General features: G+C 36.7%; 6 protein-coding genes and 3 pseudogenes across 7 annotated transcripts in view; 4 read left to right on the forward strand and 5 right to left on the reverse strand.

Annotated features, from left to right (window-relative positions):
- Positions 1-4698: 4698 nt before the first annotated feature.
- On the forward strand, positions 4699-8500 carry LOC147284165 (transcription initiation factor TFIID subunit). The gene is made up of 6 exons (XM_086244199.1): positions 4699-5080; positions 5149-5246; positions 5471-6291; positions 7340-7469; positions 7724-8073; positions 8163-8500. The coding sequence occupies exons 1-6, from the start codon at positions 4729-4731 to the stop codon at positions 8284-8286; spliced, it is 1875 nt and encodes a 624-aa protein (XP_086100325.1). The 5' UTR covers positions 4699-4728; the 3' UTR covers positions 8287-8500.
- A 16431-nt stretch (positions 8501-24931) lies between these two features.
- Positions 24932-32170, forward strand: LOC147284166 (UDP-glycosyltransferase 91A1-like). Its single transcript, XM_086244844.1, has 2 exons — positions 24932-25643; positions 31358-32170. The coding sequence occupies exons 1-2, from the start codon at positions 24987-24989 to the stop codon at positions 32165-32167; spliced, it is 1467 nt and encodes a 488-aa protein (XP_086100970.1). The 5' UTR covers positions 24932-24986; the 3' UTR covers positions 32168-32170.
- Positions 32171-41098: 8928 nt separating this feature from the next.
- On the reverse strand, positions 41099-42562 carry LOC147284167 (putative UDP-rhamnose:rhamnosyltransferase 1 pseudogene; annotated as a pseudogene).
- Positions 42563-45003: 2441 nt separating this feature from the next.
- On the reverse strand, positions 45004-47480 carry LOC147284168 (putative UDP-rhamnose:rhamnosyltransferase 1 pseudogene; annotated as a pseudogene). Its single transcript, XR_015122327.1, has 2 exons — positions 47003-47480; positions 45004-46671 (listed from the first exon to the last, which is right to left on the reverse strand). The product of XR_015122327.1 is annotated as a putative UDP-rhamnose:rhamnosyltransferase 1 pseudogene (transcript).
- An 847-nt stretch (positions 47481-48327) lies between these two features.
- On the reverse strand, positions 48328-50111 carry LOC147284169 (putative UDP-rhamnose:rhamnosyltransferase 1 pseudogene; annotated as a pseudogene).
- Positions 50112-51985: 1874 nt separating this feature from the next.
- LOC147284170 (putative UDP-rhamnose:rhamnosyltransferase 1) lies at positions 51986-53790 on the reverse strand. The gene has a single exon (XM_086245885.1). It carries the CDS (start codon positions 53683-53685, stop codon positions 52282-52284), a length of 1404 nt encoding a protein of 467 aa, XP_086102011.1. The 5' UTR covers positions 53686-53790; the 3' UTR covers positions 51986-52281.
- A 2204-nt stretch (positions 53791-55994) lies between these two features.
- Positions 55995-58791, forward strand: LOC147284171 (protein FAR1-RELATED SEQUENCE 5-like). Its single transcript, XM_086245659.1, has 4 exons — positions 55995-58127; positions 58303-58404; positions 58482-58634; positions 58738-58791. The coding sequence occupies exons 1-4, from the start codon at positions 55995-55997 to the stop codon at positions 58789-58791; spliced, it is 2442 nt and encodes an 813-aa protein (XP_086101785.1).
- Positions 58792-67657: 8866 nt separating this feature from the next.
- On the forward strand, positions 67658-71185 carry LOC147284172 (Tetratricopeptide repeat (TPR)-like superfamily protein). Its single transcript, XM_086243427.1, has 3 exons — positions 67658-70278; positions 70697-70758; positions 71061-71185. Exon 1 carries the CDS (start codon positions 67938-67940, stop codon positions 70077-70079), a length of 2142 nt encoding a protein of 713 aa, XP_086099553.1. The 5' UTR covers positions 67658-67937; the 3' UTR covers positions 70080-70278; positions 70697-70758; positions 71061-71185.
- LOC147284173 (1-deoxy-D-xylulose-5-phosphate synthase 2, chloroplastic) overlaps positions 70924-72089 on the reverse strand; it is a 3683-nt gene continuing 2517 nt past the window's right edge. The window contains exons 8-10 of the mRNA XM_086243426.1: positions 71868-72089; positions 71497-71781; positions 70924-71392 (exon numbers count right to left, since the gene is read on the reverse strand). The exon at positions 71868-72089 is cut by the window's right edge and continues 60 nt beyond it. Of these exons, the coding sequence (XP_086099552.1) occupies positions 71246-71392; positions 71497-71781; positions 71868-72089 (654 nt within the window). The 3' untranslated portion in view covers positions 70924-71245. The remainder of the gene's footprint in view (positions 71393-71496; positions 71782-71867) is intronic.

Here is a 72089-nt window from a genome sequence, read left to right on the forward strand (position 1 = left end):
GACACGAACAATAGTGAGTTTGGTGATAGGAGAGAACATTTCTTTGTAGTCAATCCTTTCAGTTTGTACGTGTATAGCCCTTTGCCACGGGTTTCATTTAGTTGTTTTTAAACCCTAAATCCTAATACATTTCTATATAAAAAAGAATTAAAAATACCATAAAGGGTCTAAACCCTAATATCTTATACCATATCCTAAAAAATATAGAGTATAGATTATAGAGTATAAATAATATACTAATTTTATTTAACAGTATTTGCTTTCAGCGCGCATTATATTCATCTTATATCTGAGGAAAGTTTCGTTTTTTTGATTGTGTTTGGTTATTGGGTTAAGGGGTTTAGAAAATAACAATATATGTCATTTTCTTATTTGTCCACATATGTTTTAAGGACAATTGGATTCAAAATGATTAAATATCTTTTAAAAAGAGGTCATTTTTATGTAATTGTTAATTAGTGAATCATTTTTATTTAACAATATTTGCCTCCAACACGCATTATATTTATTTTATTGAATACTTATTTAATTCATGATTTAATATTGTAATATAAATAAATTTGAGGAGTTATTTGTATAATTATTAATTAGTGACCCATTTTTTAACAATATTTGCCTCAAACATGCATTATATTCACCTTATATCACATGAAACCTTCTATATAATTTGGTTTTTTTAATGTTTTTTTTATTAATGTAGTAGATAATATGTTAAATAAACATATAGTCAAGTTTCATTCAAAATTTCTGTTGTTTTTGTCTAATTTTGTTGAAATCGAAATTTTCGCAAAAAATTCCATCGAAATCGAAATTTTACTCCTTACCCTTATCCTCATGATAAATAGACAATAATGGTCAATAATTGCCGATAAATTGTGGATAATTATCGATAAATTGTGGATAATTATCGATAAATGGCCGATAATTATCAATAAATTGTTGATATTTTTAATATTTCATTTGTGTTATTTTCTCTAATTCTTTTCTTCTCCCTTTGTCCCTTCCTACTTGTCCTGCATGATAAATTGATGATAATGGTCGATAACGGTTGATAATGGTCAATATTGCCAATAAATGAATTGTAATTATCAATGAATTGTCGATATTTTAAATATTTGATTTGTGTTCTTTTCTTTTCATATTTTACCCCAATTTTAATATTTATAAGTTTGCCCCTCAATTAGTTTACAAAAAAAAATGAAACAAAAGGCATAACCTACCCTTCTCCCAATAACGGTTGATAATAGTCAATAACGGTTGATAATGGTCAATATTGCCAATAAATGAATTGTAATTATCAATGAATTGTCGATATTTTAAATATTTGATTTGTGTTCTTTTCTCTTCATATTTTTACCCCAATTTTAATATTTCTAAGTTTGCCCCTCAATTAGTTTAGAAAAAAAAAAAAGAAACAAAAGGCATAACCTACCCTTCTCCCTTTGTCCCACCAATCGTTGAAAGCAAATCCATCGCATGCGGCCCCTCCCCTCCTCCAAGTCCCCCATTTCCTCCCCGAACCTTCCCTTTCCTCTTCACCCTCTCTCTCTCTCTCTCTCTCTCTCTCTCTCTTTGTAAAAGTTGTCAAGCCCGAAGGGTAGGCCGATAACTTTGCCAAACATCAAATCTGGAGGTCCACAAAGTTTTCATCGGCCTACCTTTTTGGTCCAACGACTTTTATAGACATGAAGAAAGAGAGTATGTGTGTGAAGTGGAAGAGGTTGGTGCGGGGATGAGATGGGGAACTGGGGGAGGGGCTGTCGATGATGGATTTACTGTCGGTTGCAGGTGGGACAGAGGGTGGGACAGAGGGCGGGTTATGTTTTTGTTTTTTTTTTAAAAAACTAATTTATGGGCAAAACTTGAAAATATTAAAAATATAGTTTTGGGGAAAATAATAGGCTTATTCACACCTTTGCCCCCTGAAACTGAAATCTTCTCAAATTGTCATATGAACTTCACACAGTTGTTATAAAAGACCCTATACCGTCAACTTTGTCAATTTTCTGTTAAAATAGCTGACGTGGTACCTATATAGCATGAGTGAGACCATTTTTTAGTTATGTAAGATCCATGTAAACAAAAAAAATAATAATAATAATAATTTTTAAACTAAAAAATAATAAGATTCATGTCAATTTTTTTATAATTTTTTGTGTCTACATGGATGTTACATAACTAGAAAATGGTCTCATCCATGCCATATAGGTGTTACATCAGCTTTTTTAACGGAAAAATTGACAGAGTTGACGGCATATGATCTTTTGCAACAACTGTTTGAAGTTCAGGTGGCAAACTGAGAGAATTTAAGTTTCAGGGAGGAAAGTGAAAAAAAGTGTATTTTACAGGGAGCAATAATGTGAATAAGCCAAAATAATATGAAAATAATACAAATAAATGAAAGATTAAAGATATCAACAATTATTGGCCAAAAGAAAAAATATATCGACAATTATCATCAATTTATAGTCAGGACAAGGGGGAGAAGAAAAGTTTAAGTGAAGGATATTTAAGATTTTGTACATGCCTAAAACACCATTTTGTGTAAGACGTTACAAAAAGTGACAGTTTTGGGTATGCATTTTACGTAGTTTCCCTAAAAATTATTAGGGATTGAACTAAAGTTTTGATATCTCAAATATTGGATCGTAATGGACCTAGAAGCCCAAATAAGCGAGTTTCACAATCATGGGTAGCCCAATCATGCATAAACTTAAAAGATAAAGTACATAGGGTTAACAAGACTTTGGGTTCTTAGCCACTTCCTACAAGCAAAATCGCAAGTCATATGATTGTAACGACGAATCGTTTTGCGATGACTAAGGACCCAAAACCAGACTATAATCCCAAGGGCTATCGACCATAGCACAATCGGCCTTCATGCCTTGGTGATGCATCACCAGCCATGCTCACCAGCATTATTAGTAGCTCACCAATAGTAATACTTGACAGCCCATCACTAGCCATGCTTGATATCCTTATGAGTGTTCTTTTGTAGCCAACCACGCTGTATTTTAGGTGGAACCTCCTTCACCTGTACAGGTTGCACATAATGAGGTTACATTTGTTGATAACACGCAACACATACTGCTAATATTACTCGATTTATATTCTCTCATAATACTTGACTTTAGTATCAAAGGGTATTTGACCAGTACTACATCGATGTCCTTCTCATTTACTATTTATTTTTTTGTTTTGTATAGAGTATTCGATAATTGATGTGTCACTCGAACATTGAAGACTTCATATATACATCTCTTTCATGTCTGACCTTGTATGACTACTCTCCCACTTTTGAATATCAACATATTCAAAAGTAATTAAAGAACTAAATAAACAAGAAAATAAACTTAATAGTTCAAAATAAGAAAATAAGTCCCATCAAAACAAACTTAATATTTGAAAATACATAAGAACACATATATTGTTACATCATCCTTGACTCTAGTAGCATGCAATGTATCACCCCTACATAATCTAATGAGAGAGAATCTAGTTTTACTACTCAAAGCTATATTTTGATTTTGTCCACAGAGGGAAAAAAAAAATTATTCACGAGGAATTAGTTATTAGAAATAAAGAAAAAGTTAAAACTTTGAATACATGTGGAAAAATATATAAAATTTAAATAAGTCTCATTTTCAAAATTCTAAGACCATGTGATCTAAAAAAAAGAAAACAAACGAAAACCTACTCCAAACATCACCACCACCGTCCCACTTTCACCACTACCACTACCATTGCCATAACCTACAACCTCAACATTGTGGCCATCATCAATGTTGTCACCACAATTGCTACCTTTGCCTGGCCTCCACCGCTATCACCATTACCACCACCACCACCATTGCCCATTGGTACCACCATCAGACCACCGTCATTACTACCACCATTCCCGCTTCCATTATTGCTACTATCACCACCATCGTCCTACCTTTACCACCATCATCACCACCCACATCACATTTAGATTCCATCATATTTGATCGGTTAGCCAAACAAAAAACTTTACAAATTCTATAACTTAAAATCTCATATTTTAAAACTTTATTTTAAAATTGGTTTGCTTTTTGAAACTTCCTCATCCAAATACAAAATTCATATAAAATGAGAGAGAGAGAAATCATCAAACGCACAAGACACAACTCATAGGAGCGTTTAAACACTTTCTCAAATCCTGCATAAAGTCTGCATTTTATATTTCGCAACAGAGAATTACTCATAGTCAACCTGGGTCTCTTTTTAACACACATTAATGATCACTCGATTGCTTACCATAAAACAGAGAATTTCCCGCTCACCTAATTACCCAACAACGAATTTCAATGATTGGAACTGTTTATATTTTAGGGCATCATTCAAATATCACCATTGTAAAAAATTAGCCAAATTGAAAATAGTTTAGCAAGTGTATTGTCAACATCATTTAAACTTTAACTGACGAATTGTATTTGTCTGCAAAAATTTAGATGACCAAATAATTATCGATTTTGATAAATTTTTACAGAGACAATCCATGAGAATGGACCTAAAAATGTACCATTCCGATCATTGAATTTTCCCTTCTGCCGCAAACGGGAATTTTCCGATCTCTATAGTGAGCGGTTGATCATTTCATTTTTAACATAATATCTATTAGTCTTATTAAACATTTTTAAAATTATTCCCAATCTTAACCCCCAAAACCCATAAAATTCAATTCCCAAATTCCTACTCCTTCCCAAAATGGCTCTACTGGGGGACGACGGTCGTGGCTACGAGCTCGCCCGCAAGCTCGAGTCCTGCAACGTCTGGCGCACGTGGCTAGGCGAGTCCAGCTACGCCAGCTTCGCTCCCTTCCTCCACTCACCTTCCACATGGGAAGCCTTCATGCGAGCCGACGAGTCCAAATCTAGGGCTCAGATCCACCTCCAGCTCCGCGCCCGAGCCCTCCTCTTCGACAAGGCCTGCGTCTCCCTCTTCCTCCGCCCCAATTCCTCTTCTTCTTCTTCTTCTTCTTCTTCTTCTTCTTCTTCTTCTTCTTCTTCTTCTTCTTCTTCGTCTTCTTCTCTCGCCGTCTCCAAGCTCAATCCCAACTGTGAGTCCCTCATTGCTTTAATTTCTGCTTAATTTTACGGCTTCTGATTGCTGCGCTCGCCGTTGCAGATTTGCAGTTGCATGCTGACGACGTCTACTTCACTTTGGAGAATGCTTCCCATGACGGGGTTCAAGTTCAACAGCGTGACGCTTTGGCGTCGTCCAAGGTATGATATTCAAACTTCCATGGATTTGCTTAAGCATTCGAGCTGTGATATTAATGCGTATTTGAAACTTATTCGTCTGAAGCATTAGTCCATAGTAACCTGAAAATACTTTATCGCATTACAATACATAATGTCTGTGTGGGATGAAACTTGAGCAAAAACTTTGAAGTATAGAAATTGTGAAGAGTGGTTAGAGAATTATTAGTTTATGACTGTGTATGCAGATTCAATCAAAAGCAGCTTTTGGTGTTGGATCAAGATATGGAGAATCTGAAATTGATAATATGCCACCGAGATTTAAAAATGTTGAGCTGCCTGAAACATGGTATAATCAGTTTATGGAGAGACATAGAATCAGTAAACCATATAGGTTGTCATCAGCGGACCGAGAATCACACAAACGTACCCCAGAGGAGATGTCTGCTTATCTTAAGCTTCTTGAGAAGCATAAGAAAAGATGTGTAGCAGTCAAAGAAGATCAGTATGTGGGATATGGAAACCCCATCCTAGAGAATGCATCACACATGAATCCGAATTCTGTTTTAGATGGTAGTTACACAGTTGCAAACGAAACATCTTTTTTCCCGGAAACAATGTTTACATTCAACTGTGTTCCTGATAGTGCACTTCCACCCATAGATAGAGCGGAAGACAACCAGAAAGTGGAATGTTATGGAGTTCTTGATATGTTGCCTCAGTTTATGACTAGGAGTCCTGTAATGCTTGAGAGGCTTGGTATCAGGCCTGAATACCTCACCATGGAACAAGGAGGAAGTTTACATCGTGGAAAAAATGGGTCTGGTGGGAACAAAAAATGTCTTAGTCAAGAGCAAGCAGCACAGTTATCTCAAAAGGTAATAGCCCGGATGTTGACAAGTATGGGGTTTGATGGTGCCACAGAAGTTCCAATTGAAGTTTTCTCTCAGTTGCTAAGCTGTCATATCTGTAAATTGGGTGGCAGCTTGAAAGTTCTTGCTGATAGTTACAGAAAGCAGTGTTCAGCCATTGAACTACTGAAGATGTTCCTTCAAACAGTGGGATATAGGTGAGTTTCTGGAGGATTTTCTAAAATCATAATTGTAGTTTTGAATTTGGTCTTATCTGATTTCAGTTTTCTTATAAGTTATTGTTGCATGGTTGCACTTGCACCTCAGTTAATTATGAACTATCTCTTAAGCTGGCACGACTTATCCTGAGTCAGAAAAACAAAATACAAAAGAGGAAAGTGATTGATCAACATTATTTGAATAAATGTATGTTTTGTACGTACCTTACGAACTCAATATATTGGTTAGAGACTTAAAAGTTTGATTGCAAGCCTTTGGATATTAATGATTAAATGAACTTGCTAGCTGATATGTGATAGCTGTATTATTGTATGTTGCATTGTTCTCATTAGGGATTTGGGGCCAAGGTTCACTCTCTTAGGGCTTCCTAACAGAGTAAGGTTTCTAAGAGCATGTGTTCATTTCCTTCATAAGAGTATTCTCTTCAAAAAATTTCTGCTGGCACCCACCTTAGCAGCTAATAAGTATTGTTTAAGTTGAACTAATTTCTAGGAGACTGAATTTAACAAAAACTAAATAGTCTCTGAATTGAAGAGAGTGTGTGTTCATTTTCTTCATACGAGTATTTTCTTTGAAAAATTTGCTGCTGACACCCACGTTAGCAGCTAATAAGTATTGGAAAGACTGAATTTAACAAATGAAGCATTGGAAAGACTAGACCATACTAAAGTAAATAGGCATTCGGGAAGCGACTAGTCGCTTACTTGCCGGAGAGAGAGAAGCGAATTGAAAACCGACCTCAAATAAAATAGTGTCAGAATTGAAGACTTACTGTAAAGGTTAAATGTTCTTAAAGAACTTGAGTGAATGGCTAATGGAAGGCCAAATTATGACCATTGGCATAATTCCAAGAATGGGCTTGTCTGTGAGGCTGACAGAGCTAAAAATTTAAGGATATTAGGTTATGACTTCCAACTTTATACCTTTCACTTCCATTTAGTGTTCCCTTTTCACATTGTTAAGATGTAATATAATGCAAGTTTCAAGTGTATCCATACTTACGCGTTTCTATTTTTTTCTCTCAAGTAATTTTGGCCCTCTAGCGGAGCAAGTCAAGGATGGCTCCAGGAATTATCAACAAAGTCAGCAGCAAAGTCTTGGAATCCAGTCACAGCTGCAGCAACAGCAGCAGAATCCCATTCGATTACCCCAGCAAGTATGTACAACTTCAATTGTTTCCTTTGCATTTGGTTGCATTTTGATGGTGATCCTTGTATAAAATCTGATTTATGGATGGTTGATGGGTTATTTGTGGGACTGGCGTACATATCTCCTCATGCAGTTTCCCAAATAACTTCTGAATTTTTAATTTTATGGAGTTTTAGGGGCTTAGTTTTTCAAAACTGACCTTTGCATAGTATGACATTATTAACAATTGCTATTTCATTACTATGTTTGGTGAATCTGCAGATACCTAGACAAATGCATCCGCAGATGCAGCAAATTGCCCAATCCAAAAGTGTGCCTTTTCAGCAACAGCAGCAGTTAGAGAGAATGCGAAGACGTCAACCATCCACTCCTCGTGCTACTATGGATATGGATAAGGACAGACCGATGGTACAGGTCAAGATTGAAGCCCCATCGGAGTTTCCCGTGGACAGTAATGCCTTCAACAGTTTCAATAACAGACATCCACAAATGCAGTTCAGGCAGCAGCAAGTCCCAGCAATGTCGAAACTTACAATGCCAAATGTCCATGCTCAGTCGGTTAATCAATTTAAACAGATGGCTTCTTTACAAATTCCTCAAATGCAAACACAGTAAGGAAAATCTGTAGGAAGAATAAAATTACTGATCATCCATATGAGTAATGCTTCGCTGAAATTCTGCATCTCGCTCATGTGTGCAGGAATGTGAGTGTTCTTAGGGCTCCACCGGTGAAAGTCGAAGGATTCCAGGAATTGATGGGTGGAGATACTTCATCAAAGCATGATTCAGACGAAAATAGGCTGACCTCCCCCTCAAGTAAATAACTTGGCAGTATCTGAACAATCAGTATACACATCTCACATATGTGCATGCTACCTGTTCTGAGTTCTGGCCCTCGTAGTTTTGTTATATCTGTTGTAAAAGCCTGCTTATTCTGTATGTATGCTAACCCATGCTTGATGATGCATGTATAGTTTGATGACAATACTGAATTTGTTTTAACTTATATCTATCTCGGTCCTAAATAGTTAGTAACAATGTTTTAACAAACATGTTTCCGAAAAAGTGATTAGGTTTGAGCATTTATTCAGTGGTAGGTTTGACTTGTAGGTTAAGCCAATAACGTCAATAATATATGAAGCGAAGTGAGGCTGAAAAATTAGAGTAAAAATATGGGTGTTCATTTACCAGATTGACATCAAGAAGTGCTCGAATCCTTTTTGACTGAATTAGTCATCTTCTGAAATAAATTTTTCTTTTAACGATTACATAAACCACTGGTCTTACTTCCCACCACCACAATTCTTTAACCCTTGCTTTCTCTCATACTTATCAAAGCACTCACACTTTTCTCTATACCGGTGACACTCAATCGTTTTCCTTCTCGATTTCTCATTCTTAAAAAGAACGAACTGCTACTCCATATCATCTATATGGTAAAAAGGGTGTAGCAAGTTAAGAGAAACAATGACATGGTAGGGTAATTTAAATGAAGACTAGTGTTGCTGGCTTCTTAAAAATACTCCACGTTTTGAGCTTAGTAAGTAAGGCTACAACCATGAGTCAGCTACTTCATTTAACACGTACTCTTATCTCCTAAACATCTACAATTTCCTTCAAGGTATATATTTGTTTTTCTTTTCATATTATGAAAAGCTTTGTACGTATTTATTTATACTTTAATTTGGAACCTAAGCCAAACCTCTTTTAAGACTTAATTTCCAAAGCAATCTCACTAATTATTTGATGCTTGGAGAATCTTTATAAAAAATGCACGACATGACGAGAATCCTCTTGATGACCTTTGAGGCTTTGATAGGCTTTTTCTAGAACTTTCTCATGGTGACCTGCACATTATTATTATTATTATTATTATTATTTTTTTTTTGAGAGGAATGACCAAATTAATTTATGTATTCCCAATCTTTCCTTTCTTCCTCTATTATTTAAATGGGCTATGTTCTCTCTCTTACTTGAGGTAAGGGAACAGAAAGCACAGTACACCTTTTTTAGTTTTTTTGTTACAAAGTATGGAGTTTGGAGTTCTTACTCGAATTATGAACTAGTAAATACTCTTTAGCGCTAGAATTATATTTGTCTCAAATTTTTTATGGCCACGTGTTGATTGATTGGGCCATGAATCATGGGAAACTATGTTGTTCTCACGTGTATTAGACGTGCTAATATATGGTCGTAAGCCAAAAGTGTAAAATTATCGATCGAATTTGCACGCAAATCTGTTCTTAAATTAAGCAACTATGGTCGGAGAAGGAACATAATCTAGGCTGTAGGTTCTGACTGTCTTGGCTACAAGGACTTTAGGGTAGTGCTATATTATATGTAACGGTGATGCAGTGTGTGAAAGTAAAAATGTAAGTGATGAGTGTAAAATCAAAATCAAACAAATAACAATTAATTATAAATTTGGGTATATCATGCAAGTGACCTAAAATTATTAGAATTAATTACCCTAAACTACCTTTTACTTATTGTTTTTACTCTCTAGTGCACCAATTAATTTTTTTAATAATAAGGTAAGTTGCTATCTTGAAATATGGTCAATGACCATTTTATTTCCTTTTTGTCATTCTCTTTCTTCTCTTTTCACGTTCATCTTCTCTCTTTATCCCCCCCACTATGTCTCTTTTCTCTTTCTTCTTTTTCATCTTCTTGTTCTTCTTCTTCGCAGAGCAAGCACCTCCAGGACGAACACCACCACCACCAGCAGCTCTGCGATCTGTTCGTCATCCAGCTTTGCCATTTTGCCGTTGCCCGCCACCGATTTCGATCCAATTTATCTATTAATCAAATAATTCAGATCCCGACTTTTCTCTCTGCTTATCAAGGTCTGTGCATGAGTATGTTTAGGTTCTTGATTTTTTTGTTTAGTTCAGTTTCTGAAACTGCAGTTTTCTGCAGTTTTCTGAAACTGCAAGTGAACTGAAACTGCAAAAACCTGCAGTTTCTGGAACTGCAAAAACCTGCAGTTTCTGGAACTGCAAAAACCTGCAGTTTCTGGAACTGCAAAAACCTGCAGTTTCTGGAACTGCAGGTGAACTGAAACTGCATAAACCTGAAACTGCAAGTGAACTTTCTGCAGTTTCTGAAACTGCAAGTGAACTTTCTGCAGTTTCTGAAACTGCAAGTGAACTTTCTGCAGTTTCTGGAACTACAAGTGAACTGAAACTGTAGAAACTGCAATTTATTAGAGTTGAAACTGCAGTTTATTGGAGTTGCGGACTTGCAGTTTCAGTTTCTGCAAGTGAACTTTCTACAGTTTCTGAAACTGCAAGTGAACTGAAAGTGCAGAAACTGCAATTTATTAGAGTTGAAACTGTAGTTTATTGGAGTTGCGGACTTGCAGTTTCAGTTTCAATTTTTTGGGTTTACCCTAAATTGCAGTTTCTGGAATTTTAAGTAAACTGAAACTGCTGTTTCTGAAACTGTAAGTGAACTGAAACTGCAGAAACTGCAATTTATTAGAGTTGAAACTGCAGTTTATTGGAGTTGTGGACTTGCAGTTTCAGTTTCAATTTTTTGGTGATGCATTGATGCAGGTATTTTGGAAGATGTCTGCATGTTATGTCTATTTTCGGATGGTATTTTGGGATCTAGTGGTGGTGTGGTGTCTGCATGGTATTTTGGGATTTAATGGGTGTGGTGTCCGCAAATGAATAATAGGATTGTGGTAGTTGGCCCGCAAAGAAAGAATGAGGCTTTAGGTGGTTTTGGTTAATAAATTTAGGTACCAATACTTGTATGTTAACGGACCCAAATTATTATATAAGCCAAACATGAAATTTAGGTATATCATGTAGTGTTACGGTCACATACAATAATTTTTTCTACATTAAACTATATTTTGTCAGCTATAATTTTAAAAATATTTGAGTTTCTTTACTTAAGTGTTAAAATCATATTTATAACTTAATTTTATTTAGGCACGCTGACCTAACAATCAACATGATGACCCTGTGAGTGTTCGATAACCTACGTGTGATAAGCATTCGAGTGCTCAAGCTGATAAAGTCTACAACATACATGACTTTAAGTGTGATGTATTCGATATGAAATTTATTAACTTTTGTTGTTTGGGGATTTTGAATGAAGTCTGAGAGAAGTAAACATTCCAAGCATCCCTATTTTATGGGTAAGAGTAGTAGTTTAATGCATATATATATTTCTCTTGTGTTGCAATCCTATCTTTTAGCACCCTTATATTTTTTTGACCCAAAAAAAAAAAATAGAGAGAACATTCCAAACCTTTCTTTTTCATCGCTGACTTCAAAATCACGTTTGACTTAAGTGTCATTCCCTTATCAGGCCTTCTACTATACACCGGTAAAAGAGACCCAAAAACTCAAAATGGGTCACAATTGGCTCACACTCATTCACTATTGGTCAGAAAAAGAGAGCCAAATTATTGCGTAACCGAGAGTATAACCCACTTACAATCGATAATCTCAGTTAATGTCAATAATTATTTAGTCTAATAGATAGTATTAGTCTTCTTTTATGTGTATGAGGTCCTGAAACATTCAAATATCATATACAATCAAGGAGTAAAATTTTGGTTTTGATGAAATTTAATTTTCGCTGAAATTTCGATTAAAATTTTGATTTCGACAAAATTAGACAAAAACGATGAAAATTGCTATTAAAATACAAAAATTTTGAACGAAACTTGATCATATGTTTATTTAACATATTATCTACTACCTTGATAAAAAAAAACACTAAAGAAACCAAATTATATAGTATGTTTTATGTGATATAAAATAAATATAATGCGCGCTGGAGGCAAATATTATTAAATAAAATTAATATAATAAATAAATAAAATTAGAATATTATTTATACTCTATAATCTATCCACTAAACTCTATATATTTTATAATCTATACTCTATATTTTTTAGGATATGGTATAAGATATTAGGATTTAGGCCATTTAGGGTATTTTTAATTATTTTTTGTATATAAATGTATTAGGATTTAGGGTTTAAAAATAACTAAACGAAACTCCAAAAAAACCAAATCAAATCCCAAACGAAACTCCAAACTTTTTTTTTTTTTTTTTCCAATTACCCGAAGGCTCAAAACCCCAATCAACCCTAAACCCTTGTTTTTTTTTTTTCCTTTTATTTTATTGTTTTTTTCCCTCTTTTTTCTTTCCTTCATTTTCCTCTTTTTTTTTTTTCCTTCCTTTTCCTCCCGTTGACTGTCTCTTCCTTTTTCTTTTTTCTTTCCACGCAAAGGCATCTCCTCTCTGTGACTCTATCTTCCTCTTTCTTTTTTATTTCCACGTAGAGGCATCTCCTTCTCTCTCCTCCTTCCTTCTTCCCCTCACCCTCCCAGATCTCTTCTCTCTCTCCCCAACCTCATCTCTCTTTCGCAGTCTCATCTCATTCCTGCCGCGAAACCCTCTCCCTGATCTCTTCTCTCTCTCTCCAACCTCATCGCAGGTGGAGAAGAGAGAGAGAGATCTGAGTCTAGGGCTGGGAGTGTTAGTCACAGCAGCGAAATTTGGAGAAATTTTACAAAAACATACTCTGTTCGAAATTTCGCCGAAATAATGGATATACCTAAAAATAATGGATATGTGATAAAATTTCAGGACCCCAAAAAAAGGAAAATGAAATTTCATTCCTTGTATACAACTATTATTGATAAACAAAAAAACATAGAAACTCATTAATAGCTTATAGTTTAAATATTTTACAACGCAAAACCAGGTACTGCATGGTATGCATATGTTTTTTGACTCTTAAATTCTAGCATGTTGATCTTTCACTAGCTAGTAGACTATAAAGTTTTTATTTGTTAGTTTTGATATATATATTGTTAGTTTATTATCTAAATAATTTAAATTTTTTGATCACAATGGCTGTTTAATATGGTGTAAGAAGCTTATTAATTATAGGAAGTCTTGGATTTGAATCTTCCATGCCCAGTTTTGTCTATTATTATCTATCAAAATATATCTTCTCCTCACATGCAAGTTAGATTAGGGCTGCACATGAGAAAGATTAATTATCAGTTTGATATACAATACTAGCTAATTTAAGATTTTGAGACACAGTTTATCTAATTCAAACACTATATCAAAGACCAACTCATAATTTTATTTTATTTCTAGGTGTTTCTTTACTTGCTCCAAAAGAACATCATACTTGAGTGACCAAAGCTAGCTGCAGAAATTAAGATCTGACTTGAGTGAAATTTTAGTGTTGGGACTATTATAAGTAATTGCTGACTTATTTAGATTTGTCATTTGCCACGACACCTCCTCACAATTTATACAAATAAGTTCAACAACATCCAAGGAATAAAATTTCGGATTTCGAGGAATTTTCTATCGAAATTTCGAAGATTTTTAAATTTCGACAAAAATTAGACGGAAACGACGGAAATTGCTATCAAAATACGGAAATTTTGAATGAAACTTTACCATATGTTTATTTAACATATTATTTCCTACATTGATAAAAAACATTGAAGAAATCAAATTATATTGTAGGTTTCATGTGATATGTGATGAATATAATGAGCGCTAGAGGCAAATACTGTTAAAAAAATGTTTCACTAATTAATAATTACATAAATTTTATTGAACAAATACCTCAATTGTATAATTGTTTAATTGTTAATGGACTAATTGAAGAATTTGTATAATTTGTATTACATTAATATTAAGAGGGTGTAATTTGCATAATTTGTATAATTTGTTCATACTCTATAATTTGTATAATTTGCAAAAACAAACATAATTAATAACAAATGATGTTTAATTGTTTATGGACTAATTGTATAATTTGCAAAGACATACATAATTTGTCCATACTCTATAATTTGTATAATTTGCACATACGTACTCTAAATTATAATTTGTATAATTTGTCCATACAATATGAACCATACTCTATCTATATTCCATACAAGAATAAATCATCATACTCTACTTTTGTTCATAATTAATTTGTGATTCGGTCCACATCTAATCATGTCAGTATATTTTATTAGAAAACAAAGTACATGCCAAAATGTAAAAAAAATAAAAAAATTGCAAGTTACTTGTAGTGGTTCAATTCATTTTATAACAGTAGGCTTATATTGATTAAGAAAATTAATAAAATACTAAATACAACGTTTTTTGAACTGATTAATATATTACAAATCTCTATTCATAGGTAATTTGATATATGAATCGTTACATCTCCAAAATAACTCTCGGATTTATTCTTATGTGGAAGACAGATTCATAGCATAATTTCTATTTGGATATGCCATTTTATGTTAGCTTAGTTATTAAGGTAAGGATATACTTGTAATTGTGTATGTGCAATTGTGCATATAACTTAACACTGATTTGAGAAGTTTCAGAAAAAATTAAATTAAACAAAATATAAAAACATATGAAGATCCATTTGATGGCGTGATGAATTGGAACATCTAAAAGATTGGCCTACATGCACAACACTTGTGGGGCCTACCATGAGTTTGCTGTCAACTTGTTGATATAAGATAAGCAATTTCCTTTTCGTTACTTATTACGAACAGAACAGAACACTGTGTGATTAAATGGATCAAACATTTTTCTTTTCTTTATGTTTCCTCTCAACTTCTCTGTTTTCATTTTATTCTTCATCAGCTTCATCTTCAACATCTCAATTCTGCTATCAGCCTATCACCTATCTCTCTTATTCCTCTATTTTTCTCTCTCACCGGCGCTGACCACTAACCCAGCTCACCGACGCCGACCACTAGCACCCACCCTCATCTCTTTCTCCCTCATCTGGCCCCCTGCCGCCGAAAACCCAGCCCCTCCTCTCTTCCTCCCTCCATGGCCTCAGTTCCTCCCAACACCCAGTCCTTATCTTTCTCCCTTGATCTGCTGCCAAAACCCATAAACTTCCCAGAAATCCCACCCGCCGAAAATTTCGCCAAAATTGACGAAATCTTAACGAATTTTGGTTAGTTATGTGTTAAAATTTCGGGACCTCAACAAAACGAAAATTTCGGCGAAATTTTTGAAATTTCACTCCTTGGTCCTAATAAGTTAAGGTGTTAAATTTCGATTTTTAGGGGTATGAAAATTTTAACACTATATTAAAAATATTTCGAAAAATTTTGTCGAAATTCTCGAAATTTCGGCAAAATTTTCGACTGGATCCAGGAGGCAGCGACCAGAGGGAGAGATGGGAGAAAAAGGAGAGCCGGCCTCGTCGTTTGTCGTCGCCGGGGAGAAGAAGAGAGGAGTAAGATATCGGCCCGGGGAGAGGAGATCAGTGCGCGGAGAGAAGAGAGAGAGATCGGGGAGGGAGAGGGTGGAGAGAGAAGAGAGTAGATGAGACTGATTGAGGGAGAGAGAAAGAGAAGGTGACTGACTAAAATAATGGAGATTGAGAGGGAGATGGCCACTGGAGAGTCTGCAGACTTACGAGGATAAAAAGAAGGAAATGGGAAAAGGAAGGAAAGAAAGAAAAAAGAAAGGAAAAGAAAAAAGAAAAGAGTGGAGAGTCTGGAGACTTACGGGGAGAAAAGGAAGGAAATGGGAGAAGGAAAGAAAGAAAGAAAAAAAGAAAGGAAAAGAAAAAAGAAAAGAAAAGGAAAAAAAAAAAGATTTAGGATTAATTGGGGTTTGGGGCCTTTGGGCAATTGGAAAAAAAAAATGTTTGGAGTTTTGTTTGGCCGTTTTGGAGTTTCGTTTAATTGTTTTTAAACCAAATATATTTTTATATAAAAAAATATTAAAAATATCCTAAAAGGCCTAAACTCTATTACAATTTAATACCTCAACTTTACCTCGGATTTCAAATTAGTACCTCAAGTTCAAAAAGTTGCAATTTCATACCTCAACTTTCATTTTGTTTCAAGTTAATACCTCCGTTAGTCTTGCCGTCAAAAAGGCCGTTATCTGATGACGTGACACACCACTAAAATACTTTATTTCAATTTAGTACCTCAACTTTATCATATTTTTCAAGTTCATACCTCAAGTTCAAAAACTTGCAAATAAATAAATGTTTTCCAGTTTTTATCTCAACTTCACCCCAGTTTTTTACCCATCAAATCTCTACCAAAATTATCAATCTTATACTCATTTAGAAGCTATGAATATCCTCTTCACAACCATATAAAAATCATGCAAAAAGGAGTTATGAAACCCAAGATAATTGGTCACAAAGTAGGCTACCCGAAAGTGCCAAATTTTCCAAACAAATTGACAATTTCTGATAGCCTAATTTGTGACTACTTCTTTCGCGTTTCATAGTTCTTTTTTGAATTATTTCTATATGGTTATAAAGAGAAGATTCATAGCTTCAAAATGAGTATAAAATTGTTGATTTTGGTGAAGATTTGATGGATCAAAAGTTGGGGTGAAGTTGAGATAAAAACTAGAAAACATTTATTTATTTGCAAGTTTTTTAACTTAAGGTATGAACTTGAAAAACATGGTAAAGTTGAGGTACTAAATTGAAATGAAGCCTTTAGTGGTGTGCCACGTCATCAGATAACGGCATTTTTGACGGCAAGACTAACAGAGATATTAACTTGAAACAAAATGAAAGTTGAGGCATGAAATTGCAACTTTTTGAACTTGAGGTACTAACTTGAAATCTGAGGTAAAGTTGAGGTATTAAATTGTAATTTATCCTCTAAATAATATAGAGTATAGATTGTAAAATCAGTAGTTAAGATACCTCTGAGCAACTTTTTTTTATTGGGGTACTCAAGTGATATAGGGTGGTTAGTTGAGGTACTTTTGTGTAATTTGCTCTTTAAATAATGTTACATGATTTTGAATATGATAACTGCAGAGTAATAATACTAAGGGTTAATTACAATTATATACCTCAACTATACATCACTTATCAATTGGGTACCTCTGGTTCAAAAAATTTCATTCGGGTACCTCAACTTCAATATTTCGTCAACTTAGTATCTCCGTTAGTCTGACCGTTAGGAAGACCGTTAACTGTCTACGTGTCGCTGAAGTGGCACATGAGGACCCACCACTAAACGTTGACTTGTCTTTTAAAAAAGGTCACATGGACAAAAAATAATAAAAAAATCAATAAAAATGATATAAAATAGAAAAGAATTGAAAAAAAAAAAAAGAAACCAGCCCCTTCTCCTGTCCGACCTCACCTCCCTACCCAGCCCCCTCCCTTCCCCTTCCTCCCCTACCCATCTCCGCCACTCCCCCCACCCACCCACCCACCCACCCACCCAACCTCGTCACACCTTCCACCCACCCAGCCCCGTCGCTCCTCCCACCCAACCTCGTCGCTCCTCTCACCCACCCAGCTTTGTCTCTCCTCCCACCCACCCAGCCCCGTCGCTCCTCTCACCCACCCACCCAACTCCGTCTATCCTCCCACCCACACAGCCTCGTCGCTCCACCCACCCAGCTCCGTCTCTCCTCCCACCCACCCAATCCAGTCCTTCCTCCTCTACCCATCCCTGCCACTCTCCCTCGCAACCCAACCCCTCCCTTGCTTCTCGATTGTTATCTTCTCCAAAAAGCGTAGCAAGGCCAAAATATGAGATCTTAGGATCCCATTGGTGATCAAAGTAGTACAAGCATTCCTCAAATAAACACAATTGCCCAACCCAACAACTAGCACATTATGTGAAGACCAATCTACAAGATTCAGAGGTGCAGATTGATGGAATTTTTTTTTTGGTCAAAGAATCTTTTTGCCCAACCCTGAGATCTGACTTGGATTATGATTTGCGATTTTGGTCTGCTTTTTGTTGGTTTTTGTTTTGAATTCGATTAATTGCTTAGTGGGTTTTGGTTGTTGTGGTTGGAGAGCGGGAGGAGAGAAAGAAAGACGAGAGATAGGAGGTTGGTGAGGGGCTGGGTGTGAGGTGGACGGGGTGGTGGTGGGGAAGGAAGCCGAGCTTGCGGAGCAGCTAGAGTGAGAGGAAAAGAGAGTGACAGAGAGAAAGAGATAGAGGCCTGGGTTTGGGGGGGTGCGACGGGCCAGGGGGTTGGGTTTGGGGGGAGGGGCAAGGGAGGTGGAGGGGGTGGCCTGGGTTTGGGGGGGAAGGGCGGGGGAGGTGGGGGGTGGCCTGGGTGGGGGAAGGGTGGGGGAGGAATGAGTGCTAGGTGGGGGTTGGTTTTTTTATTTTATTTTATATTATTTTAAAGGTTTTTTAGTTTTTTATTAATTTTGGTTTAGGTGCCTATTTTTAAATGCCAAGTTAATATTTAATGGTGAGGTCTGCGTGTGCCACGTCAGCGCCACATATGCAGATGATGATCAGACAAATGGTCAGACTAACGGAAGTACTTAGTTGACGAAATATTGAAGTTGAGGTACCCGAATGAAAGTTTTTGAATCAGAATTACCCAGTTGATAAGTGATATATAATTGAAATATGGCTTATTTGCACATTTGCCCCCTGACTTATAGGTTTTTTCTCACTTTGCCCCCTAATCTTTATTTCTGTCAAATAACCACCTGAACTTTAAGTCTGTGTCCCACATAACCTTATTCCGTCCACTCCGTCTTGACCTCCGTCAAAAAGATGACGTGGCGTGGGTACTATCGTCATTTCAGCCCTCTGAGTGCCACATGAGTGCCATTTCTGTATTTTGTGGGCCCCAAATGGCCACGTTGGCAATGACTCACATTTTCCCCCTTTATTTCTTCCTTTTTCCCTATGTTGCCTCCTTCTTCCTTCCATTCGCAGTCTATAAAGGCTGGCTTATGTGACCCATAAAACCCATTCGCTAAAAATCAAGCCTTACTGTATCTCCTATAAATCTACTGTCAAAGTGGTCCAAGATGAGCAACCAAAGCTACCGAAGCAACCAAAGTTACTCGAATCAGGGCATGGAAGGGGAATCAACCGTTCGATGTGGGTGTGGGCTGAAAGCTCGCATTTGTACTTCCTGGACAGATGCACACCCAGGGAGAAGGTTCTATGGGTGTTCTATATGGTCTCGGGTAACAGCAATAGCCTATTTTGTGTGGTTTAACTTTAAATTTTTCTGGTATTTAATTAAATCTTGTTCATGTAGACAAATAGAGGATGTGGTTTTTTTATGTGGTTCGATCCCGATATGTGTCCCCGTTCGAGGAATGTGATCCCGGGTTTACTGAGGAGGACTAGAGAGTTGGAGCATGAAGTGGGGAGAAAAAATGCAAGAGTCAAATGTCTGTGGGTTGTTCTTTTTCTGTCATGGGGTTTCTTTCTTTTGGTGTGGTGGTGTAATTCTATACTGGAATAAGATGATGTGGGTTTCAGTGGTTATGGGGCAGGCTGATGTTTTTGTCAAGGATTTAAGTTTAGATCAAACTGCAATGGTGAATGTATGGGGTATTTCGTTTAGCCAAGAATGTATGGGGTATGTGGTATTTCTTTTAGTAATAGTAATGGAATGTGTAAGTTGTATTAATGGAATGAAATATAGTTTCTGTGGTATGTAATTGAATCCAAAATGAGGGAATGAAAATTGCATTTGCAGGAGTGCTCAAAAAATAGTTGATCTAATTTGGTCATTTTGATTTGTTTTCCATAATTCTCATTAGGGAATGAAAATTGCATTTGTAGGAGTGCTCAACAAAATGCTTGATCAGTAAGTTAAGAATGCAACTTGTCAAGTGCAAATGTTAAAGATTTAGCACCCAAACATGGACAAAAATAATGAATCTAAATTCAACCTGTTAACTGCACATAACAAGTTTCCCAAAATACACATAACACCCTAAACCCTAAACTGCACATAACAAGCTTCCCAAAATACTTGAAATCGCAACCTAGTTTCCCAGAATGAGTTTCAACATAACAAAATACACAAAATGAGTTTCAACATAACAAAGTACACAAAATGAGTAAATTATCATGGACTAAACTGTCTCCGGGCCTAAACTGCCAAAAATACACAACATGAGTTTCCCAGACTTATCACTGCCATGGCCTAAACTGTCTCTGGGCCTTCCTGCATTTCTCCAAGTGTAGTTGGGCAGCACTTTTTTCAGTATTCTCTCTTTGCTTCCTTCTCCTTTTGGGCATAGAGGCTGAGTCTGATGCAGCATGGGCTGGTGCAGTGGTAGATGACCCATGGGATTGGGTATTTACATGGGCATGGACAGTACTCTCCATGGGCTGAGATGCACTTTGAGGTTGGACTAGCTCATTTCCACCTTGTGCCATATTTCCATCATGAGTTGAAGCTTGGGAAGGTTGAGATGGACTAGACCTTTGCCTTGTCTGTCTTGCATCCCTTTGTTGGGCCCCACCTCTCCTCACCTGAAAGTAATAAAGTCCATCCATAGATTAACAGATGAACAAAGGAAAAATCAACAAATCATGCAAAAATGCTCACTCTGATCTTTGGTACTCTTTCAATCTCTGTATGTGGGACATCCTGATCATTGCCCTGTAAAGATACATCCCGTAAACAACAAAATGTCATTGCTCCCATATATTATGGTGATCACAAAATACCAAGTCTTTTTTTTAAAAAAAGATGAATAGTTACCTCACTTGGGGTGGCCCTATTGCGCTTCCTCCCACATGTCCTGCTGTTATGTCCTGCTTGGCCACATTTGGAACATTTTGTCTTGAAGTTAAATTTTTTCAACTTGTGTGCTTGACTAGGTGGCTTTGGAGGCTCTGTAGCAGCTCTAATTCTACTCTTTTTAGGCCTTCCTGGCTGTTTGTGAAAGAAAGGAGGCTTCATAGGGGTGTTGCCACTCTTTGGCCACTGGTCTTGACTACTCATGGGCTGGATCATAGGGTCATATGTCTTCTGATACATTGCCTTCTTGTAGTAATGGTCAGTATACTCTATTGGATCTCCATTGAAGTAGCTGATGGCAGAGCAGGCATGTGTGCAAGGAATGCCACTTATGTCCCATGACTAGCATGAACATGAGTGCGTATTCAAGTCCACATGGAAGTACCTGTTGGAATGAGTATGCACTTCATATTTGCCTACTCCAGCTAGTCTTGGAATGTGCCATGCAGACTCATCTCGTATCTTATCCAGCCTCTTATATACTCTAGGACCAATATCATGCCTCCATCTGTCACATGCAGCTCTCCTACTTGAAGTTAATATCATAAGGTACAATCTGATCCTCTCCAGCATTGAAAGAATAGGCCGATCTCTTGCAGTAAGAATAGCCTTGTTGAAGGCCTCACAGAAGTTGTTCATTAAACTGTCACACTTGGAAAATGTTCCAAAGTGAAAAATACACCAGTGCTTTGCATTCTTCTCATGCAACCACTTGAAAGCCTTCTCATCCAAATCCAACATCTTCTTCATCTCTTCATCATACCAGTTAACATGTGTGGCTCTAACTATGTTCTCCATCTGTAACTTCAAAGCCCCCCCTTTGTGCTCTTTCCTGAAGTTCTCATACATATGTTTTAGGCAATGCCTATGCTCAGAGTGGGGGAAAAAATTAGCCACAGCATCCAACAAACCTTTTTGTTTATCAGTCATGAAAACCATGCCATGACTGTTCTTAACACACAAGTCTTCTTCTAAAAACTCCAAAAACCAGCTCCACGTGTCATAATTTTCTACCTCCACCACTGCATACGCCACAGGGAACATGCCATTATTGGCATCAATTCCAACAGCTGACAAAATCTGGCCAGGGTAGGGTCCCTTGATATGACATCCATCTAACCCTATAAAAGGCCTACAACCATGTAGGAAACCCTTCTTCAATGCTGCCAAACATATGTAGATCCTCTGAAACACAGGCCTGCCATCATTATCTAGTACAGTTTTAAGCTTCACTGTACTCCCCTCATTCACTCTCCTCAACTCTTCAGCATAGTCCCAAAGTGCCTCAAATTGTCTAGTGTATGTGCCCTCAATTAAAGCAGCAGCCTTTGACTTTGCTCTATAAATTTGAGAAGTGGAAGCATTCAGTTTCACATCCCTACTCACTTGTGCTTTGAATTCTAGCAGAGACCACCTTGGACTAATCAACTCGATAGCATATGTGTTGGCCAACCAGTCTGCAGTTAGGTGTCTGCTCTCTGTTGTCCTACCTTTAATGTCTTCAAGTACAACTCAGTGCTGCCATTTTGAGCAGATGCAAACACTTCAAAGCCACATTGCCTTTTACACACAGCTCTTACAGCATCTTTATCATTCTTCTTATATTTGATCTCTCTAGCACACCTTATAGAAAATTCCCTAATCAAATCTCTAAACACACCAGCATTAGCATATTTGTGCCCCAAAACAAAATTAGGCTTCTTCATGTCAACCTCTGGCCTGAAGTCTACAAACTTGGGGAGTTTTCTTGTGGCAGCCCATTCTTCATCATCTTCACTTGAAGAGTGATCTGGAGTCCTTAACTCTTCATCATTCGTGCTGTCTGATGGCACCTCATTATCCAAAGGATAGTTAGGATCAATATCTACCTCATCAGGGTCTACATAACTAGTATAGATCCTTTGATCCTCTTTCAACAATCTTAGTTCCTCATCACTCTGCTCATAAAACTCATCTAGGAAATCAGGATCATCATCATCACTTTCAGATTCATAATCTGCATCACCAGCTATATTGTCTGCATCACCAGCTTCATTGTCTGCATCACCAATTTCATCCTCCACCAGTTGATATTTGCCTTTGCGCCTTCTCTCTCTCTGAAAATGTCCACTCTCATCTGGAACTTTTTCTGCTATGTTTGTCTCGACCCCTTCAACACTTCCACCAATAACATGTTCTGCATTTTCACCACTGCCTTCTTCTAATTGCACATCATTCTCTTCAGGCCTTACATTATCCTCATTATCCCTAAGGGCATTATTTTCATCATTAACTTCATTTGCATAATCAACTTCATTTTCCTCATCCTCTGCTAGTTCAATTATTAAATGCTGCAAGTTGTTATCCTCTATGAACTCAGTGGAGTGCTTAAAGTAAATAGCCATCTCTCTACGTTGACCAACTGGAAGTCTACCAATGGCATTCAGCACCATCATGTCACTTTCTAACTGTTCAGTTTCATTTCCCTCCAAAATATAGTAACTCACATCCTGGTAACCTAGTATCTTTGCAATGCCATTCAATTCCAACAACGATACGAAGTCTACACACACATGGTCAAAGTAGCTAAGATTACCACCAACATATCTCCACTTATTAACCATTTTCACTAGATCACCACCATGATATATCCTCAAAGTAACTTCATCCTCATCAACTGTCAAAACACACAAAACGACACCAAAACATTAACTGTCAATATCTAACAGGTACAACTCCAATAAGTACACACCAATAACATTATGACCAACCTAACTAAATAATTCCTATCAACCCAGTCAACATTCAATAACATTATTGGTGTAGACCACATCTGATTTTTATATTTAAGTGCACATGCATTCAGAAACAAAATAAAAACATAAAACAATAATTTCTAGGGGAAAAGGACTAAAAATACAATAGCAAAGGGACCACACCCATTGATTCAGTGCCAAACAGCAATGAAAAAGATAAAAAAATCCATGACTTTATTCATTCACACCCAACCCGAGAGATAAAGGCATAAAAAACCATATCCCTTTTTCGAATCACACCCACCCACACAACACAGAAAAAGCTTAAAAAACCCTAACCTTTTTCGAATCACACACAGACAACACAGAAAAAGCCAAAAAAATCCACATAAAAAACCCTACATTCATTAGGGTCCACTTACTTTCATCTGGTTCAGGTGCGCCAAGTGCTCTAAGCTTCGTCATTCTCAAATTCGAACCTCTACCTTGATCGAATCTCTGGGGTGATGGGTTCTTTGTGTTGATTGAGAAGATGGAAGCACAGATCAGATACCCTCTCTCCAGAAGTTGGGTTCTCTGTGTTGCTTTTGAGAATGGAAATAGCCTAAAAGACATAAACCCACCTATTCGACTTCTATTGAGTGTTCAGGCTCAGTCATTGCCAACGTGGCGGTGAGTCATTGCCAACGTGGCCATTTGGGGCCCACAAAATACAGAAATGGCACTCATGTGGCACTCAGAGGGCTAAAATGACGATATTACCCACGCCACGTCATCTTTTTTATGGAGGTCAAGACGGAGTGGACGGAATAAGGTTATGTGGGACACGGACTTAAAGTTCAGGTGGTTATTTGACAGAAATAAAGATTAAGGGGCAAAGTGAGAAAAAACCTATAAGTCAGGGGGCAAATGTGCAAATAAGCCTTGAAATATATATATATATATATGTGGCATTAACCCTAATACTAATTAGTTCTCGACCGACTCGTGTGATGTTGACATTAAACCTAAAAATTGAGATGAATATTATATGTATTTGTTCAATTTTCAAAACTTTCAGTACTGACTATGATATGATGCATTCACCATATTCTAGTTGCAAAATATCTATTTGTGGGAACACGTACTAGGAATAAAAAACAACAAAATATGAAGCTAGACTAGATCCATCTGCCCAATCTGTGCCAATCCAATCCAATCCAATCCAATCCATCCTATCGAAGTGGAAGAAGAAAGTCGATCTATTGACCATGGATTCCATCACTGTCGACGTTCCAATCATGCCCAACAACGATGACTCTAAGCTTCACATAGTGCTGTTCCCATGGCTAGCTTTTGGCCACATGATCCCATACCTCGAGCTCGCCAAGCTCATTGCCCAAAAGGGTCACAGAGTCTCCTTCATTTCCACCCCAAGAAACATTGACCGCCTCCCAAATCTCCCACCAAATCTCACCCCTCTCATCAACTTCGTCAAGCTTCCATTGCCTCAAGTTCAGAACCTTCCAGAAGATTCCGAGGCCACCATAGACTTACCAGAAAATCAAGTCTCATACCTCAAAATAGCCTACGATGGTCTCCAGAAACCCATAACCAATTTCCTCAAATCCTCAAACCCAGATTGGCTTCTCTTTGATTTTGCACCTTACTGGGTACCGGCTATAGCCCGTAGCCTCTGCATCCCAACCGCCTTCTTCAGCATTTTCATTGGGGCCTGCTTCACCTTCATGGGTCCCACCTCGCCGGAAATACCTCCCGACGACCGTGAACAACCGGAGGACTTCACAGTCCCCCCCAAGTGGGTCCCATTCCCAAATACCGTAGCGTTCCGATTGTTTGAGATTCTCCGAGTCTTTGGTACTGGCGTAACCGGCGACCAGACGAAAGTTTCGGACATTTATGATCACGTAATGGAAGAGGTGAAAAAGAAATGAAGAATAAGAACCAAGGAAAATGAAGCAGACGAAGCTCTGAGTTTATTTCATTAAGAAAAGATAAAAGAATTCCAGGGAATGGACTTTGTTCACTGCTTTATACACAAGAATTGATTAGAAACAAACTAACTGATGATTAGAAACAAACTAACTGATCTAGAACAAACTAACTCCTACTAACAAGATATCTACGTGTCAACATTTTATTAGTTAACAGCAAACTAATTCATTTAACATCAGACCACTAATATGCTAACAGCTGTATAGTCAACATGCCCCCTCAATCTCAGCAGGGGAACCAAGACTGAGATTGCAGTAGAAAGAATTGCATATCAGTCTGAGCGAGAGGGACCAAGTCTTAGATCGCAGCAATGTTGATGATGTAGAGGACTATGAAGACCCTTGGTCAAAATGTCAGCAGTATTTTCTGAAGTAGAAACATATTCCAAATCCAAATCTCTGCACTGAACCCTTTCTCTAACATAGTGAAAATCTGTATCAAGATGCTTAATTCGAGAATGAAACACAGGATTGGAACCTAAGGCAATAGCAGAAAGATTGTCACATCTAATGAGAGGAGGATAAGGAAGAACAATGTGCAGATCCTTAAGAACATTTCGAAGCCAAGACAAATCAGATACAGTGTTGGCTAAAGCCCTATACTCAGCTTCTGTTGAACTTCTAGCCACACTACCTTGTTTCTTAGACTGCCAGGAAACAGGATTACCAGCCAGATACACTATATACCCAGTAGTAGACCTTCTATTATTAATGTCACCCCCCCAATCAGAGTCACTATAAGCTGTTAAAGCCATATGACCAGTGTGATAGTGCAGACCATGTGTCAGAGTTCCTTGGACATACCTGAGAATCTTTTTCACTGCATCATAATGTATCTCAGTAGGTCTGGCCAAAAATTGACAAACCGTATTGGTAGCATATGCAATGTCAGGTCGAGTGAATGTGAGGTATTGCAATGCACCCACCAAACTCCTGTATAAGGTAGGATCAGAAAGAGGATCTCCTTCATCTTTGACTAGCTAAAGATGAGGTTTACATGGAGAGTTACATGGCTTGCAATTTTCCAAACCAGCTTTAACAAGCAGATCGCGAGCATACTTTTCTTGACAAACAAAGATAGCACCATTAGCTTCATAGCTGATCTGTAATCCAAGAAAATATGTCAACCTTCCAAGATCCTTCATATCAAAAGCTAAACTTAACTCATCAATCACATGCTGAACCTCTATAGAGTTGGAACCAGTGATGATAATGTCATCAACATAAAGTAATAGCAAGACCATTCCTTCAGTAGAAGTCCTGACAAACAAACTGGGATCTGAATGAGATGATTTAAAACCAAGAGAGGGAAGAAAACCTGTAAATTTTTCATTCCAAGCCCTGGGAGCTTGCTTTAAACCATAAAGAGACTTTTGAAGCAAGCAAACATAGTCTGAATGATCTGAATCCTCAAAACCCTGAGGTTGTCTCATGTATACCTCCTCTTTCAATTCTCCATGCAGAAAAGCATTCTTTACATCAAGCTGTTTCAATTCCCATTTAAACTGAGCTGCAAGAGCAAGGATCAATCTTACTGTTGAATGTCGTACCACAGGACTAAAGGTTTCAGCATAATCCAATCCTAGTTTCTGACTGAAGCCTTGAGCAACCAGCCTGGCCTTATACCTAGACAATGTACCATCTGGATTCTTTTTCAATTTATAAACCCACTTGCAGCCAACAATATTCTTATCCAGTGGTCGAGGAACAAGGGTCCATGTTCCTTGAGCATGTAAGGCATCAATTTCCTCTTGCATAGCCTTTCTCCATTCTTCTTGAAGTATAGCAGTCCTAAAACTGGTTGGTTCAGTCAACTGAGGAAGATCAGTCACACAGGTTAAGCCAGAAAAGAAAGCAAATTCCTCAAAATCTTGATTTTCCATAATGGCACTGAAACACTTAAATTCACTGAAGGCTTTCTTCTGAACAATGCCTGCCTTGGAGCGAGTGATCATACCATGTTCATTACTAGCATTTAACTGAGCAGTGATGGACAAAGGTGTTTCTGCAGTAACTGCAGGAAAGCTATCATGGACAGGTAACACTGCTGGCTCTGTCGTTGGAGAAGTAGCTAAGGGACTAGACCCATTGGAAGATTCAGCAATCTCAGGATGCACAACAGATATAGAAGGTACTACAGGAACAGTGGAGACTTGTGCAGAAGGCACACAAGAAGCAGGTGACATAGAAGAATGAGGAAGAGAAATTGGAATAATAATTGGACTAGAATGAGTAAGAGTAAACGAAGGAGGAGGAGAAGAAGACACAGGCTGTGATAACTGTGAAGAAAAAGGAAAAATAGACTCATCATGAATGACATGTCTAGAAAGAAACAATCGATCTGCTGAAATATTAAAGCACACAACTCCTTTATAACCTAAGGCATATCCCAAAAAGACACACTCATCACTCTTAGGTTGCAACTTATTGACATTGTAGGGTTTAAGAAAAGGATAACAAGCTGAGCCAAAGATTTTAAAATGTTGAATATCTGGTAAATGATGAAATAGTTTTTCATAAGGAGAAATCATGTGTAAAGGTTGACAAGGCATTCTATTAATAAGAAGAGCAGCATGAGCACAAGCATGATACCAAAATCGATGTGGAAGCTTAGCAGCATGTAAAAGGGTAATGGCTGTTTCAACAAGATGTCTATTCTTTCTCTCAGCAATCCCATTCTGTTGGGGTGTGTATGGACAAGAAAGATAATGGAGAATACCTTTTGAAGCTAAAAATGAAGAAAAAACCTTACTAGTAAATTCTCCTCCACCATCAGATTGAAAGATTTTAATATTTGCATTAAACTGATTTGTAACAAAAGCAGTAAACTTAACAAAAATAGAGAAAACATCAGATTTATTGATCATAGGATATATCCATACAAATCTAGTACATTCATCAACAAACAAGACATAGTATCGATATCCTTCCAAAGAAATAGTAGGAGAAGGACCCCATACATCACTATGTATTTTCTGAAAATGAAGAACAGATTGACTGACATGGGAAGGAAAAGGCATTCTAGACATTTTTCCACCTAGACAAGACTTGCACAAGTGAGGTTGAATGTCTGGAAGAACAGATATGTGAGCATCAGACAACATCTTATTAACTACCTTATTTGTGGCATGACCTAACCTATGATGCCAAACAGAAGACTTTACAAGTTGACCAAGAAAAGCTACAGAAGAGGGGACTGAAAAACTCTGAATCTTTTTTGGAATGGGATAAAGGCCTTTGCTACTCCTTCCTCTGAACAGCTCCTGAAGTGTTACCTTGTCCTGCAACCAAATTTCATTCTCATCAAATGACACAGTACAATTATTATCTCTACACAACTTATGTACTGACAAGAGATTAGCAGCTAATCTAGGAACATGCAAGATATTATTAATTGTAAGATCAGAAGATAAAGAAGCAGAACCAATATGCTTGACTCCTAATCCTTCACCATTTCCAACAGTGATCTTCTCACCAGATTCAAAAGGCTCTGCAACAGTCAAATTACTCAAGTCAGCAGTCATATGGTGTGTAGCACCTGTATCTGCAATCCAGACATCTTCAGATGCAAATCCAACATTAGCTTGGGCAGTAAGAGCATTTAAGGTCTGAGGTGGTGCTGAGCCTTGATATGCATAGTTAGATCGATTGAAGCAGTCCAAAGCTACATGACCTCTCTTACCACAAATTTGACACTCCACCACAGAAGGCACATTATTATTCTGAGATGTCCTATCTCGATCAAAACAATTCACAGCAGTATGCCCTCTTCTAGAGCAAATCTGACATTCAGGCACTTGTCTATTTCCACCATTATTCCAGCTACTGTTACCATGATTATATCTACTACCATTGCCACCATGACTCCAGCCTCTACCACCACCATTATTGAACCTGCCTCCATTGTTACCCCAACTTCTCCCAAAATTACCATTTCTTCCTCCATTGTGATTCCAGTAACCACCACCATAGTTGTTATTTCCCCTGCCACCATTAGTATAACTTCCACCACCATTAGTATAGCTTCCTCCACCATTATAACCACCTCCAGAATAGCCACCACTCACATGGGTGTTATAACCTCCATTTCCATTAAAGCCACCAGTTATAGTATTCCCAGAACCACTATTACCATCAGAAGCACTAGAAGAGGAGTTTCCAGTATTAGAACCAAAACCAGCATTGCCATTAAAATCAGTATTTCCAGTATTGTCTGAATACCCTGACTTAGGTACAGGCAATTTAGCCACCATAGCAGACATCGTGTGATGAGAAACCAAAGCAAGATTCAGCTTTTTATTAATGTCCTGTTCAGCAGCAAGGAGCTGAGATCGAAACTCCTTCATAGACATAGGTCCCTGATGACCACGAAGTACAGCTTTCACAGGATCAAATTCATCAGGCAAACCATTGAGAGCAACTACATAGACATCATCATCTGTAACCTGAACCCCTACAGCAGCTAATTGAGTCTTAGCATGTTTGATTTTCATTAAGAATTTTTCAACATTATCAGCACCTTTCTGCAAGGTTTGGAAATCAGTTTTAAGCTGCATAATAGTTGCTCGAGAATCAGTATTATATCTCTCCCTAATATTCATCCAAGCTTCATGAACAGAAGAGCAATCAAGAATATACTCCATAGACTCCTCAGTGACAGACGCCATCAACAAACTAGTCAAAGCCTTATCAGTCTGATCCCATTCAGTAAATGCCCTGTTAACCTCGAGTGTATTTATACCATCTTCATTAAGTACGAATTGTGGTGGACACACAATTGATCCATCCAAATACCCAAATAGACCATGACCACCTAGTACTGTTCTTACTTGAAAACTCCACTTAAGGTAATTAGAATCATTCAACTTCAAAGTCAAAAATGGAAATAGACCATGAATTCTACTTGCAATCGACATAGCTACAAGATTTTCTTTAACAATATCACAAAGAACACACCACTTCAAGAAACTTCAACAATGCTTTCCAAGAAATCCCATACAAACTTCAAGAACCTTCTAATACACACTACTTCACAATCTTAATACTTCAAAGAAATCATCAAGAAATCAGATAGACCCATATCATCACCATCAAAACCACTAATCAAGAATAAACCAGCCAAGCGAAGAAACAAAATACAATACCCAATCACAATTAACCTTGCAGACGATGGAGCTTGCAACTTCGATTTTAATCCCCAATTTTAATCGTCATCGCGAAGAAGAAAAACTAAGCAAACAGCGAAATGCGAACACAACTATTGAAAGTAGGAAGACACCAACACTGTGCTGAAGTAAGAGTCAGGATATGACTGGCTCTGATACCATGATCACGTAATGGAATAGGTGAAAAAGAAATGAAGAATAAGAACCAAGGAAAATGAAGCAGACGAAGCTCTGAGTTTATTTCATTAAGAAAAGATAAAAGAATTCCAGGGAATGGACTTTGTTCACTGCTTTATACACAAGAATTGATTAGAAACAAACTAACTGATGATTAGAAACAAACTAACTGATCTAGAACAAACTAACTCCTACTAACAAGATATCTACGTGTCAACATTTTATTAGTTAACAGCAAACTAATTCATTTAACATCAGACCACTAATATGCTAACAGCTGTATAGTCAACAATTTATCGGTTCGTGGAGGCGGCTAGAGGCTGCGACATCATTGCTATAAGAAGCTGCGAAGAATTCGAACCGGAGTGGTTGCGGTTGATGGAGGAGATTCACCAGAAACCGGTTGTGCCGGTCGGTGTACTTCCACCAGTGGTGAACAACGACGGGGATGAGAAATGGTGGGAAATAGAGGACTGGCTGGACCGACAACCGAAAGGGTCGGTGGTGTACGTGGCGTTTGGGAGTGAAGCGATGCCGAGCCAAGATGAAGTTACGGAAATAGCCTTGGGGTTGGAACAGTCCGGGTTGCCGTTTTTCTGGGTACTAAGGACTACACGAGGGTCGGACACGGAGCTGATAAAATTACCCCAAGGTTTCGAGGAGCGTACGGAAGGGCGAGGGGTGGTGTGCATGAGTTGGGCTCCACAAGTCAAGATTTTGAGTCATGACTCGGTGGGTGTGTTCCTGAGTCACTCGGGTTGGAGCTCCGTGGTGGAGGCATTGAGTTTCGGGAGAGCCCTTGTGCTGTTGACCATGTCCAACGACCAGGGGTTGAATGCCAAGCTTTTTGAGGAGAAAAAGGTCGGGTATTCGATACCAAGAGATGAACGGGTCGGGTCGTTTAGGAGGGAGGCGGTGGCTCAGTCGTTGAGGTTGGTGGTAGAGAAGGAGGAAGGGAGGGTTTACAGAGAGAAGGCTAAGGAGTTGAAGAAGGTGTTTGGAGACAGGGAGAGACAACACTTGTATGTGCATAACTTTCTAGAATACCTTAAAACCCATAGACAATGTCGTTCTATGGAAGAACAGAATATGTGAATCAAAGCGCCTAAAATTAGTATGCAACGCTTTTGAGATTTTACTCAAGACTTTTCTTTTATGTGTGACATTATTTAAGCTAAATAAGTGGATATATGGGTAACGTGGCTGTTTTGATATCATGAATAATATTAAAATATTTAATTCAAAATTAATTAAATAGATGAAGAGACTCATAACCTTTTCAACATCTTATAAATTATTAATTAAAATTTTAATTTCGCAAAATTTTCCCTCTCTAACACAAGTTATATGTTTAAATATTATGATTTGGTCACTGACTCACTATTAGGTACTCAAGTCTTAAGTCGCGCAAATTTATGAGTTCCCTTGCTTCTTTAGTCGTGGCACTACTACAATAATGTGGCTTCTGATATATAACAGTCCCCTTTCTTTGTTGGACCGACTGTTATGAATCACTTACATCTAATAGTCACAGCAGCAACCAAACAATGGCAGTCTAACAGGATGGGGTCGGTATAGCACTAGGGGTCGGCAATGGGCTGGGCCGGGCTAGCCCGGCCCAAATTTTTCGGGTTCGGGCCGGGCTCGGGCTTGAATGATAGAAGCCCAATAGGGCTTTCGGGCCGGGCCGGGCTTGGGCTTTAATACACAAGCCCAAGGCCCGCCCATCGGGCTTTGGATTGCGGGCTTGGAGGGCCGGGCCGGGCTAGGCCCAAATAGGCCCAAAGCCTGTTTAGACACATATATATGTTAAAAAAAAAAAAAGGATTTGGCTATGTTGTGATTTGAACATGAGACCTCACATAACAAACTTCAACTCTCAACCAACTGAGCTGACCAGTTTATTTGATAAGTTTGTGAATCATAACATATTTAATAGCTTTTTCGTTTGTTTACTTCAATAAATTATTAATATGCTTATTAAGTTATTCTATAATACTATTATGTTAGTAATAGTGTAATACCATAAATAATAAACTTTTAAAATTATATACAACATTACAACTATAATAAAACATAAATGTACATATGTTTTATTATATATTTTATTACATATTTTTATAAACAAACGATGCAATTGTGTTGTCAACGATCCGAACCGTTCAAATTTTAGTTCCTCACTCAAAGATAATTCGTGCAAAAAATTAGCTTAATCGGAGATGTAAAAGTGACATAATGGTGGTCGAATTAATGAACGATCATGGTTTTTCTAATGATGATCGAATGGGTAGATGAATGTCGATTTAGCCGATTTTTTGTACGGATGATCTTTGACTATGAACATAGAAAATGAACGGATCAAATTGTTGAAATCACGTTGTGGTCTTCATAATTATGGAAACAACAAGGTTTCAACGGAAAAGTTATTAGACTTATACTCTTCAAGTGTATTTATATGTAGAAGTTCACATATCGATCGTGTTTTCAACGATCCGAATCGTTCAAGTTTTAGTTCCCCACTCAAAGAGAATTCTTGCAAAAAATTAGCTTAATCGGAGATGTAAAAGTGACATAACGGTGGTCGAATTAATGAACGATTGTGGTTTTTCTAATGATAATCGAATGGGTAGATGAATTCTGATATAGCCAATTTTTTGTAAGGATGATCTTTGACTATTAACATAAAAAATGAACGGCTAAGATTGTTAAAATCACGTTGTGGTCTTCACAATTATGGAAACGACAATGTTTCAACCGGAAAGTTATTAGAATTATATTCTTCAACTCTTCAAGTGTATTTATATGTAGAAGCTCACATCTCGATCGTGTTTCCAAGTTTTCAATGATCCGAACCGTTCATTTTTTAGTTTTTCACTCAAAGATCATCCCTGCAAAAAATTAGTTCAATTGGAAATGTAGAAATTAGATAATGGTGGTCCAACTTATGAACGATCGTGATTTTTCTAATGATAATCGAATGGGTAGATGAGTTCTGATTTTGCTGATTTTTTGTAAGGATGATCTTTGACTATGAATATAGAAAATGAACGACTCAGATTGTTGAAATCACGTTGTGGTCTTCACAATTATGAAAACAATAAGGTTTCAACGAGAAAGTTATTAGAATTATACTCTTCAACTCTTCAAGTGTATTTATATGTAAAAGTGACGTAACGATGGTCGAATTAATGAATGATCATGGTTTTTTTAATGATAATCGAATGGGTAAATGAATTCCGATTTGGCCGATTTTTTGTAAGGATAATCTTTGACTATCAACATATAAAATGAACGGTTCAAATTATTAAATTAATAAACAATCATGGTTTAATAACTTTAATTATAGTTGTATTATAAAAGTTGTATATATACATATACATTTATGTTTTATTATAGTTGTAAATTTGTAATGTTGTATATAATTTTCAAAGTTTATTATTTATGGTATTACATAGTATAGTTTACACTTTACACTATTACTATTTACTAATATTATAGAATTATATAATAACTTAATAAGCATATTAATAATTTATTAGAGTAAACAAACGAAAAACCTATTAAATATGTTATGATTCACAAATTAGACAAATAAATTAGTCAGCTCAGTTGGTTTAGAGTTGAAATTTGTTCTATGAGGTCTCAAGTTCAATTCATAACATAGCCAAAATCCTATATTTTTTTTTATTGAAGATATTAAACGGGCTTTGGGCTTTGGGCTTCGGGCCGGGCTTTGGGCGGGCCTAAGCGGGCCGGGCTTTAGGCGGGCCGTGGGCTTCAAGGGGATGGCCCAAGCCCAACCCAAGAAATTTTTGGGCCGGGCCGGGCCGGCCCAAATGTCGGGCCAAATCGGGCTTCGGGCCCAATGGGCCGGGCGGGCTTCGGGCCTTGGGCTATTTGGTGAGCCCTATATAGCACTATCCCAACTTAAAAAGTGTGTTTTATCTATTAATTTGGCTGCCAATTTGTCAGGCAGCAGTTAGGTCTTGTCGGCAACATACATGACTTGTGTTGTAATGCGTCCACATGTGATTGTAACACTCATTAGAATCATCTATCAGTCCCATACATTAAACCATTTAAAAAAAAAAAATTAATTAGGTAAAGTAAATTGCAGCATTAAATTATTATTTGGGCAAATGGATTTCCATTAGAATTTTAGGCAAAAAAATATGGACATCCATTTCATCAAAACATAACAAACTTCTAAATACACGCCACAAACATCAGAAATAGATTAAAAATATGAGGACCAAATTCAACTACATCAACAGTGGAGTAAAAACAAAAAAACAAAAGATCATCGAGAACATATTAAAAAACTAAATAAATTACAAATAGTTTCATGTTCAATGTAATCTTAAATCAACGCACTTGTAAAAGTGCCGGCCACTCCATTCATACCGCATGAATTTCTTCTTGGGTTTTGCATGACTCTTCTTTGAACTACAATGATCAACAAAATAGTTTCCATTTTATTGTTAACATTTCATTTGTTAAATACAAGAATGACAAGATAATTGCAATAATCATTCTTAGTTGACTAAATTTTACTGATATTATAATTGGTACTTACCTGAAATAGAGTGAGCATGTTGAGAATTCAACATGCATAATCATTAGCTAGCATATAGCAGCTACAAGAAATTAAAAAGAGAAATCAAGATAAAATGATTGAATAAACACAATGTGTTTAGCTAACTTATTAGGACTATCGAAAACAATGAAAAACTACAGCCACTGTTTTCAACAACTAAGAGACTGGACAAAAAAGGACCGTTCAGAACTTTTAATTCAAGAACATATCTTAGAACATGAAATTGCTATTTCCTGGCTCTCAAGTACTTTATTGATCAATTAGCATCAAAACTATATTTTTCCTTATGTGTTTTCCTTTATTGGCAAAGCATATCATCCTATTTCAATAATTATTGTCAAGTATATGAAAATTTTCCTGACTCATTTTTCCTTCTAGTATTGATGTCCGTGAACTCTCTATTAATCAATTTGATATTGATTTTGTTCTAATATTTCCTAATGTCAAATGTAAACAATTCTAAACTTCAAAATGATATATAATAATTAAGCACAATGTCAGGAAATAAAATTAGCATAAAATATATGATTTAGATAGAAGTAATAATCACCCACACGTTAACACCAATTAAGGCATGATTGCATGAAGATATATATATATATATATATATATCAAAAATGCTTTAAAACTAACATGTTATCTAATAAATACAAAGCTAACCACTTTGTTGGGCTCATTACACAATAAAATCTCAAAATCTAAACTATTTATTTTTTAGGTCATACTTCAAAGATCATTTCTATAAAAAAATCTCTAAAATCAGAAGTCATTTAGTCATTTGATTATGATAACAATTATTTATATGTTTTTATCGACAACAATGATCGTCTATTTATTTGATCACAATTAAATGACTAAATGATTTCTAATGTAGTTGATTTTTTATAACGATGATGTTTGAAGTATGAACTAAAAAATGGACGGTTCAGATTATGAGATTAATTATGTGGTGAACCCAAAAACATGATTAGTTTCGTATTAATTTACTAACTAGTTTGCTTTATATATAGGGTACTCTTTTATATATATATATATATGTGTGTGTAAAAAGTGTGTTGATGGTTTCACGTGGCAGATCATGTAGGGTCAAAAATAGGTAGAGATAGAGATGGCTATACATCTCTGGATAACTTTTCCGCATTGTTTTATAAGGCAATGTTTTAAACAATATTATCATAACCTTATCATTTACAATTTTATATTGTATAAATTTCAGATCAGCCATGCGAGTGGGATCAGAAAAGAATAGGGTATATATGGTCATTTTTAGGGGTTGGCAAGCCCGGCCCAAATTTTTCGGGTTCGGGCTTGAATTATAGGAGCTCAATAGGGTTTTCGGGCCGAGCTGGACTAGGCTTGGGCTTTAATACACAAGCCCAAGATCCGTCCATCGGGCTTTGGCTTGCGGGTTTGAAGAGCCGGGCCGGGTTAGACCAGAATGGGCCCAAACCCTGTTTAGACACATATATATCTTCAAAAAAAATTAAGAGATTTTGACTATGTTGTGATTTGAACATGAGACCACACATAACATGCTTCAACTCTCAACAAACTGAGCTAACTAGTTTATTTGTTAAGTTTGTGAATCATATCATATTTAATAGCTCTTTCGTTTGTTTACTTTAATAAATCATTAATATGCTTATTAAGTTATTATATAATACTATTATGTTAGTAATAATGTAATACTATAAATAATAAACTTTTAAAATTATATACAACATTACAACTATAATAAAACATAAATGTATATATATTTTATTATATATTTTATTACATATTTTTATAAACAAACGATGCAATTGTGTTTTCAACGATTTGAACCGTTCAAATTAATTTTAGTTACTCACTCAAAGAAAATTGGTGCAAAAAATGAGCTCAATCGGAGATGTAAAAGTGACATAACGGTGGTCGAATTAATAAGCGATTGTGGTTTTTCTAATGATAATCGAATGGGTAAATGAATTTCGATTTGGCCGATTTTTTGTAAACAAGATCTTTTACTATGAACATAGAAAATGAACGGATCAGATTGTTGAAATCACGTTGTAGTCTTCATAATTATGGAAACAACAAGGTTTTAACGGGAAAGTTATTAGAATTATACTCTTCAAGTATATTATATGTAGAATCTCACATATCGATCGTGTTTTCAACGATTCGAACTGTTCAAACTTTAGTTCCCCACTCAAAGAGAATCTTTGCAAAAAATTAGCTCAATCGGAGATATAAGAGTGACGTAACGGTTGTCGAATTAATGAATGATCATGGTTTTTCTAATGATAATCGAACATTCGAACGAGTAGATAAATTTCTATTTGGCCAATTTTGTGTAAGGATGATCTTTGACTATGAACATAAAAAATGAACGGTTCAGATCGTTGAATTAATGAACGATCGTGGTTTAATAACTTTAATTATAGTTGTATTATAAAAGTTTATTATAATAACTTTAAGGGATTAATGTCATTTTGCTCCCCAGACTATTACACATGTATCAGTTTGCTCCCCAGACTTCTAATTTGGAAAATTAAGGACCCTGACTTTTTCAATTTTGCCAATTAAGGTTATTCCGTCAATTTATACATTTTTCATCTAAAATGTCGAGATGATCAAGCAAAATTTAGCAAGAAATAAAAGAGGAAAAATGATGCATGAGGAAAAAATGATAAGATCTAATTGGAAGGGACCATTTTGCCCTCAAAGATTTGGATAAAAAATGTGCAAATTGACAAAAGAACCTCAATTGGCAAAATTAAAAAAGTCAGAGTCCTTATTTTCCAAATTAGAAGTTTGGGGAGCAAACTGATACAAGTGTAATAGTCTGGGGAGCAAAATGGTATTAATCCCTAACTTTAATAACTATAGTTACAAATTTGTAATGTTGTATATAAGTTTAAAAGTTTATTATTTATGGTATTACATAGTTTACACTATTACTATTTACTAACATTATATGATTATAGTATTATATAATAACTTAATAAGAATATTAATAATTTATTAGAATATACAAACGGAAAACCTATTAAATATGTTATGATTCACTAATTAGACAAAAAAACTAATTAGCTCAGTTGGTTGAGAGTTGAAGTTTATTTCATGAGGTCTCATGTTTGATTCACAACATAGCCAAAATCTTGACACTTGTCCCATTACTTAACACTAATTAACAGTCATTTAAATTTTTTTATCTCCAAATGGTTATAAAAAAAACTTTGTTTTTTCCAAATAATTTTAAAAATTAATTATTTTTTGGCTGATTTTTTTAAAATTAATTAAAGAAAAATAGCAAATGTGTTTCACTCCCAACCTTCTTCCTCTTCTATTTTTTTTTCCCGAGTCCTTTCCTTTTCTCTTCATTGTAGAAGAAAGTTCTTTTCAACCAAAATATTCAAAAAGAAAGAGAAAGCCCTCCGTACTCCAGCAGTCCAGCCAATATTGGAGTTTAGAGCCAAAGGAGAGAGCCAAGACTTGAATGGAAGTTCAGAGACACAAACATACTAGAGATTATGGCCTTCAAATTTAAATCAATGTGTTTGTGAAATTGGCAGTATAGATTGTTTCCAGAAATGGCATTGTCACGATCGTTTGTGAAATCTCCAGTAGATGTGGCTTCGAGATCGAAACGGCGTCGCACACAGAAGGCAATGAAGCTGGATCAACCTGTGAGTTTCATAATGTCGTTGTTCTCTCCAACTTTTCAAGTGCCTTCCTTCTCACTCTCTTGCAGCCCTGCTCATGGATTTGCCCTTTGTTGGAGTAGTCTGGTGTTGCAGAAAGCTGTATTCTTCAAAAGCTGTCTTCTTTGAAGAATAGAGAAATTACTAAGAGGAATGACTCAGACCAAAAAAGAGCAGAGAAGAGGAAGAGAATCAGACCCAAATAGAACATAGAAGAGGAAGTGACTTTGGAGTGAAACACGTTTGATATTTTTTCGTTTAATTAATTTTTTATTTTATTTGGAAATAAGTAGATAACATAGTTTTTTTAGAAGAGATAACAGAGTTGAAGTGGCTGTTAATTGATGTTATGTAGTGGGACATGTGTCAATATATTCGCTAAGGGACAGATATGGACAGGTAAAATGGGGACAGAGGATCATGACTCCATCGCAATCATGAGGCAATCGGATGAGAATTTATTTTATGCGACTCTAATGCTACATACATGCTAATATGATGTTTTTAATTTACTTAAAATTATAACACGTGTATAATTATTAATTAATATATAAAATTTTAATTATAAATGTTAAACAATATTCTTAAGAATTATCGTATTATGATCTGAATAAATTAATAATATCACATTAGCATGTCACGCTGTATTATTAGCATATATAAATTTTATCATAACCTTAGTGTGCTTTAAATTGTAACAAAAAATAAGAAAGATTATTAAGCCTAAACTCAGCTGGCCCAAGATTTAAATTCCGGGCCAAATTAAAAAAAGCCTACTACTGTTCACAAATACTGTTCATCCGTCAATGTTCGCGCGTGCACTCTTCGCTGCGTAATGTTTTTGTAAATGCTTAAAGGAGCATCATATGCATCGATCTACATGCAACAATAATTATAAAAAAAAAAAAAAAAAAAACTCAAACGATATTAAAAAACACCATACGCATCTCTATATCTGCAAGCCATGTGCATTTGCAAGCACGCAGATGGTGCATCTCTAAGCAAGCAGATGGTGCATCATAATAGATAATTATTCATGCCCTGAAAGGGAGCATCAATATATATTCCGAAATTGCTTCATCTAGAAGTAACATTGCAAAGGAAAACAGGGGATGAGCTACAAATAGAAAGAAAAAAAAAAAAGCACCTCCTGTGTTTCACGGTAATTAATGAACAAGGACTATATGCTCTAGACTCCTGCAACAAGAATAACAACAAAACTGTCAGTAAGCATAGAAGTAAAACTACAGAATCAACCACATTACATGCTTTCAAAAAGAATTGCAGATGCATCTCTCCGAAAAAAAGAAGCTACCACAAGTTAAATCAAGCTTAGCTACAAAGTTCTAGCCACAGCCACACTAATTGTCAGTTTATCATCATATATTCATATCACGAACTCTTGCTTAACTCTTTGCCCGCAAATTAAGTCCCATAGTTTATTAGTTTCCAGTTTTCCACGCTTTGCTCTTAATTCAGAAGCCGTGTCATCTTTGGCTTCCACTCAACCCCTGATCCCAAATATATCAAGCTTCTCAGCCAAAGCCACAAACTTTCCCATTCATAATCACAAAAATAATCATCTGGGCTTGAAGGGTTTCGAAGGAGCTGAAGAATCAGGAGGCACTCAAATAAGCATTATATCTCTGTCTAGCAAATTCAAATTAATTCATCAAACCCAATTATTTGAAGAAAAAAAAAAATTACACATTCGTGTTAACATTCTATAATGGGAAAATCGATCTTCTAAACTTTGAGGCCAATATTATTCAAACCTCGATCATGCACATGCTTTTCCAAATACTCGACACATTTGTCCATGTATATATCATGGAGATCCTTGTCTCTGAATAACACACTATATTCTTTGGCTCCTTCCCTGTAAGCCTTCCCCTCCTCATTCACCACAACCAAACTCAGTGACTCGGCCAACGAGCTCCTTGTAAACGTTCCATTTTCTTGGTTTCTTGGTACCTCAATCCCAACCTTCTTGTCCCAAAACCTAGCATTTAGCCCTTGATCATATAAGAAGGGAAACATGATAAGAGGAAGTCCATAACCAAGTCCCTCTATGAGTGAACTCCAACCACAGTGAGTCAAGAAACCCCCAACCGACTCGTGTGCCAAAATTTTGGGTTGAGGTGCCCAAGTTGTCCAAACAAGTCCACGACCTTGGGTTCGGTCCTCGAACCCATCTGGCAACTTCACTGAAGAGCCAATGGGCCACCTGAGGTCCCAAAAGAATGGCAACCCAGATAGTTCAATCCCAAGAGCCAACTCAGTGAAGTCTTGTTGACTAAGATTAAGCTCACTTCCAAGTGCAATGTAAACCACGTACAGTCCCTTTCTCTTGCTTGTCCAACCACTGAGAGATGAAAGCAAAGAAGCTGTTATCAATATCCTTGTCTTCTTCACTAGTTATGGTTTGGGTTTGGACTATTGATGGTGTCAATAAGCCCACAGGAAGCACAGGTTTGCGGTGAAGCTCTTGAAGCAAATCCAGCCACTCCCCCTCAATCTCTCTGCAACTTCGAATAAGATAGACTTGACAACCTTGGACTGTACACTCGAAACGAAACCAATCCGAAACGCCAGAAGTGTTTTGTTCCACATGGTCGAACATGTTCTTGGCCTCGAAAGGCCTAAAAACCAAATTGTAAGAAAAAGGAACCCATTCGGGAGGTACAGTGAAGTGCTCAGGCAGTGTTCTAAGACCATGGCGGTCTACTACATCGGGTGCTGTTGGTCCAAAGAAACATAGAAAGGACGCGTTAAAACCACTGAAATGGGCTCGTGAAATACCCAACTTAGTGGCTATTGGTGGTAACCAATGAGGGGCAAAGTCGTGAATAATCCAATGGGGAGTGTGAGTTTCAAGGAAGTTAGAAAGACCCAGTTGGAGTCCATCGTGCGCTAATTTGAGGGTTGGGATTAGATGGTATGGTACGTCCATCGTGGCCTCTGCATTTTCCGGGAGGGTTTCGACGTGTGGCAGAGGGAGTTGGACTAAATCGATGAGAGGGTCTAAGTCTTGAGGGATTTTTGGGAGGCGTTGGGTGTTTCTTGGGGTGGATATGAAGGAGACCTTGTGGCCTCTTCGAGCTAGCTATGTGCTTGGCAACCTCAAGAAATTGAATTATATGACCAAAGGCTAGCTAGCCATGGGAAGACGGCTATGTGAAGCTTCTTTGGCTTACCCACAGAGCTCATGGTTGGGGGTTTCAGGTTTGTGATTGCAGCTCAATTAATTTATTTGTTTTGTCGATTAGGGTTTGGTATTTAAGACAATAAACATTGGTATTAGTTTTACATCTCACTCTTTGAGTCCCACTTTGACTGTACACCTAGTCATCATGTTGGGCCATTATAGTAAACATTTCATCATCGATCACCTGCCTGAATTTATTTGTTTTATGATATGGCATGTCCTTATTTTTTTTACTTCATTGGTTAAAGGAAAAGATACTGGGGCCATTAGGGAGAGTTCACTTTTGCTGACCAGTCAGCAAGCTTGCCACGTGTTAACTAAGATAACCATAGTTAGTAACTTAGTCTTACGATATAGTGATGCGAGAGAAAGTTTGTTATCCAATTTTACCCTCCATTGAAATGACTTTGTATCTTACCCGGCCTTGTTGACCGTATGGATTGATATCTTCAGATATGTTTTTTTAGAGTGAAATGTTAGCTACTTTATTTTTTTTACTTTTTCTCTTCTCCGGCCCTTTTTCAGTGCATTCTCATAGTTAGAACTATTCGTTTTCTAAATTACCCTTTAAATATCATCTATCTAAAAATTATATATATAAATTACATTAGAAATCGTTTGGTTATCTAATTATTATTAAGTAAATAAACTTTTTTTTAATAACAGTTTAAATTCAATATCTATTTATTTGATAATTTTTAGATAACCAAATAATTTTTGATTTTGTTGACTTTTTGCAAAGATAATTTTTACAGGGTGATTAAGAAAATAAACAATTCCGATCATGAAATTACATTGTAAAATAAGCAATAAAAAAGAGAAGCTAGGTAGAAGGAGAAGATAGCTAGTATTCCTCTTATTTAAAATATCTTCTTTAAAAGTATAGTGAACAATTCGACTATACTATTAAGTCATTGAGGTTAATTCAAATGGTGTGAGTAAGTGAGATAATAGGTTAGGATTATGATATGTATAAATTCTTTTATTATTTTTTTTAGTCTGACAGTTGGTATCAGTACTCGTCCAACATGCATGGGCACCAAAATTAGATGAAACATTTTTTCTTTACTAAATCGTAATTTATAAGTGTACTACATAATGGCACAACTTGCATGAATGGTCCCCAGTGACGGATCCAGGATCTTTGATTCGGATGGTGGGTAGGTGATCGACCGGTGGCAACGGTGGGCAAGTGATCGGTGGCGGCGAAATGTGATGGTGGGGGCATTGGGGGTGGGTTGGGACTTAGGTGTTGGTTTTGGGGAATTTTGGATTTGAAGTTATGTTTTGGAATTGGGGACTCGGGTCTATCTTTTTTATTTTTTTTTCCTAATTCATAGTTCAAAACTAGACTCGGCAACGAGTCGTGTTTTTATGGGTTAAGGTTAACGGGTAAACACGACAAAACCCTTTAAGCTACGAGTGGCAAAAACACAAACACGACCCGAATATAAACGGGTGAACACAACACGACCGTTCTACCCGTTAGAAAAATAAAATATCCCATAAAAAAGTTTGACTGAGGAAAGAAAACAAAGAGAGTTTTGAAAGAAAAGAAAGTGAAAATTTTGTTAAGGAGAAGATTCTCCTTGTTTGGGCGCAAAATGGGAACCAGCCACACAAAAGAAAAGAAAAAGAAAAGGAAAAGAGGGAAAAGAAAGGAAAAAAAAAGGGTGATTTTTTCTTCTGCCATTGACATATTGTCTATTGTCGAGACTTGCCAAGCTCTCTCTCCTCCTCACTTCGCCCAAGTCCAAGCCCACTTCTACTCCCGGCAACTCCTTCACCACCCTTCCTGCCGTACTCGTTCTTCGGTGGAGGTGGCTAGGTAGCGAGGGGTCACCTTCCAAAGCTTCGGGGGATACTGGCGGCTGAGAAAGGTGGATTTAAGCTTGGTGCTCCGGCGTTTGGGGGGCGATTGCCCGACCCTCTACCTCACAACATGGATCAGTCCCTGATGGTCCCAACTTTTGCTTCTCTGCCAAATATCAACTTTTGCTTCAATCAAATATCTTTCTCGATCCACAGTATATGGTTCAGTTCCTTAACTTCCTTGTAACCAAAGTATAAATTCGACTATAGTAAAATATTGGTTTATTTTTGTAATTTTCTATAATTACAATTTTAATGTTTTTAAGTATATGAATTATACATAATAGTTCATGAGTAATACAGAAAAATACGTGTTTAATGTGGGAGTGATACATGTATAATTGAAAAGAGTAAATTGCACCATTGGTCCATTTGCTTTCTACATTTTTTTATGTTGGTCCACGATCTAAATTTTGTCTTACTATAGGAAAATGTAGAAAATAAGTGGACCAATGGTATGAAAAATGAAAATATTTTGATATACGTATGTACGAATATGTGTTTTTACTTACTAGGGCTACAACATTCTCATTAGAAATAGAATAGATGTATGACTAACCAATTAACTTAAACTTCAGTAACTAATACGTATTATTTTTTGTCTAGCATATTCAAATGAACTTTTCAAGGCCAATTATTTGAGAAAAAACCAAAAAAACATATTCTAGTTAACTTTCCTTGGTGGAATAATCTTCCTAACATACGGGCAACACTATTCAAACCTCACGCGCATGCTTTTCAAAGTACTCCACACAATTGTCCATGTATCTATCATGGAGTTGTTTGTCTTTGAATACTGCACTATATTCCTTGGCTCCATCTCTGTAAGCCTTCCCCTCTTCATCCACCACAACCAAACTCAGCGACTCGGCTAATGAGGTCCTCGTAAAAGATCCATTTTCTTCGTTTCTTGGTACTTCAATCCCAACCTTTTTGTCCCAAAACATAGAATTTAGTCCTTGGTCATGTAGAAAGGGCAACATGATAAGAGGAAGTCCATAATGAAGTCCTTCTATGAGTGAACTCCAACCGCAGTGGGTCAAGAAACCCCCAACTGAAGGGTGTGCCAATATTTTGAGCTGAGGTACCCAACTTGTCCAAACAAGTCCACGACCTTTGGTTCGGTCCTCAAACCCATCCGGTAGCTCCATGGATGACCCAATGGGCCATCTAAGAGCCCAAAAGAATGGCAACCCAGATAGTTCTAATCCAAGAGCCAACTCAGTGAAGTCTTGTTGATTTAAATCGACCTCACTTCCAAGTGCAATGTAAACTACAGACCCTTTGTCTTGCTTGTCAAGCCACTCAACAATTACAGACCAGCTGCTATCATTGTTGTCTTCACTAGTTTCGACTATTGATGGTGGCAATAAGCCGACTGGAAGAACTGGTTTGCGGTGAAGCTCTTGAAGCAAATCGAGCCACTCCCTCTCTATTTCTCTGCAACTCCGAATAAGATAGAGTTGACAGCCTTGGCCCGTAGACTGAAAACGAAACTTATCCGAAACGCCAGAAGGGTTTTGATCCCTAGCTTGGAACATTCTTTTGGCTTCAAAAGGCCGAAAAGCCAATTTTGAAGGGAAGGGAACCCATGGGGGAGGGAGAGTATAGTGCTCAGGCAGTGTTCTAAGACCATGATAGAGGTCTATTAGATCCGGTGCTGTTGGTCCAAAAGAACATAGAGAGGAGGCGTTGATGATACTTAAATTGGCTCGTGAAATGCCCAGCTTGGTGGCTATTGGGGGTAGCCAGTGAGGGGCAAAGTCGTGAATAATCCAATCCGGAGTGTGTGTTTCTAGGAAATTAGAAACACCCTGTTGGAGTCCATCGTGAGCTAATTTGAGGGTTGGGATTTGGTGGAATGGGACGTCAGTGGTAGCCTCTGCATTTTCTGGGAGGTTTTGGACACGTGGCAGTGGGATTTGGACTAAATGAATGAGAGGGGTTAAGTGTTGAGGGATTTTGGGGAGGCGTTGGATGTTTCTTGGGGTGGATATGAAGGAGACCTTGTGACCTCTGCGAGCTATTTGCTTGGCAACTTCGAGATATGGGATTATATGACCAAAGGCTAGCCATGGAAACAAGGCTATGTGAAGCTTCTTAGGCTGATCACTCATGGTGGGTTGTTGGAGCTCTTTATGGTCTCCAGTCTCCTCTTTCCTAATTATGTAGGCTAATTAAGAGAGTGGTTGGCCCCAACGTCTTACTCTTTTGTCTTGCTCTTTGAATCTTGCTTTGTCTGTGGACACAATAAAACAAACAATTCAGCTCAATATCAAGGGCCCGGTCCATGGGCTTGAATTTGTTTATTTTATGGTTCAAGAAAACTTCAACCAAAATTTTACAAAACACATGCAGAAATACCCAGAAATCAATGAATCTATGAAGCTACGATTAATTTGGAATCAAGAACACAGATATACCCACAGATGCGAAGACAAATCTCTCAAGAAGTCGCACAAAGTAGAAAATTAAGATTCACATGCCATGATCATCACAGTATCAAGATATGTATAGAAGATCAAAGAAGATTTTAGAAATTCTAATTTCAAGAACCAGATGCGAAGAACCTGAACCGCCAAAGCGTGCGATTGCAAACCAGAGTAAGATGTAGAGGCTCGAAGACGAAATCAGTGACGAAGATGAAGAACCTAGCAGCAAAGAAGCACCATGGATCGCTGGACACAAGCCAGTTGTGGCTCTGATACCATGTTTGGTTTCAGAGAAAGTTACAGAGAAAGTATAACAAGAGAAAAAGAGAGAGAAACGAGAGTCTATATAGATCACCAACCCAGCTGCACAAAGCTGAATATAAATGGGCTGCTAGGAATTTTTATGTTTCTATTTTTTATATATATTTCATACAAGGGTGTGTAATGGGACATAAGAGAATTGATATTTGTTTTTTAGTATTTCTTTTCTTTAACTTTCTTTTAGTAAACCAATGGGAGAACCCATCACCAGACTTGACAATACATTAAATTTGAGAAAAAGTTGAATTTCTTGTTTCTTATTTTATTTTTCAAAGAACTCACAAGATGAATTGGTTCTCAGTAAGTGAAGGCCGTTGAGTATGATATTCTTTAGTCATACAAGAGATACTGATGTTGAATTAAGTTGGTCATAGTTGCCACAATGTACATTCTTATCGCTGTTTGTTCTCAAATTCATTATAAACTATATGTCACAAATAGACCTTTAAGTTTATCATAATGTTGGTTATAAGTTTATAGGGGAAATTACAGATTTAGTCCAGTTATTTTATACCTAGTTCAATTTTGGTCCACAATCTTTTTTAAGTTCTGTTTTGGTCCACTAATTGTTTCACTTGTTCAATAAAGGTCCAGATTTGTTTTCTCAAATTTGGCCTGCTTTTTACCCTATCAAATCTCACCCAAATTCAGCAAATATATACTTGTTTTAAAGCTATGCATTTCTTCTTTACAACCATATAAAGATCATTCAAATTGGAGTTCTAAAACTCAAGATAATTGACCCTAAAGTAGGGTACCCAAAACTGCCAATTTTTCAAATTTCACCAAATCTCAATTCTCTTAGATTATAATACTCCAAATTTGTTTTTATGACTAAGAAATGATAAAATATAACTTATACTTCAATTATAATTGAAGAAAACACAACCCAAAAGATTTAAAGTCACAAATCTGGACCTTTATTGAACAAATGAAACAATTAGTGGACCAAAACAGAACTTAAAAAAGATCGTGGACCAAAATTGAACTAGGTATAAAATAAGTGGACCAAATCTGTAATTTCCTCTAAGTTTATAACTACCTTGACTTAGTTTTTATCAATAATGACGTTTAATGGAGTGATGATTCAAACTAGCTAGAACATTTTCTTCGATCAGAAATAGATATGTGACAAACCAAGGTAATTAATAAACCTCAATCAGTAGTATTGGCCAAAAAAAAACACCTCAATCAGTAGTATACACATTATCTTTGTCTTACATAATCAAGTTAACTTATAAAGACCAATTATTCGAGTACGAATTAAGAAAACAGACACTAGCTAGCTAGTTAACTATCTTTAGTGGAAACTTGCATCTTCCAAACTCTAGGCCAACATTATTCAAACCTCAAGCACATGCTCTTCCAAGTATTCCACACAAGCTTCCATGTATCTATCATGGAGGTCCTTGTCCTTGAATATTGCACTAAACTCTTTGGCTCCATCCCTGTAAGTCTTCCCCTCCTCATCCACCACAACCAAATTCAGTGACTCCGCCAACGAGTTCTTAGTAAACGATCCATTTTCTTCGTTTCTCGGTACCTCAATTCCAATCTTCTTGTCCCAAAACCTAGCAATGAGCCCTTGGTCATACATGAAGGGTAACATAATAAGAGGCCGTCCATATTGGAGTGCCTCTATGAGTGAACTCCAACCGCAGTGAGTCAAGAAACCCCCGACCGACTCGTGGGCCAATATTTTGGGCTGAGGAGCCCAAGTTGTCCAAATAAGCCCACGACCTTTGGTTCGGTCCTCGAACCCATCTGGTAGCTTCAGGGATGAGCCAATGGGCCACCTTAGGGCCCAAAAGAATGGCAACCCAGATAGTTCTACCCCAAGAGCCAACTCAGAGAAGTCTTGTTGACTTAAATTAAGCTCACTTCCAAGTGCAATGTAAACCACCGTACCTCTGTCTTGCTTGTTCAACCATTCACCAATCATGGAGCAGCTACTATCTCCATTGTCTTCACTAGCTTGGATCAATGGTGGCAATAAACCCGTTGGAAGCACTGCAGGTTTTGGGTGAAGCTGTTGAAGCAAATCCAGCCACTCTCCCTCAAACTCTCTGCAACTTCGAATAAGAAAGACTTGACAACCTTGGAGCGTACACTTGATACGAAACCAATCCGAAACTCCAGAACGGTTTTGTTCCGTAATGTCGAATATTTTGTTGGCCTCGAAAGGCCTGAAAACCAACTTGGAATCAGGGAAGGGAATCCAGTCGGGAGAGACAGTAAAGTGGTCTGGCTTTGTTCTTACACTGTAGCGATTTACGAGGTCCTCTTCCGTGGGTCCAAAGAAGCACAAAGAAGAGGCGTTGTAAACACTGAAAAGGGCTGGTGAAATGCCCAGCTTAGTGGCTATTGGTGGCAACCAGTGAGGGACAAAGTCGTGAATAATCCAATCCGGAGTTTGAGTTTCTAGGAAAGTAGAAATACCTGCTTGGAGTCCGTCGTGTGCTATTTTGAGGAATGGGATTATGTCGTATGGCACGTCCATGGTGGCCTCGGCGTTTTCGGGGAGGTTTTCGACACGTGGCAGTGGGATTTGGACTAAATGAATGAGAGGGGCTAAGTTTGGAGGGATTTTGGGGAGGCGTTGGATGTTTCTTGGGGTGGATATGAAGGAGACTTTGTGGCCTCTTCGAGCTATGTGCTTGGCAACCTCGAGAAATGGGATTATGTGGCCAAAGGCCAGCCATGGGAACACGGCCACATGAAGCTTCTTAGGCTGATCAGTCACGGAGCTCATGGTGATATAATTTCGTGAATTGAGTTTTTGGCCAAGAGAGACTTGTTGACTGAGGTTGATATATAGCTAGAGAAACCAGTAGTTGGGTCTGGGATAAGATTGCCAAGTAATAAAACCATGCATTGAAGACTGGTTGGTGGGACGTCGGTCTGTCGGTGTGGTTGTTTGCAGGCTTGGTGCCGGTGGGACTATAGTCAGACTAGTTGTTAGGCTCTTAGCAAATTCTATGATTAATTCCTGCCGTGCGATTTTTGTTGCGTGCCTAATCCGAAAGAGAATTACTTATTGGGCGTGAATATCTGAATAGGACGAACCGTCCATGGATATTTTGCTTCGGAATAAAACAATTAGAATTAGTCAGAATTGGAATGTGAAATGGTGATAAATTTAGATCACAAAAAAAAAAGCCCATTATAGAAATAGGCTTTTTTTAAGGCTTATTATAAAAAATTAGATCCTAATGCAGTCTATTTTAATGAAATTACGTGGAAAAATGTACTGTTTTTTTTTTTTTTTTTTTTTGCATCATACAGGATTGACAATGGCATTTATAGTCATTGTTTCTCTCACTGTGCAGCAACACCCAAAAAAGGTAATTTATATAAATTTTTTTATACAAACATGTCAAAAAAAGAGTAAACTCAACATAAAACAGAAAAATTTAAGCGTTTGGAGTCAAAAATCCTAATTTTAACAGTAATAAAACATTGCCACTGTTCAACAGTTCTAGATCGCGCGATCAACAAACTCCGGTCTCCATACTTCTAGATTGAAGGCCAACAAACTCCGATCGACCTCCAAAGCTCCGACGATGGGATATGGTGAAGAGAAGAGAGAGAGAAATAGACAGAGAAATTGAGAAGAGCAGGCGATGATAGAGATCGAGCAGCAGACAATGAGAGAGAGAGAGAGAGAGAGAGAGAGAAATCAAAGAGAGATTAGATCGTGCTTCCAAGAGGTTAATTGGGCGACGACGACGTTCGTCTATGATTCAATCGAGACCCACCAATGCTTCGCCATTTTTCTTCCAATAGCCTCGTCATTTATGGCGGAAATAAATATCGATAATTCCGAAATATACTGAAAATTGACTGGTAGATTTATACCAATAGCCTCGTCACCAAAGCTTCACCATTTTTCTACCAATAGCCTCGTCATTTATGGCGGAAATAAATATCGATAATTCCGAAATATACTGAAATATAAATTTATAATTCCGATTATACTGGTAATCAGTTCGATAATTTATAACAAAGTTGAAATACCAAAAATTTTCAGTGTTGAATCGGTAAGGGCATTTACAGATTTGAACCGACCGATAGGCAGCCCTAGTCATATACGTTTGAGCTAGCACCAGGATTTGTCGAGAAGATTGACTACATGCACAATTGAGACCACTTACCAAAAGAAAAATGTGTGAACAAAAATCCCAATCTATCATAAATTCTATAAATTGAAAGAACATTTGCATACACTTGTTATATGCAAAAAAAAAAAAAAAAAAAAAAATCTATTCACCTAGATTCTAGCCGACAGTCAAATTCTTTTTTAAACTTACTTCTAAGGACAAAGATTTGAGTAAAAAACAAAATTAACCGTGCTGCTACCCCCTAGCATGGTGGCTGTCATATATGGAAATCAAGCATGGAGGTTGTGATTTTCCATGGTAGTCACCTTTAAAAAAATGAAAGAAGAAAAGAAAGGAATTAAGGATGGAAGGACACCCACAATCGCCATCGAAGATTCAGATATGATCGTATAATTAATTAGTAAGTGCAGGACCGAAGGCCCTTGACTATGACATTTTCTAGTCATACAAGAGATTTTGTGGTTGAAGTTGGTCGATCGTAGTACATTGCAACGTCAAAATGATGTGCCTCAATGTAAATTTTGTTCTTAGCTAAAATTCTTGTCACCATCATTATAAACGATACGTTACAATGATTGATTCGGATCCTTTGCCTTGAATTTATATATGTACATTTTTTTTTTCTGCTTATTTATATTTAATTTTTCATTTTAACAATGTATTTATTATTCAAGGTAAATTTTAATTTCTCGTACTGTTGATTATAACCACCTTCGATCACTTTGTTTTTATTAACTACGACTTTTAAAGGAGTGATGATTCAAACTAGCTACAACATTCTAGATCTCTTTAGAATAGATCGATGCATGACAAACTAATGGACATGCTTTTCCAAGTAGATGACTCATTAAAGCTCAATATCACAAATAGGCACCTTATCTTTTTCTGGCATATTCTTTTTTTTTTTTTTGGCCAGGCTTTTTCTAGCATATTCAAATTAACTGATCAACCAATTAAACTTTGGGTCAACATGATTCAAACCTCATGCATATGCTTTTCCAAGTAATGCACACAACTGTCCATGTATCTATCATGGAGGTCCTTGTCTTTGAATAGTACACTATACTCTTTTGCTCCATCCCTGTACGTCTTCCCCTCCTCATCCACCACGACCAAATTCAGCGACTCTGCCAACGAGTTCTTAGTAAACGATCCATTTTCTTCGTCTCTCGGTACCGCAATCCCAATCTTCTTGTCCCAAAACCTAGCAATTAGCCCTTGGTCATACATGAAGGGCAACATGATAAGAGGCCGCCCATATTGGAGTGCCTCTATGAGTGAACTCCAACCGCAATGAGTCAAGAAACCCCCGACCGAATCGTGTGCCAAAATTTTGGGCTGAGGTGCCCAAGTTGTCCAAACAAGTCCACGACCTTTGGTTCGGTCCTCGAACCCATCTGGCAGCTTCACTGAAGAGCCAATGGGCCACCTAAGGGCCCAAAAGAATGGCAACCCAGATAGTTCTAGCCCAAGAGCCAAGTCAGTGAAGTCTTGTTGACTAAGATTAAGCTCACTTCCAAGTGCAATGTAGACCACAGTCTCTTTCTCTTGCTTGTCCAACCACTCACCAATTACAGACCAGCTGCTATCTCCCTTGTCTTCACTAGCTTGCACCAACGGTGGCAATAAACCCGCTGGAAGCACAGTTTTTCTGTGCAGCTCTTGAAGCAAATCAAGCCACTCTCCCTCGATCTCTCTACAGCTTCGAATGAGATAGACTTGACAACCTTGGACCGTAGACTCCAAACGAAACCAATCTGAAACGCCAGAAGCGTTCTCTTCCATACGCTCGAACATCTGTTGGGACTCGTAAGGCCTAAAACACAATTCCGAAGGAAAAGGAATCCACTTTGGAGGGACAGTAAATTGGTCGGGCTTTGTTCTTAGACCATAGCGGCCTAACACATCCTTTTCCGTGGGTCCAAAGAAACACAAAGAAGACGCATTGAAAATACTGAAATGGGCTCGTGAAACGCCTAACTTGGTAGCTATGGGTGGCAACCAGTAAGGGGCAAAGTCATGAATAATCCAATCCGGAGTTTGAGTTTGTAGGAAAGTAGAAATACCTGCTTCCAGTCCGTCGTGTGCTATTTTGAGAAATGGGATTAGGTCGTATGGCACGTCCATGGTGGCCTCTGCATTTTCGGGGAGGTTTTCGACACGTGGCAGTGGGATTTGGACTAAATGAATGAGAGGGGTTAAGTTTGGAGGGATTTTTGGGAGGCGTTGGATGTTTCTTGGGGTTGATATGAAGGAGACCTTGTGGCCTCTTCGAGCTATGTGTTTGGCAACCTCGAGAAATGGGATTATGTGGCCAAAGGCTAGCCATGGGAACAAGGCTACGTGAAGCTTCTTAGGCTCATCAGTCATGGAGCTCATGGTGGAGGATTGGAGGCTCTCTTACTCTCTTGTGTTGTGCTCAGTTTAGCCTCTATTTCTTGTGTTTTATAGGCGCAATTAAGTAGATGTCGTTTTAAAAAATGATAATAATTATTACAGGTATATACATCTTTCGTGAAATCGTGATGAGACAGGTACACATAGAGATTCCATTGTAAGAAAGTTTTTCTCATCGCTTACGTAATGCATTGTTATTTCGGCCACTGAGTCGTGTCCTCAATTAAGAAGTTGAATTGAGGTTTAACGGCCAAGTAGCGACGTTTATCGTCAAATCAGCCATCATGAACTTATTTGCTTTGTTATTGGCATTGTCGGTGGCCACGACAATCTTTTCCTCACGCACCAACAGGAAAAAGAAAAAACTACGATCTTTAATTTTCTTATTTAGTATCATCAATAAAAAAAATTAAATTTAATATTTGTGAGAAATTATTGTGTATAATTATAACACCATCATGTATTGTAATTAATTTAATTACGTATTGTGATATGAGTAGATGTTATTATTACAATATACATTTTTACAAGTACAAACTTGTTATCCACCTATATATACATTAATTATACCACGTGATAGTGTGATACAACATCTACCAACTCGTCCCGATTCTTACATACTACTCCGGTCCCTATTCAAGCAAATTGTTCCATCTCTATCTCAACTCTCAGCCATTAATTGCATGTGTTTGAACAGCTGTGGTGTAGCTTTTATAAACTTGTAGATAACACAAATATATGGTGACACTGTGACTGGTTGTTTGCAGGGTTGGTAGGACTGACAAGTTGTTAGGCTATTAGAGAATTGGATATGGAAAATTCTATCATATGAATAATGCATATAACATACAAATATATTTTTATCCATTCAAACTCGACATGTACATTTATTTTCCTACTTGGAGTATAAATTTTTCCACACTTAAATTTATGTTTAGGTCATTCGATGTTCATATATATCATAGACAAACTCATTCTATATATAATCAATAGTACTAGATTAAACAAATTTGATCACTCAAATAATATGTTATAGTACTAATGTACGTCAGTATCAAAATCTAATAAATGAAGTTCAGCAAAGGTTCAAATTTGAATAAAACCAAATTTGGTAAATACAAGGTCAAAGCTACGTACTAACACATATTTTGGCAACATGGAAGATCACACAATTAAGTGTTTACCGAAACATCAACACCAATTAAGGAACTTTGATATCCTGCATCATCTCAATAGTACTTCTACTTCTACTTCTACATACTTTACAACAATGAAAGCACAAAGTTCTTGCCTGAACATCAGCTACAAGGAGTTGCTAATTAAGGGATAAGGATCCTCTGCCAGGGTCTCTCTACCAGGTTTGTACCAGGTTTTTGATCTTGGCCATTGAAAGGATCCAATGGTCATCACAACACCATATTTTCAAGGCCCACTTACCATAATTTTAAAACCCACCTTTATTTATCTTTTCACATCAAACGTACAATACAAAATACAAAATACAGTACAACCGTGTTTCATTGGTGTTTTGGCTTCCCGCGTTTGGCTTCCCGCGTTTGGCTTCTCACTTTTTCCTCTGTACGAACCAATGACATCAAAGCTTCAAGTGCTTCTCTACTAAGTCTTCAACTAGTGCATAATTCCTTTTTCTCTTCAACTCTAAATTTATTTATTTTTTTATTGGATCTTTTTGAGGTATGTCTCTGTTTTATTTCTTCTACATGGGTTGCAATCATAAATCAATGAATTCTTTCTATTAGAATATGTGTTTGGATGCTAGGAATATCTTTCTTTTTTTTCTTTATTGTAACTTATATGTGTCTCTCAATATGATTTATCCTCTTTGATATCTAAGAAATAGAATACAAATCTAAGTGAGATAGTTATGATGAGACTATGAATTCGATTTTGATTTTGATTTTGGTTTTTTGGTTTTTTGGTTTTTTCTTAGAAGGGTTACTTTTTTTATGTATAGTTTCTTAGAATTCCTAGTAAAAGAATATAGGCAAGAAAGCAAATTGAAGGATATATACATGTTTGTAATTATTACAATACAACAAGTCATAAAAGATCTTAGGAATGCATTTTTATTGTTTCGACCAAAAAAAGAAGAAGAAGTTTTCATGTTTCAAGGTCGTGACTTGCTTCTTGGAGTTCTTTTATTTGTAATGTTTAGTTGTTATGCTCTCATACTTGCTGGCTTTTCTTTTATATGTTGTTCTATCCACAATACATGTTTTTCTATAATGCAGATACTACTATTTGATATCTCAATTGAAATGAGTAATTCAATGACCACTGACAACATTGATGGAGATGATGATTTATGTGATTTAGATTGGAAACCAAGATGTGGAATGGAGTTCGATTCTCAAGAAACAGCCTATAATTTTTATAATGACTATGGGAGGAAAATAGGGTTTTCCATAAGGAAAGACAACCAAAACAAGAATAAAACAACAGGTGAAGTCACTTCAAGAGTTTATTTTTGTTGGAAGGAGGGTTTTCGATCTAAAGATAAGCGGGATCACATGGTTAAAAACCCAAGAGCAGAGACAAGGACAGGGTGCGGTGCTCAAATGGTTATCAAGTTCAATAGATCAAATGGTAAGTATTTTGTACATCATTTTGTTGAGCAACACAACCATCCTCTTGTAAAACCAGAGTGTGCACACATGCTACCATCTCAACGAAAATTACATGGCTCACAAGCTATTCAAGTAGATTTAGCAGAAGAATCTGGGATCTCGCTTCGTTCTACATATGAGTTAATGGGCAGGCAAGCTGGAGGAAGAGAGTCTCTAGGGTATACAAAAATAGATCAAAAGAACTATCTTCGATCAAAGAGGCAGAGCAAATTGGCATATGGTGAAGCAGGCAGCTTGTTGAAATATTTTCAAAATCAGACACTTGAAAATCCATCATTTTTTTATGCTGTACAATTGGACAGTGAGGAGTTAATAACTAATATTTTCTGGGCAGATGCTAGAATGATAATTGACTATGGCCATTTCGGTGATGTTGTTTCATTTGATACAACCTATAAAACTAACCGAGCAGGCCGCCCATTTGGTGTGTTTGTTGGACTGAATCACCATCGAGAGATTGTAGTTTTTGGGGCAGCATTGATGTATGATGAAACTGTTGATTCTTTTATTTGGCTATTTGAAACATTTTTGGAGGCAATGTCCAAGAAGGCTCCAAAAACCATTTTCACAGATCAAGATCCTGCAATGGCAAAAGCTATTCCAATTGTGATGCCAGACACATACCATAGGCTTTGCACATGGCATATAATGCAAAATGCCATCAAGCATTTAAAATTCAAGGGTTCCAATGGGGTGAGAAACATCCTTATAAAGCTTATGAATGAATATGAAGAGGAGGATGAATTTCAAGCTACTTGGGATGCAATTCTTGAGGAGTACAAAGTGTTTGATAACCCATGGTTGAAAAGCATATATGAGGTGAGGAAAAAATGGGCTATGACATATGTGAAGTGGGCATGGTCAGGAGGAGCAAAAACCACCCAACTTAGTGAGTGCTTTAATGCTAGCATAAAAGAGTACTTGAACTCAGACCATAATTTGCTGCAATTTTTCATGCATTTTGACAGGGTGCTTAATGATAAAAGGTATAAAGAGTACCAAGCTGAGTATGAGTTGTGTTATAAAAATCCACAAGTGAGAGTTCCTGCTATGATGGTTAAACAAGCAGGTGATACTTATACCAAATCAATATTTGAGGAATTTCAAAAGCAGTATGGAGAGTCTCTTGATTTACAAATAAAAAACATTGATAATCATGGTGAAGATATTGTGTATACAGTTTTTTCACCTTATGGTGGCTTTAGAGAACGACAAGTAAAGAGGAAAAGAGATTCAAACATCTCTTGTAGTTGTAGATCATTTGAGATGAAAGGTATTTTGTGCAGTCACGCCATAAAAATCCTTCGAGAGGTCATGGGCATTCTAGAGATTCCTAGTCAGTATATTCTTAAAAGATGGACACGAAAGGCAAGAGCTGAAAGTGTACAAGATATGCATGGGAAGGACATTCAAGCGGATGCTAAGTTGCAACAAACTTCTCGATATAGATCTTTGTGTCACACATTTACAAGGATATCATCTAGGGCTGCCGAAAATGAAGATGCATATAGTATGGCCCTTAGTTATGCACACAATTTGAGCAAGATGATTGAAGACGTGCTAAGTTTAAAAATTGATGGTCAAGTGCAAGATAAAAATGAAGGCTCTTCTCCCATTATCAATGCTCATGGTGTTCATTGTTTGGATGATGTAAATGTTGTCCGAGCAAAAGGAGTAAAGAAAAGAGAGACTTGTCGAGGAAGAAGACGAATCAAAAGTGCATTAGAGAAAGCTTTAGCTAAAAAGAAACGAACATCAACCTCTCTTTTGTCAAAGGTAAAGTTGTGCTTTAAAAAGAAAATACAGTCTACATATATATATATATATACACACACACACACACACACTAGTCATGACTATTATATATACACTAGTCATGACAGTTATATAGTCATGATTGTTATAAGAAATGCTTGCAATTGTATATAATTATGTTCATTATATTATACAGGAATCACTTAGTTGTAAACAGAAATCTACAGCAGAAAATTATGTTCCTACTCCTCCATTACCTTCTAGCCAATGTCATCCACCATTTTACCCTACAAATTTGGTGAGTGCTTATGAATTTATTATGTATATTTGTATCTTTATGATGTCGATAATGGTTCTTTATGTTATTTTCCATAGTCACAGGAGTATGACATGCATAATTCAATACCATGGATGGCAAATGAAGAACCTCAATGTACTACCTTTCAAGCATTACTTCAAACTAACCCCACTGCATATGCCTTTGCATATCACAATTTGCAAGCTTCGAATGACATTCCTTCTAGTCAAGTATGTGTTAAGATGTATTTCAAATACTTTATATTATTTGGTTAAGTGTGAGATATATTTTTTTGCCTACAATTTCATAACTTTTCCAACAAATATTTTGTAGGATTTAGATTTGAATGCAACTGATGAAGGACCAATGCCTTCAAGTTCTTATTAAATTCTTTTGCTTGTCTACTCCACTGTAAGTCGAGTTGAACTTTGAGTGTCAATTAAGCAAAATTTTTACCTGTTTCAGCTGCATTAATTTTAATTTTAGAGTATCCTAATTATGTATTAAAGGATTTTTTCTTAAAAAAAAAAAACTGATTATTATTATTTATTATGATGCAGGGTTGTTGTCTTTAATACTGTTTGGCTTGAGCAGTAGATTATATCTTGGAGGGCCATGGTTGGAATGTGATTTTGTATAGAACTGGTTGTTTCATTTGTGCATCCTTCAGAGTAGCAACCTTAATACCCATTCAGAGCAACACCTTGTATCAAAGCATATCACCTTGTAGAATTGGTTATTGGAAATCTGTTTCAGTTGGCTTCACATTTTGTGTTCTACCTGGAATTCTTAAACTTGTGATAATATGACCAATTTCAGTTTAGTAGCTTGGCATCTCACTGAACTTTCTTGAATTTGTTTAACTTTGTTGATGTTTTTCAATCTAGTCTCTCTTTTTATACAAAAAGTCTCAAACTTGAATTCCATCTACATATGTTGATGTACAAGAATTGGAAAGTGTATTTGGTATGGACAACCCTTTTTTGAAGAGTAGTGGATTTAAATTTAAGGTTCACTTTGAAGAGAACTAACAGAACACAAATTTTGGAAAATACATATATACTGTAATTCATCATTTCTTTTACATGTTACAAGTACAAAAAATCTCATACTTGAGTTTCATCCACGTATAAACAACTAAAACAATAGCCATCCACAGGATCTTAAAAAATTTAGCACTCTTCATATATGGTATTGAAATAGCCATCTCTGAACAGCATAATTCCATGGTAGTAGTTTCACATCTTCTTGAAAGAAAATCCATTCATAAACTGCATAAACAATATTAGAACATGAGGCCAATTGCAAAGGATACAAATTTCTCAAAAAGCTCAATATATAAGTCATAATAGACAAAAACATGTAATTTCACAATAGTCACAATTAAGTAAAAATATCTCACATCCCAAATTCTACATAAGACAGTGAAAGAGTACTTAAGAATAAAATTTTCAATTGCACTCGGTGGATACTAATGCATTAACTACCTAAAATTAACGAAAATAAATAAATATTGAAATAGATTAATCAGATGCTTGCTTCTATTGTTTAACACATTGCTTCTATGCATCGGAATTCCAAAAATAAATTTTGGGAGAGGAAAGAGGATAAATAATCAAATAAATATGAGAAAAAAAAATGATTCAACAAAACCTACTACAAGAAAAATTGGATTCAGGTTACAAAATTACTCTCAACAATCAAAATCATATAAACATTAGGCAACCCATTAACCAAATAACAAAAAAAAAATGGCAGTTGGGTTTTAAAATCATGCCTCTATGGACGGTGAACAGAGAGGAGATGAAAGCTTGAGAGAATACCCAAAACTTTCAAATTCTTAGATCTGGGAGACGAGATGAAGGGGACAGAAGTTGAGATTAGAGAGTGAGACAGAGAAGCGATGGAAGGGGAAAATGGTGATCGACCAGGGAAGCCAAACATATGAAACACGGTTGTACTGTATTTTGTATTTTGTATTGTACGTTTGATGTGAAAAGATAAATAAAGGTGGGTTTTAAAATTATGGTAAGTGGGCCTTGAAAATATGGTGTTGTGATGACCATTGGATCCTTTCAATGGCCAAGATCAAAAGTCTGGTACAATCCTGGTAGAGAGACCCTGGCAGAGGATCCTTATATCCCTAATTAAGATGCCTCTCTATGTCTAGACTGGTCTTATCACTGTGCTGGGATATTCATCTTTTCCACTCTGAAAGGATGGAAGAAAACAGTGAATCACATAATGAATAACAAATAAATCTAAAGATAGCAAGTTGGATAAGAGTTGGTAATTAACGCATGAATTATTCTGAAGGAATTACCATTATCACGTATTACAAGCAGGCCATGTTTTCTATTTGTGTTTCTTCCCCCTGGAACATGCACTGACCTACAGAAGGCATAACAACTCTTGAAAGAGCATAGCGAAAATTGATAAAATATACTAAATAGCGAGAATTGAAAATATACTAAAGAGCATAACAACTCTTGAAAGAGCATAAATATACTAAATAGCGAAAATTGATAAAATAAGTTGCATTTGTTTTTTTGGACGAAACCCCTTGCTTCCAAAATAATTAAGTTGCATTTGGTTATTAATTTCACATAAAACCAACCTCAGTGAGACATTCATAGAAAGTAAGGATTTTGTATAACTTAACATACACTAATTAATATGTAAAAATATTTTGTTATCACTAAATTATTTTCAAAAAACGTTATTTCTAATTTTATAGTTAGATATCTCATATCATCAATTCATCATCACTTAAGGAATGAGAATGGAATGAAAATGGGAATAAGTAAAGATGTCTAGTTTGTGGTACGACCCATTGCCATGTCTAGTTTGTGGTACGGGACTCAAGGTCTGAATTTGTGGTACGGGACCCATTGCGCAACAAACAAGAGTAGGGATATGTAGGCACTACAACTTAGCTGTGAAAAAGCCACTTTCAAATTAGGCAAAGCCCCAATCTTCAAATCTAAAACTTGATATGCTCCAAATCAAGAACTTGAAGCTCAACTATGCAGTCACAAAGTTTAGAAGTTTTCATTGCAAAAATAAAGTGAATTGAAAACAAAACACACCTCAAATTATGCACAATTGAATCTTAAATTATGCAGTCACAAATAGATACAAATAGATATAAATATAGAGGCATCTGTATTCTTGTATGCCAAAATAGATGCCACAAACTATCATTATAGTATGAAGGAACAAACTTAGGGGGGTGTATTCAATTAAGATTTTAATGGATTTTTATGGAATTGAAAAGTCTGATGGTATATTCAATTAAGATTTTTAAAGAGTCCATTAAAATTTGATGGTATTCAAATAAGACTTTTAAAAAGTCTATAAAAGTCTGTAGGTATTCAATTAAGACTTTTAAAAAGTCTATAAAAGTTTGTAGGTATTCAATCAAGACTTTTAAAGAGTCAATTAAAGTTTGACGGTATTGAAAAAGTTATTAATAAACAGTGAAGTTTGATGGAGTTTGGAGTATATATGAAGTATAAATACCAATTCTTCAATCCCAAGAGCAACAACGAGAGAATGCTAATCAATGGAGAACTAATATAGCTTCAGCTATGTGGGGAGATGTCGGGCATGCTGATCATAATGAGAATTGAAAGATTTAAAAACAATTTATGTTATGATTTTTTAATTTAGATCTAGAGACATGGTTAATTTAGATGCAATTACATGTCAATTGCTTTCATCCAGCTGAACCACCATTTTTTTTTCTTTTTTTAAGTTTGTTATTTTTCTTGTTTTTTCCCACAATTAATCATATTCATCATAGACATAGTTAACAAATAGATGGTCATGCATCTTGATTTTTCCTTGTGTACCTAATGGCTGCACCCGACTTGATGTCTATCATTATCAACTTGACCATTCTTGCTCTACATTGTGCTTTTGTTTTGTTTTAAAGATTATTTCCCTATTAATGGGGCTAATTTGTAAGAGACCCTATCATTGCCATTAAGCCAGGGTGCATGGCTGGTCTTTTTATTTGTGAAGTTTGACAAAGAGAATAGGGGTAAAATAATGATTTTACTATATTTTTTCGGAGTGTAATGAAGAGCTCAATTTTGATTCAAATAGTTCCTACATACTTTTCTATTCATTATTTTGATGTAAGGAAAAATTTAGGATGAAAGAGGAGGACTAACAAATAAATCACAAAGTTGAAAGAGATCACACGACTTCTTCAATAGATTTGTTACAGTCCTCCCCTATTTGTTACAAAAAATATCCGAGAAATTTTAAAATAAACAATAAAAAACTCTATTAAACTCTATCAAAGTTATTAGAAATCTATAAAAATCCATCAAAGTCAATGAAAATAGTTAGGCAAACTCTGTTAAAACTCTATGCAGAATTCTGCCAAAGTCTGTGTGGAGTTTATGAAAGTCATTTAAAATCTATCAACTCTACCAAAGTCAATGACTTTTAAAAATTCTATCAAAATCCATTAAAATCCTAATTGAATACACTTTCCTAAGTCTAAATTCAATCACGAGGGAGGGAAATTTCACTGCTGCTGCGTCAGACCTTGAGTCCAGTGCCAATCAAATTCATCTTTTTTCATTTCAACGCATTACATTAATACATTTTATGGAAATTTAGAGTGGAAAGTTGAATTGCAAGTTGCAACCGAGCATTAATTAGTAGGCAATGTGTATATAAAAAGCAAAATATACTTTTGTGCTTTAATTGTAACTGGTCATCAGTTACTAATAATTTACTATAAACAATAATAGTAAGTTAGTAACACAGTGAGATAAGTGTATCCATTGAGAAAAATAAAGGGACGAACCTATAACAGTAACCATCTATCAGTATCGATAAGGGGTTTTTGTAGTAGTGTGCCATGCAATCCATTTTGGCCCTTCTATAAACTTCCCCTATAATAATAGGACACATATTATTTTCTAAAAATCTTTATATACAATTAGGGTAATAACCTAATTTATGATTATTCACAATTCCAGAATTGGTAGGAGAACTTATGTATTTTTTTGAAGAAACATTTTGTATTTGTATTTATATGGGAAGCAAATTAGTAAACTTTGTTTATTATGTTTAGACAAATTAATGGGTAGAATAAACAATGGTTAAACCATTTTCATACTTTTCTTATGTGGCTAAGTATTGTTGTATTCTAAAGCAAAACCCTTCAATATTGGTGGTTTTCCTCACCAAAGCAACATCTTATTTGTTTTAATTTGTGGTATATATAGGTTGTCTTTCCTTGATTTTTCTAAGAAAGAGCTTTCTGAACCTCATACACCTTTATATCAATGATGCTACGGGTGCCAAATCTTTTTCCAAATTCTAAACACCAACTGATGTCTATCACACATGTCACATTTCTCATTGCCATGCTAGTATGCTACGGGTGCCAAACCTTATCCCAAAGAAACTATCTTGTAGTTGTACTGCCAAACCTTTTCACATGTCACATGGAGGTTATGACATATATGATATGCCAGATTCTAGTTTGAGAGCAGAGAATGACCACAAGCCAAAGCTAAGAAATGGAAGCAATAAAGACTCAATTCTTATGTTGGCCCTCATATTTAACATATACATGTTAGAAAAATGAATGCCACATGAAATTCTCCATAGTATTTATTGTCGATTGGGGAGTTCTTAACATTTTGATTTTGTGCGCGCGGTTAAGGAGTTTTTATTTATTTATTTTTTTTTTTTTTTTTTATGAAGTTGGTTTAGGCCAATTGAGAAAATGTAAAAGCTTGCATTACTTATTGTAGAATGATTGAGGTGTTGCGTGTGCTGAACTAAACAATTTTTTATAACTTAATCTTAAAAACCCCAATAAAAGCCTGAAGCTGGATAGAAATAGGCTTTATTCTGTAACATGGAAGAACAGTGTAACAAGAAGAAACTATGGTATATAGTTTAGGTATCATTTTCTTATTTATTTTATAATTTTCACTTTCTCCATCCTATATATGTTTATTTGTGATCCTATTTACTGACTATATTGTCATGCACCCAAACCTCACACCCCATTTAAAGTTTTGGCACAGAAGTGAGTCTTTGGCCTCAAAAAATATGGTCATTTGAATTATCTACAATTTTAGCTTAAAAAATACAGTAAATTACTAAAAAGTTCATTTTACAGCCCTTAGTGAAAAAAAAACTACCTAAAAAGTTGAAATGATAAATAGGTCCACTTTGTACAAATAAAGTTTACGTTATGTTTTTTTTTGTACAAAAAAATCTGTGGAAAAAAATATAACGTGAACTTTATTTGTACAAAATGGACCTATTTATAATTTCAACTTTTTAGACGAGTTTTTTTTTTTGTACAAAAGGCTCTCAAATAGACCTTTTAGTAATTGAGCCTAAAAAATAAGCTTAGAGGGGGGTGTTGATCCAACCCAACTTAAATGAACAAAAATTGAGGCCCCAAAATAGCAACTCATACCTGTCAAAAGATACATCACAAATAGACTTTGGATCAAGCATTCTGATTCTTATAGCATCTGTCACAAAAAGCTCTTTATATATGAGTGGCTGCACACAGTAAAATGTCAACAGTAGCTTCAAAGAAACATTCATGCCAATACCAATAGATTTTTTTTTCTTTTGAATTTCAGCATAACAGGTAAGGTAACAATTTCTTAATTGTTTGCTCAAGCAGAAGCAAGAACACCAATGGACACAAAGTTTAAGTTATGACCATATATGTTGGGAACCCTGCATCTGTCTGCAACATTCAAGGCATCTGAAAGAGGTGCATCCACGCTAAGAATATCAAATTTTTTCCTGGCCGCAGATAAAAAGAAGCTCAGTATAATAAAGTTGCTTCACTTTCTTAAAACGATTAAGACATGACCCGTAATGTTTTTTTGCCACCTCCCTAAATTACAATCTGGAAAGGTATGTAATTTTTCCATAATTCTCACCATATTCACTTGAAATTAAAGAGGTGGCAAAAAGAATATGAGTATAACCTGAACGGTTTAGAATTCTACCATCAGCTTGGAAAATTAATTTAGTACAATCTAAGGGAAATGCCACACATTTGGAATTCAATTACGACTTTGAATACCTTCTCAAGTCAATTCAAAGAAATTTCCGTTGACATTACCGTCTCAACAATCAGTTTTTTCTGAAATCTAGCTATTTTTATCCTCAAGAGTCAAGACATGCTGAAAGTATAAATGGGTAGCTAAGCAGGAAAATGACTAGAGGAAAGACCGCATAATGTACCGAACAAATAAAAGGCAAGAAACAAACCTCAAAATGTCCTCCTTCCACCTGTCGGTTTTTCGATACTCATAATCGTGATGATCGGCAACAAACCACCACAGGAACCAGGTTAGTGTCTGGGATCGAGCAGATGACATTTGTTCGATCCATGGGACCGTCAATGGTAAACCTGGCTGGTGAGGAGAGGGGGTTGAGACAAAGTGTGAGGAAGAAACAGAACATAAGAGGTAAGGGTGTTAAAGGGTGTAGAAAAAAAAAAAAAAAGGAACTTGATGACAGCTTTAATAAAGGAAAAAAAAAAAATTGATCACGGCAGGTCATATTAGCTGATAAGATATATCAAATGCTTCATTATGTGGTTGGAAGATGTGGTATATACAATATTACTTTGGACACATAGTTGAGCTCTGTAGCATCGTTAATAGAGTAACAAAAAAGAATGAGTTACCACTACGTTACCTTACAAGAAATGTAGCAACACCACCTAAAATAAGGCTCTTCAACTCGCTCTTCGATGCTCCTTCTATGTTTGATAGAATGCTACTGAGGACTGTTTGCCAAATTCATACACTTACAATGTCTTGATAGATGGGCTCTGCAAAGAGAGAAAAATGCAGGAAGCATCATTACTGGTAAAGAAAACGTAGTGAAGCCTAGAAACCCCACTTAAACAATTCTAATTAAGCAAATGCTGAAGGAGGCTTTGACCATGCTCATAGGCTTTTTTCAACCAGATGGTTTCTGTCATTAACCAGCATGATCTATTTACTCACATTACATTTTTTCATGTATAAAGCAATATTGATAATATATAAGAAACGCAGAAGCTGATGAAGATCAGTATTTTACATTCCATCCATGCCCTCAATCAACATTGTATTTGTCTGAGGATGAAGTTGGCAACCCATTTTCTACATCATTCATAGCAGCTCAGAGCATCTATCGACAAGACTCCTCTTAAGTAAACTATCCAGGAGAACTTTCCAAGCTACTTCATCATAGTTATACCCACAACGAAGAATACTGCATAAAACAACTCTTGCCTTCTCGCTATTCTTTTCATCAAATAGACCGCATACAAGGAACATGGAGGACTCAAATGTTGGTAAAGAACAATGCTCAATCATAGTATCCAGCATTACTGCCTCTCCATACACTAGCAGCTAAAATCAACAATTAAGAAGAGAATTATAATTATCCTTTCTGGGAGATTGAAATGCACCTATCTCTCATATGAGCATACGGGGCTACTCCAGAACGCGCCTCCCTTTGCAAAGTCCTATTATAAGCTTGTCATAAGTGTTAATATTGGTGAAACCATATCCAACCATCTTCTCAAGGATCTCTAAAGCAATTTCGAAATCCATTAATTATGCAACCAGCATCAAGCATGCACTTAAGAACACCAAATGCACAATCTATTAATCTCATAGGTCCATATGAATCAACTAATATAATATGTAAGTCAATGAATCTGTGACTATTCCTTCTGCATATTCCCTCTGTTGCAGCAATATGTATGAATAAATTTAGTGCAAGTAAATAAATCAGGTTGATAATTACGAGCAAAAAACATCAGGTGAAAAAGCTAGCTTATGAGCATGGGCTAAGTCTCCTTTCAGCATTTGTTTAATTAGAGTTGTATAAGACTATAAATAGAGACGGTAGGTAGGTTTCACACCACTACTTAACATCTTATTTAGCATTAACAATGCTTCCTGCATTTCTCTCTCTTTGCACAGCCCAACTATAAAGGCACTCCACAACAAGCATTCCACCAAACAAAGAATAGGCATGTTCATTGTCCCAAACTTGCAGTAGCCATGAACCATTGTATATATACTATGCGAAATCACGTCTAACATCTCCAAATACAGTTCTCAAATCTTCAGTTAGAGAAAACTTAGATAACGACATCAAAAGCAAATTGTAGCACCTGAGAGTGAGCTTGATTCATCCGCCGCAAAAAGTCCAGCACGAACTGGGCTTCGTGGACCGAATCGTAAGCCATAATCATCGAAGAAGCCATTGGGAAGCAGAATGTTCTGTGTTTGCATCCGGGTTTTTGGGCAATCCAAGTGTAGAAGCTTTAACGCAGTTTGAAGGTCCAGATAGAGACAACCGGATGGGGATATGCAGGGGATTAGTTTTCAAGCGAAGGGTGTCTTTGTCAATTCGGACAAGAATAATAGCGAAGAGCTGGGAGTAGTGAGAGTGCGAGTGTTTGATTCTATTGATATGGGAAATGGCTTTGCCTAAGCTTTTGACACATAGCCATTGAAATGAGCGTACCCAGACTACGCCAACTCAACCACCTCAAGTGTTTGACATCTATTGCTCAGAGTCGAAGCTGCTTTGACGCCTCCTTTAAGAATACAAGCCTCACAGAGGCCTCCCAGTTCTACTCTTCTCTGCTTCAACAATGTACCCACAAAAGGTCCTTGATAGACGTGGGAATGGTTCAAACCCATATGATCAAATCCGGTTGCATACACCTCAATTTAGGTAATAAGCTCGTTGATGCGTTTTTGAAGTGTGGTAGCATTAGCCATGCACGTAAACTGTTCGATGAGTTGCCTAACAGGCATGTAGTGATCTGGAATTCAATGATTTCTTCTTATATTAGCCACAAAAACAGTAAGGAGGCTATTGGGTTGTATGAGAGGATGGTCCCGGACGGAGTTTTCCCAGATGAATACACGTTTTCATGTGTTTTCAAGGCTTTTTCTGATCTGGGTCTTGTACATGAAGGCCAGAGAGCTCATGGGTTGTCAGTGGTTTTGGGTCTAGAGGTGTCAAATGTGTTTGTTGGCAGTGCCCTTGTTGATATGTATGCAAAGTTTGGGAGAATGAAGGATGCCCGGTTGATCTCGAATCGTGTTGTGGACAAAGATGTTGTTTTGTTTACGGGGTTGATTGTTGGCTACTCTAAGCATGGTGATGATGATGAAGCTCTAGAGGTTTTTGGGGACATGATCAACCAAGGAATTAAGGCTAATGAGTATACGTTTGCTAGCATCTTGATCACTTGTGGGAATTTAGAGGATTTAACTAATGGTAAGTTGGTCCATGGTCTGGTTATCAAGTCTGGTTCGGAACCTGCTGTGGCTTCACAGACTTCACTACTAACCATGTATGCTAGATGTGGCTTGATTGATGATTCTCTAAGGATTTTCAAAGGGTTTTTGCATCCAAACCAGGTAACATGGACATCTCTTATTGTGGCCCTTGTGCGAAATGGTAGAGAAGAGTTAGCTTTGACAAAGTTCAGAAGAATGATTCGTAATTCAACAGTTCCGAATTCTTTCACGCTATCTGGTGTTCTTCAGGCATGCTCAAACCTTGCTATGATTGATGAAGGAAAACAAATCCATGCCATGGTCACAAAATTTGGATTGGATAGAGACATATATGCTGGTGCTTCTCTCATTAACTTGTATGGGAAATGCGGAAGTACAGAGATGGCAAGGTCTGTTTTTGATGCCTTAATTGAAATTGATATGGTATCCATGAACTCCATGATATATAGTTATGCGCAGAATGGATTTGGACACGAAGCACTTCAACTTTTTAATGGAATGAAAGACTTTAGACTTGAACCAAATGATGTGACAATTTTGAGTGTTCTCTTGGCATGCAACAATTCAGGATTGGTTCAAGAAGGCTGCCAAATCTTTGCTACCATTAGGAATAATCATAATTTTGAGTTGACAAGAGATCACTATGCTTGCATGGTTGATTTGCTTGGGCGATGTGGGAGGCTTGAAGAGGCTGAAATATTAATAAAACAAGTCAGCAATCCAGATGTAGTCTTATGGAGGACACTGCTAAGTGCATGTAAACTTCATGGAGAGGTGGAGATGGCAGAAAGAGCTGTAAATAAAGTGCTTGAACTTGCTCCAGGTGACGAGGGGTCTCATGTCCTGTTGACAAATGTTTATGCTTCAACTGGTAATTGGAGTCAAGTTATAGGGATGAAAAGCACAATGAGGGATATGAAAATTAAGAAGAATCCTGCAATGAGTTGGGTTGAAGTGGATAGGAAGGTTCACTCTTTCATGGCTGGAGATTTGTCCCATCCAAGATCTAGAGAGATAAATGAAACATTAGAAAAACTGATTGAGAAGGTAGAAATCTTGGGTTATGTTCCTGATACAAAATTTGTGTTGCAGGACTTGGATGAGGAGAACAAGAAGAGGTCTTTGTACTATCACAGCGAGAAACTAGCCATTGCCTTTGCTCTATTGATGAGTAGTGATAAGAATACCATTATCAGGATATTTAAGAACCTTAAAGTTTGTGGGGACTGTCATTCCTGGATCAAATTTGTCACCAAAGTTATTGGGAGACGAATAATTGCTCGGGATGCTAAGAGATTCCATCATTTTAAGGATGGATTTTGTTCCTGTGGAGACTATTGGTGAATCCCCATTGTGATGTAGTCAATTTTACTGTTAGATCGGCAGAGGCAATATTGATCTTTTCTGCTGATGGATTCACCAACTGTTTGATTGGCTGTGTAATTAATCACTTTATGCACACCTGTGTTGCAAGCTTCTGCCAATGATTGATCTTCATGGACGCACATTCTATTTGACAAATTTGAGAATCTTGGTAGGCAAGGTACTTTAAATTGCAAAATGACTTGTGTTTTCTAGATGAAATAGCAAATTTAGTAGGAATTTAATTGCTATCCTCAAAGTTTTTTTGAGGAAGATATTACCCCAGATGGTATGTGTTTCTGCAGAGATTATTGATGACATAATTCATAATTTCTACATGACTTTGTTTTCATCAGTCCTGTGCACATTTGGCTATTCTACTTTTCATTCTGCAGATATTCCCATAAACTGCAGAGATTATTGTTGACACAATTCATAATATCTATAATTCTCTGTCTTTCTTTTTTTCAGTCCTCCTATGCACATTAGCCTTTTATACTTTTCATTCTGCAGATACGCCCATAAACTGGATGGCTCAGTCAATGAACTTGTATAATTTGTTAATTAATTCTTTTCTATTTTATTAACTCTTCAAACAGCTGCATTGCAAGCTATAGGCCAACTGTTTGTCCGCATGGATTTGCTTCACTATTAGTGACAGGTGAGAACCTATGTAGAAATCTGTTTAATGTAGAGATGAGTCCATTGGTATTTGATTATAGTACTGCAAAGATGACTTTTGGAGAACAATCATATGTTGCGCCCATCTCTTTAATTTTTCAAATTAAAGAAACCGATTGATAAATGAGTAGGACACATTAGTGAGTGTTCTCTGCAAGAAAAATAATTTCTGTTGGTTTGTTTCAAGTTTGGTGCTGTGTCCATTGTAATGCAACTGGTACACATAAGCACTAATTATGCACCGAGTACATATCTGATCCCTTAATGACTGGTGCTGTGTAGTGATGGAGATCTCGAGATGTGGATTCAAGGGGTCTACAAGCATAATATGTGAGCACACCCCAAATCAGCTCTCTATAGTTGGGATTTTCACATTTTTCTTCTAAACCCAGATGGACAAATAAAACTCCTGAAGATGTAATTAATATTTACAGCTTACATGGCTACACATTGAGTCCACCTACAACTCACTTGAACTGAAGAGCTTCTTTTGGCCTCCCCAATAGAGATAATACTGTTGCTGAGATATGCCTCGAGGAGAGCCCTGCTTCTTCAATCTGATCCTGGGGTGCTCCATGATCAATGTATCTATCAGGAAGTACCATTGCTCTCAACTGCAAAGAAAGCTCCCAAAATTTTAGGGTGAACAAAGAGAGATAATAAGGTTAAAAGGAACAAAAATCAGAAATGCTATAAAAAGTACTATGAAATTTAGTACCTTGAGTGGTCCATCTAGAATACCACTTAAACATAGGAAGTGTGATACATGAGATCCAAAACCTCCAATTGAACCTTCTTCCACTGTAATAAGGATTTCATGCTCATTGGCCAGTTGCTTGATTAGATCTGTATCCAAAGGTTTGCAAAATCTTGCATCGGCTACTGTCACAGATATGTCCCGTTTTTTCAGCATGCTTGCAGCTTCCACACATTGTTGAACTATGGAACCATATCCCAAAATCGCAACTCTACTGCCTTCTATCAGTATTCTTCCTTTACCAATCTATTCAATAGTTATTGAAGAAATATCTAATCAGCTATCTGTTTGGTATCCATCACTTAATAATTTTAGATTTCATTTATACTAACCTCAAGTGGGGTTCCTTTGTTATTAGCAGGAAGAAGTGCTCCAATACCATTGCCTCTTGGAAACCTGAAGCAGCTAGGTCTATCATCTATGACTGCTGCTGTGGCGACCATGTTCATCAGTTCAGCTTCATCAGATGGAGCCATAACCACCATGTTGGGCAAGCAAGCCATGTACGTGATATCAAATGCTCCACAATGGGTGGGCCCATCTGCACCAACCAA

The sequence above is a fragment of the Dryas octopetala genome, chromosome 5 (genome assembly GCF_963921425.1).
Source record: "Dryas octopetala chromosome 5, drDryOcto1.1, whole genome shotgun sequence".
Taxonomy (NCBI): domain Eukaryota; kingdom Viridiplantae; phylum Streptophyta; class Magnoliopsida; order Rosales; family Rosaceae; genus Dryas; species Dryas octopetala.

Excerpts from the sequence above, each read along its gene's own strand:
- LOC147284165 (XM_086244199.1), top strand. The coding sequence starts at position 4,729 with ATGGCTCTACTGGGGGACGACGGTCGTGGCTACGAGCTCGCCCGCAAG. Across the intron at positions 7,470-7,723 it reads CCATTCGATTACCCCAGCAA|ATACCTAGACAAATGCATCC; the intron begins GTATGTACAACT and ends GTGAATCTGCAG. Across the intron at positions 8,074-8,162 it reads ATTCCTCAAATGCAAACACA|GAATGTGAGTGTTCTTAGGG; the intron begins GTAAGGAAAATC and ends TCATGTGTGCAG.
- LOC147284166 (XM_086244844.1), top strand. The coding sequence starts at position 24,987 with ATGGATTCCATCACTGTCGACGTTCCAATCATGCCCAACAACGATGAC. Across the intron at positions 25,644-31,357 it reads TTTCGGACATTTATGATCAC|TCAACAATTTATCGGTTCGT; the intron begins GTAATGGAAGAG and ends ACAGCTGTATAG.
- LOC147284170 (XM_086245885.1), bottom strand. The coding sequence starts at position 53,685 with ATGAGCTCCATGACTGATGAGCCTAAGAAGCTTCACGTAGCCTTGTTC.
- LOC147284171 (XM_086245659.1), top strand. The coding sequence starts at position 55,995 with ATGACCACTGACAACATTGATGGAGATGATGATTTATGTGATTTAGAT. Across the intron at positions 58,405-58,481 it reads CATTTTACCCTACAAATTTG|TCACAGGAGTATGACATGCA; the intron begins GTGAGTGCTTAT and ends TATTTTCCATAG. Across the intron at positions 58,635-58,737 it reads ATGACATTCCTTCTAGTCAA|GATTTAGATTTGAATGCAAC; the intron begins GTATGTGTTAAG and ends AATATTTTGTAG.
- LOC147284172 (XM_086243427.1), top strand. The coding sequence starts at position 67,938 with ATGAGCGTACCCAGACTACGCCAACTCAACCACCTCAAGTGTTTGACA.